General features: G+C 35.5%; 5 protein-coding genes and 3 long non-coding RNA genes across 24 annotated transcripts; 3 read left to right on the top strand and 5 right to left on the bottom strand.

Moving 5' to 3' along the window:
• Positions 1–282: 282 nt before the first annotated feature.
• Positions 283–2,254, bottom strand: LOC112279063 (AT-hook motif nuclear-localized protein 16). Its single transcript, XM_024513152.3, has one exon. It carries the CDS (start codon positions 1,687–1,689, stop codon positions 820–822), a length of 870 nt encoding a protein of 289 aa, XP_024368920.1. The 5' UTR covers positions 1,690–2,254; the 3' UTR covers positions 283–819.
• Positions 2,175–3,800, top strand: LOC149989690 (uncharacterized). The gene is made up of 2 exons (XR_016497835.1): positions 2,175–2,376; positions 3,298–3,800. It is a non-coding gene; the product is annotated as an uncharacterized LOC149989690 (long non-coding RNA).
• Positions 3,801–8,962: 5,162 nt separating this feature from the next.
• LOC149989689 (uncharacterized) lies at positions 8,963–9,857 on the bottom strand. The gene is made up of 2 exons (XR_016501875.1): positions 9,642–9,857; positions 8,963–9,446 (listed from the first exon to the last, which is right to left on the bottom strand). It is a non-coding gene; the product is annotated as an uncharacterized LOC149989689 (long non-coding RNA).
• An 8,748-nt stretch (positions 9,858–18,605) lies between these two features.
• On the bottom strand, positions 18,606–21,182 carry LOC112274233 (uncharacterized). Its single transcript, XM_073531898.2, has 3 exons — positions 20,716–21,182; positions 20,192–20,380; positions 18,606–20,055 (listed from the first exon to the last, which is right to left on the bottom strand). Exon 3 carries the CDS (start codon positions 20,048–20,050, stop codon positions 18,851–18,853), a length of 1,200 nt encoding a protein of 399 aa, XP_073387999.2. The 5' UTR covers positions 20,051–20,055; positions 20,192–20,380; positions 20,716–21,182; the 3' UTR covers positions 18,606–18,850.
• A 22,201-nt stretch (positions 21,183–43,383) lies between these two features.
• On the top strand, positions 43,384–48,941 carry LOC112279201 (putative amino-acid acetyltransferase NAGS2, chloroplastic). Of its 2 annotated transcripts, XM_024513407.3 has the most exons (11): positions 43,384–44,683; positions 44,821–44,908; positions 45,218–45,426; positions 45,765–45,916; positions 46,106–46,592; positions 46,822–46,919; positions 47,097–47,208; positions 47,539–47,698; positions 48,041–48,113; positions 48,218–48,341; positions 48,632–48,941. In XM_024513407.3, exons 1-11 carry the CDS (start codon positions 44,096–44,098, stop codon positions 48,635–48,637), a joined length of 2,097 nt encoding a protein of 698 aa, XP_024369175.1. In that variant the 5' UTR covers positions 43,384–44,095; the 3' UTR covers positions 48,638–48,941. The 2 variants fall into 2 exon arrangements, with proteins under 2 accessions (XP_024369175.1, XP_073388330.1); XM_073532229.2 differs by lacking the exon at positions 48,632–48,941 and having other exon boundaries at positions 43,416–44,683; positions 48,218–48,536.
• Positions 48,942–49,380: 439 nt separating this feature from the next.
• LOC149989688 (uncharacterized) lies at positions 49,381–52,506 on the bottom strand. 10 transcript variants are annotated; one of them, XR_016497819.1, is made up of 6 exons: positions 52,317–52,506; positions 51,352–51,581; positions 51,123–51,262; positions 50,738–50,804; positions 50,047–50,178; positions 49,381–49,744 (listed from the first exon to the last, which is right to left on the bottom strand). It is a non-coding gene; the product is annotated as an uncharacterized LOC149989688 (long non-coding RNA). The 10 variants fall into 10 exon arrangements; XR_016497823.1 differs by lacking the exon at positions 50,047–50,178 and having other exon boundaries at positions 50,943–51,262; XR_016497821.1 differs by lacking the exon at positions 50,047–50,178.
• Positions 52,507–52,531: 25 nt separating this feature from the next.
• Positions 52,532–56,563, bottom strand: LOC112279202 (proline--tRNA ligase, cytoplasmic). The gene is made up of 11 exons (XM_024513408.3): positions 56,304–56,563; positions 55,935–56,014; positions 55,488–55,580; positions 55,019–55,323; positions 54,644–54,710; positions 54,365–54,487; positions 53,985–54,137; positions 53,557–53,832; positions 53,194–53,427; positions 52,826–52,940; positions 52,532–52,710 (listed from the first exon to the last, which is right to left on the bottom strand). The coding sequence occupies exons 1-11, from the start codon at positions 56,494–56,496 to the stop codon at positions 52,646–52,648; spliced, it is 1,704 nt and encodes a 567-aa protein (XP_024369176.1). The 5' UTR covers positions 56,497–56,563; the 3' UTR covers positions 52,532–52,645.
• A 524-nt stretch (positions 56,564–57,087) lies between these two features.
• LOC112278668 (DUF21 domain-containing protein At1g55930, chloroplastic) lies at positions 57,088–65,436 on the top strand. 7 transcript variants are annotated; one of them, XR_016497833.1, is made up of 20 exons: positions 57,088–57,230; positions 57,609–57,794; positions 57,912–58,543; positions 58,996–59,219; positions 59,449–59,608; positions 59,840–60,072; positions 60,254–60,351; positions 60,647–60,740; positions 60,877–60,954; positions 61,100–61,203; positions 61,520–61,601; positions 61,915–62,054; positions 62,393–62,471; positions 62,651–62,714; positions 62,855–62,946; positions 63,185–63,250; positions 63,431–63,547; positions 63,688–63,936; positions 64,035–64,150; positions 64,463–65,436. XR_016497833.1 is itself a non-coding variant. In XM_090243513.1 (20 exons), exons 3-20 carry the CDS (start codon positions 58,078–58,080, stop codon positions 64,866–64,868), a joined length of 2,820 nt encoding a protein of 939 aa, XP_090099639.1. In that variant the 5' UTR covers positions 57,088–57,230; positions 57,609–57,794; positions 57,912–58,077; the 3' UTR covers positions 64,869–65,436. The 7 variants fall into 7 exon arrangements, 5 of the variants coding, with proteins under 5 accessions (XP_090099639.1, XP_024368042.1, XP_024368047.1 ...); XM_090243513.1 differs by having other exon boundaries at positions 63,736–63,936; XR_016497832.1 differs by having other exon boundaries at positions 57,609–58,543.
• The last annotated feature ends 5,727 nt before the right edge of the window (positions 65,437–71,163 follow it).

Genomic DNA, 71,163 nt, shown 5'->3' with positions numbered 1-71,163 from the left:
TAAAGCTGCATGAATGTATTAAGAGAGTTCATCAAAGCCTACAGCGAAGTCACAGGCAAGAGATAACCACGCCCAAGACCATCCGTGGCAGAAATGATCCATCCCGTATTCACTTGTAATTTCAATGTATATATATATATATATATATATATATATATATTTCACTATGTATGCTATTCACTACAATTCAGGTACTGCGAAGACTAATCCCGGTGAGAAATAATAGAAGCCAAATGGTTAGGAATCAATCAGAATGCTCACAGCCCGAGTAAGCGACAAAAGTTGGAGACAAAAAGTGAGTCGTTTTACTACGCATCCAAAAAAAGGCTGTGATACAACAACCGTGCCTACACAGACGAGCAGAAACACGGGCTTCTTCAGAGTAAGCTGAGTGGGGAGTCTCTTCATGCATCCCCCATGACCACCAAAGCAAGAGCTCGCATTGAAAGGAATCATAAGAAGCTACACAATTAGCTGCCAAGGCTTAGCTTCTGGGAGATCAATTGTGGCGCCTCAAATCAACTCGGTAAAGCACGGCGTTGATCAATTGCACCAGTGGTCCCTTGTCCTAACAAGTCACCAGGCAGCGGATAACTTCATCTACCGAATTGCAAGCATCCAAGAACGTGGACAGTAGTTATTGTGTGATCAAAAAAGAGTCAGGAAACTGCCACTCATTCGAGAATATAATCATCTAGCCCTCGAGCGTGGTTGATCACCTCCAGCAGTTGATGACCTCCGAATCTGGTTCTAACAAGCCGCATCAAAAAAAATAAAATAAAATAAAATGAAGGGAACCGCTGAATCCCGCAACTAGCATCATGAGTAGTGTCCGCGTTGATGACCATGACCATGCTGATGGCCACCACTGCCCCCGCCTCCGGAAGATGCCCAGTGACTCAGCACATCCTGCGTGGACAGTTGCTGCTGCTGCTGCGGGTTGTTCAGGTTGGGGTTCTGTGGTGTGACAATGTTGTAGAGCGACTGCAACCCCGGTGGATAATTTAACTCGGGGGCCTGGATAGCCAACGGAGGTGGCTGGTTGGAGCTCCCACCCACAATTGTCAACCCCCCGCTTGGACCTTCATCATCAGCATCGAGAGGCAGCCGTACAAAGGTTGGTCCCATAAACGACGCCGCAATCACAACCACAGGTCCCGCTGCCATTAGTGTCCCTACCACGCTCCCCCCTAGCACTTGCCCAGCGGCTCCGGCTAGAGAAACAGTGAGCCCCGTGGTAGGCTGCGACGAGGGGTGGGGAAGAAATGCGCCGGAGAGGGAGATGATCTCGAACCGCCCATGAAACGTGATGGTTGCGCCGGCCGTCGTAGGCTGGCGCAGCGTCACATTCGACACTGTGCCGCTAGCTCCCATTACACAAACTCCTCGCTGCCGCCGCCGGGAGAACGACGCCACGGAGTCGCTCACGTCGCAACCTCCCGCAACCTCCAGGATGTGTGGCCGCATCGCCTGTCCATTCTCCCGCATAATGATAATGGGAGGCTTGGGCTTATTCTTCGATCCTGGAGGTCGCCCACGGGGTTTCCGCCCCGGTTCCAACACCGCTAATTGATTGTTCCCACCCGATTGCTTTCCCCGCTTTCTCCCTCGCCCGCTGCTTCCACTCTGCTCGTCTTCAGAAGCTGGAGCGCCGGAGGGCCGTGCTCCCACTTCTTCCACCCCGGCCATGAACACATACCCGGCACCACCCTCTCTCCTCCCTCCTCATCACCTCATCCGCACCACCACCTGATCTCCCCTCCTCCTCCTCCTCCTCTTGTTCCTCTTCCTCAACCTCCTACCTCCACATGCAATCAATCCCCCAGAATTCTCCCCCAAAACACTCTCCCGCTCACCCCACATCCCCTTCCTCCTTCATCCTTCCACCATCCCCCTCCATCCTGCGCATTGCCTACTCCCGCTTCCCCTCAGCTACCCCTTGTCGCAGCAACCTCAGAGGCTTCTCCTCCTCCTCCTCCTCTTCCTCTCAAACCATCCGACCTGAGCGAAGACGAGCAGACCACGCTGCGCCCTCTACCAAGAAGTTCAGCAATATTAGGGCCTGGCCACAAGCTTTAAATGTAGCAGACGACTGCAACGGACAACGGTATATTGAACATCGTGCAGGGAAGCGCGTGCCAAAGTAGGATTCCGGCTGGGTTTATAGACAGGCCATGGACAGAGAAGTCGATGACGCCGCTGTTGCTCGCTCTCGCTCTCTGGCAAGCGCGCTCGCTCGCTGGGTTGGTCGGGCGAACCATCGTTGCAGTCCCCGATCTCATTACTTCCCAGCTTTTAATAATCCGCGACCGTGTCTAGTGGCCGTCCGATCCCTTCGTGGCGATGGCGTCTCGGTGTCGGAGCCCCCTCGCGCCCGTGAGCCCACTAAACGCCTTTCGCTCCCTTTCTCTTTCTGCCACCTCCTACTTTTTTACTTTTGCTTTTACGGCATTCTTTTTCTCATTCTTTTTTGTTCCTGTAGTTTTTAATTTTTTTATTTTATTTTGCCTTCTAGAAAACCCTTCCCTTGGCTAGACTGTTTACCAATTCTCTGGATTTGAACCTCTCTTTCCGTGTGTTTGACACTGCTGCCCACCCCTTGAATTAGATCACTAGAAGTCATTGGTTGCCCTTTCTCCACTTGGGGCACAGATTTCCAATGTGTTTGAATAGTGGAAAACTTATATATATAATTCATTCTTTTTTTCTCTCTTTTTTTTTTTTTTTTTTTTTTTTATTTCTCCCCCCTCCCAATAGGTGGTAAATCTCCATGGATGCAAAAGTTGATGATGCCAATAAGTGTTGTAATTGCATGCACCTTGTAAAGTTAGGCATGACTGCACAAGTCTTTCATTATTCTGCCCTTGATGGAAAAAACAAAACCCTCCATGAAAAGGACTTGCTGTACAGTTAATTAAAAAAACACAAAACAAAACAGAACAGACAATTTTTACCTGAGAGACAGGGTTTATAACAATCCCACCAAAGCATGCATATTAGACTTTTTTTGGTTTCCAGATCCAACAACCTTGGGAGATATAACTATATATATTTTTTTCATTTGTTAATGTATTTTTTGAGTTTTGTATGATATTTCCAATAATTACTACAAATTTCTTCAGACCCATGTTGTGGACAGTTAGAGAGAGCCACACACAAGGATTTAATTAATGCGAAAAAATCAATAGCTACCTGTCTGCCTTATTTAATTATATGTACTTAGTTACTCTTATTTATTTAATTGTTTATATATAGTCAACTTGATATTAATTGTTGCTGTTGCCATAATACCTGCAGTGTTTGTCGAAATCCGAAATCCTACTACAGCATAAGACCAGGGTTGCAAGCATGAAGAGAATAATATATTATTACTACCCAAATGGGTTGGTTGGGTTTCCATTAGGGATCCTATGCCGCTCCACCACCAATCATGGAGATTCCAATTTCAAAACAATGCCAGGCAATCAATCAATGCAATATATATATATATATATATATATATATATATTTCAAAATAAAAATAAAGAAGGAAGAATAAGATACATTTAAAATAAGAAGAGCACTATTTCCAGCACTCACATCTACCCAAGATATGGCTCTTGATTGACCATCTTCCTGCTTTGAACAAGCCTGATAGAAAAATAAATAAATAAATCAATAAATCAATAAATAAATAAAATGGGATGCTATAGACATAGTGAGATTGTATTATGAATATGAAATATGGAAGGAAGTCTCTAGAGGAAGCATGTGATTGCCCTCATAGCCCCATGAACTGCACTGCACTGGGTTGGGCAGGGCAAGGCTGTGCTCTAAATTTTGTGTAATGTTTTGGGGTTCAGCAAATAACAGATGCTTTTTAAAAATAGGGCAGCTGGTGAGGAGTGGCAGGGCATGCCTCTCTTTCTCTCTCTCTCTCTTCCTTTTTTTATGAGCTTGGGGGGCTATGCTTTGATACAGTGACACTGCATGCTTCCTGTAGCTGAGGGCCACTGCCCATGTGAAAGAAAGGCTGAGTTGTGCAGGCATCTGCCCTCTACCCAGAAACCTGCCCGAAACCAAACAGAGGAATACGAAGCATAAGTAGAAGAAATTTTGCTTGAATTCAGGATGGTGCACGGGCTTCGGGTAGTAAGAAGACGGGCATCAAGCCGAAGCCCGCGGTGCCAACCCCATGAGCGACCACACAACAGATTCCGTTCCACATCGGACGAAAACGAGGGGTCATGGATGACGTGGCCATCGGGACACGGCATGCATGCTAACGTCCTCCTCCTGGTGGGAGAAAAGGGCGGGAAAAAGGAAGGGCACCAGGTGGCATCCAGGTGGCTTCGTCGTGAGCTGTGCTAGAGTGGGGCCGTACCCGGGCACCGGGTCCAGGAACCTGCGGGAAAAAGCAATCAAAAGGGGAGACCCCGCGAAAACGAATCTTTGCCCCTCCACCGTTCCCAATAAAGTCCCTTTTCACACCACGATAGAAACGGAAAGTGGCCGTGGCTCGTCCAGACTTCATTCTTCCTACTGGTCGGTGCTTTTGAAGAAGACTACATTCTTCCGGTCAAAAAACGGGTCTAGATTTTTTTTAAAATATATATAGTAAATAAATAAATAAATAAATAAATAAAGGTTGCTACAGTTTTAGATTTATTTTTAAAGTTTTTTGGTGTAATACTTTTAGAAATATATATATATATATATATATATATATATAAATGTATGTATATATATATATTCTTGTCTTGTTGCTTTATAAGTTTTGTATTTGTTTGTTTGTTTTGGGACTTTTTATGGTGCAACAAGATAAACTCAATTCACCAAGTTTTTGATGAATGCTACTTTATGTTTCTTTTATGAATATTGTGCAATAGTTCCTTTAATAAATTGTATGATAAGTAAATATATATATATATATATATATATAATTTCATATGATGAAAGAAAATGATAATAAAAATCTCATAAAAAAGTGCTTTTCAATATATATACATATAAATTTATATAATTATTTATTTCTAAAAAAACTAATATAATTTATATTTATTTATTGAATTTAAAAATATACATAACAAATTATTTTTAAAAAGTGGCTTGCTTAAATATTTACAAAAATCCACATACTACATTTGGTCTAAATTTTAATAAAACCTCAAACAACATCTTTAAAATCAATGATTTGTACATAGTTGTGTGTAATAAGTCCTTGAATTTTCTGCAATAGAGTTAATATAGTTGATTGTCTTCACAATGGTACCATCTTAGAACCAAAGAGAGGCAAGGGAATAGTTGAAAACGAGAATTTACATCCCTTACAATGTAGCACACTAGGATTATGGGAGGATTGCAAAGGCTTTGGAAATAGGTAAACCAAGAGTTCAGGATTTGGCTTTAATGTTGTGCAATTTGATCAAGAATTTGACAAATCTTACATTGTTCTTTTTTATTTGCAGTCTATACGATGAGCTGAGTCACCTCTACCTAGCTATGGATAGAGTAAGATGGCACCAACGGCATGATATTGCAAGAATCTAAAAACAATATACCTATGTACAACTACCTTGGCCACCCAATTCTCTAGACCTCAACCCAATTGAGAATTGTTAGATGATTTTGAAACAATGTCTTAAAAAGCATTTTTTATAGAAAGAGAAGAGACCTCATGATGTCCAAAAATTGTTTAAAGTGACACAAGAAGAGTGGAACCTCATTGACTAGGGTAGTGTAGATAAATATATAGATGAGATGCTTAAAAGATTGCAGCCAATTCTTAATGCAGATGGATGTCACATTTAGTGGTAGTGAAGCTTAGATGATATTCTCATATCTTGTAAATTTTGTGAATACATAAGCTTGTGTGTGGTTGTAAGCCTCATTAAAGAAAACTTGTTTCTCATTGGCAAGGATAAAAAGACTTATTGCACACAACTATACACATATCACAAAAAATACTTGCTATTTATTGTGTTTGATTATTTTATTATCAATTAAAATTCATAATTTTTTAATTTTATGTAGAACTTAATACTTATACTAACATATAATTAATAGAATATTTTAATAAATTAAAAGAAATTATCATAATATTTATAGGTTTTTAAAATTTTAAAATATAGATATTTAAATTTAAAATTTTAAAATGTAGATATTTAAATTTAAAATTTTAAAATGTAGATATTTAAATTTAAAATTTAAATCTTAAAATATATAAAAAGTATTTTTTATGCTTTAATTTAAAATAAAATATAAATAACTATTTTAAATAAAATTTGGAACTTCCAAACAATAGATTCTTATAGCATACAAATATTATAAGACACTCAAAGTCTTTCGATTATACAAGAAGAAAATACAATAAAAAATCTATCTTTGATTATGGTATTTTGTGAAGAATTTAATGATATCTACTTTATTTTTTCTTTCTAATTTTTTTTCTAATTCTTTTTAATGCCTTTAAAAAAACTAAAATATTTAATATTATTCATAATTAAAAATAGACTCAAGTCTTATTTGGTACATAATTTTCTTTAAGATGAAGTCTAAAAATATAACATTCTAATTCTTATAATTACAATTTTACATACTATAGACTCTTTAAAAATTAATATAAGATAAATCTTAAAATAAAATAGAAATTTTAAGTAATTAAAAAATAACATTAATAAAGTTTAACTACATTATAACATAAAATATAATCTATTGCTAAAACTATAATAGAAGAAGGCTTAGACCTTGTTGAATAAGAATTAATTGGTTTTTCTTTAATAATATTATTTTAAGGATTTAATCTTTTTGAATAAAAATTTAAAATATTTTTCATATAATACTTATTACAAAAATAAAAATAATTTAAACAAAAATTTTCATCAAAGAAATTACATGATTTTTTTTAATAAAAATTATATAACTAAATAAATCTAAAAACACTTAAAACCATAATATTAATATTGTACCAATATTTGTTTTATAAAAATAAAATTATTATTATTTTTTTATTTTTTAAGCCAATTATATCAAATGGTTTTACTATTTTATTTTATTTTCTATTATTATTCTATAATATTATATAATTATTATATGATTATTTATAGTATATTGGTAATAGTATAAAATAATTATTTATGAAAATTACTTTTTTTATTTTTATATTTAAGACATTCTTACTTAAAATCAATTATTTATGGTGCAAATTTGAACAAGTAAAATAAATTGATTATAATCTAAAGTTGATTTTTAATGACGTTGAGTATAAGAATGGTTGAAAACATACATATATATATATATATATATATATATAGAGAGAGAGAGAGAGAGAGAGAGAGAGAGATAGATAGATAGATAGATAGAACATATCTTTGAAGTTAGTTAATTTATAAGCTAATTCTTTGATGCAACATGTTTTCTTGATAAAGATTATTTTAAACTACTTGTAATATTGTTTATCAAAATAATATTTTTATAAGATTTATTTATTTTAGAAAATAATAAATAAGAGTTAAAAATCATATCAATTAAATTATTTAATATTAAACTTAAACAACTTAATTAAACAAAAATAATTTTAAAATTATAAATTTTAGAATTAAGCTATGTATGTATTTGATAATGTTGATGATAATAATAATGATAAATTATTATTTTTATTGTTATTTAGTTATTTAGTTAAAAAAATAAATCTTTATTTAAAATTTCTAAATATTATTTCATTTCATTGAAATAGATGAAAAAACAAATACTTGAAATAGAAGAAATAGTTAAAAAAATAAATCTTTATTTAGAATTTCTAAATATTATTTCATTTCATTGAAATAGATGAAAAAACAAAACCATTGTTTCATGCTATTATTACTGTGTATATGACTTTTGATGCATCTAAATCATATTTTTTAATTGTACCATGTAGATGTTTTTCCAAGATTTTTTTGATAATCATGTTGATTGGGGTGACCTTTGATTTTTTGCATCATGTTAAGTTCATGTATACACATACTTTTCCATATTTTTATAGAACCACTACCATACTTAATAGTTTGGAATAATAGTTTGCTCCGATAGTTCTTTTGGATCATAAAACCAACACCAAATTCTTTCATCTCAAAAAAAATCTATTAATCTTAGTCTCATTTGAGAATATCACATGACTCCAATCATCAATAGTCCAATATTCATACTTTTTGGCAAATTCTAAGTGGTATCTAATATTTTTACTTGACAATTGTAGTTTCTTCCTTTACAAGTGACTACAAACTTTCTCTGTGCATACAATAACTTCACTAACTTATACTCCAAAAAGTTCTTTCACTTATTTAGTAGCTTTCTTTGTAGTAAACACCTTTCTTCTAGATATACTAATACAAGATTGCTTCATTTGACTTCTCAAATTGCATGGTCTATCTCCAACTAATAGATTTGCATTTGGAAAATGCTTCTTACAAAGCCTCTATACACTTGACATATCAACATGCAAAGGATTTGCCACCTCTTTCATACTATAGCCTTTTTGAAGCAAAGAGAGTATATTTTGTTGCTTCCTTTGCAACAATGGTTTCACTATTTTTTTCATATGAAGTAAAACACAAGAACAACTGATATGTATATATGTACATGCAACAAAATAAAAACCAAGTAATTTACAATGCATCTATTCTTTAATTGCTATGCACACAAGATGTATTGATATGGACCTTCAAAACTATCCTAGTGAAGAGGAAATATTTAGAGCTTCAATCCATGCATATGTATGTAGAGACAAGTGCCAAGACTTGCACCTCAATTAACTTACTGATAATAGAAAATAACTAGATTTATGCCATGTCACTTTAACATACAATCATTATTTGGTGACTCACCAAAAGTTCAAACTGGAAACATTGGGACAGTTTTGAAGGTCACTGTACTCAACAGCATGAACTGAAACAAGATGTGAACCCATCTTAGCACACCTTCCATAGAGACTGGAATCAGGAACTCGTTGCAAAAACAATACGAAGTTTAATAAGCGACGCGGAGACAAAGTTCACAGCAATTGAATCTTTCACCAACATGCTACACCACAATTGCATAATTGGATGTCTGTAGTACTCCCATGCCCTGGTCTTGTGCTAGAGTCCTAAGCTTACTAAATGGCACGGTATAGTAGTAACTGGGTTATCTATGTCTCGGTTGAGGGCTGCTCGGATGCATCAGACTCCCACATCACCATCTCTCATATCTATCTTGCAAACTTCCGGTGACTTCATCGTTAGCTTGGGCATGGTGATAATCAAAGTCTTGTTAGTAACGTCAGCTTTGATCTGCTCCATGTCTGCGTTCTCTGGCCACTTGAACTTGCGCACGAAGCTGCGGCTTGCCTGTTTCTTCCCTTTGCACTGGGAGTCGGACGAAGCTTCACCCTCCTTGCTGCCCATTTCCGGCTCGCTGTTCTAACCGATTTGGGGTGTTCGATCCTCCACCTGGACGTTCAGATCCTCTTTCTTTAAACACGTACACGACTTAATAGGATGTCATACTATCCGCACACAAGGGTAGTAATGGCTGCAAACCACACCCAACTTGTGTCGGAGAGTGCAACAGTTGAGGGAATCAAGTTCTTGACCAAGATATGGGTGAAGCGAAAGTGGCTCACTAACAGAGATTTTTTTACATACCTTGCAGGCGAACTTGAAGATGTGAGCCTCTGCTGTATCATCCCATCTCATCGCACTAGTGTTGTGCGGCGAAGGGCTAATCACTGGCGCCCAAGCCTGTTTTTGCAGTGGAACTTCGACGACAACCAGGTCGGTGAACAGAGTAGGGCAGTTCGAGCGAGAATTACTACGCCTGGTGCACCCTATCCCAAACCACGGTGACAAAACGAGAGCCATCTTCTAGTATGCCGAATGTGACTAGACAAGAAACGACTGACATTTCGACAACGAGCTGCATCACAACGGATGATCTCAGCGATACATTAATACGGACTACAGGTGGTGAGACGTGGGACTCCACCGAGTGGGCGTCGGATCCTCTTGAAAGACCTGGAAAAGCCCGGAAGAACCAGAGTTGGTTTCACCGTCTGAGACCTTTCATGAGTTTCAGAACAATCACCTTTGCGATCGCCCCATCCATCCCACCACTGTTTAGCGCAGCACGAATTTTAGTAAACAATCCCGTGAAGGGATTATCTGCTCCGAAGTTTGTTCTGTTTCCCTATGCGTGAGAGTCCAGGTGGGTCACCAAACTGGCGCCCACAAGCCGAGTCCCTTCGCATCACGATGTTGCACAAGAAGTAGAGGATCCGGCTGCAACACCAGGTTGGAGTGAGCGGCAAGGCTGAGACGCTTCCAGATCCTTGGAAATGTCGCTAGATAATTCTGTGGCAATCCAAACTTCGCTATATAGTTATGAAAATGGCATGACTGAGCATGGTATCTGTGGGGAAAAGGGTGAATTCCTATCAGTGTCGAACACATAAAACCATGTATCTAGCGTCAAGCGCCACCGATCGTAACCGGTAATTGAGAATATGCACATGAAGCTGCATTTCTCACGGTGCATTGCTCATCTGTCACAATCCGGCAAAGCCGTTATCTCGAGCCTTACAATCTGGAATGGTCTAATGTTTGCATCAATTATGTTCCCAATGCTGCCCATGCAGTTCTTATGTACTTACAAAATACTTGGATATCACAGAAGAAACGATTTGTTAAGCTTAGACAAATAATTCTCTATACTTTAGAAGTGTTAGTACATCATAAGTAGGTCAACATTCAGCATTAAAATCATATTTAAAAGTGTTTACTAAAGACTTTTAAGAAGTGCAAATATTTTTTCCTCACATTTTTGAGAATACAAGAAAAATCAAAGTTCAAGAGAGTTTAGAACAAACCTATGTATGTCATCAACATAATATTGGCTTCTTCACCAATGTTGTAGAATATATCTCTCTATATATTCTTAACATTTTTTATTAATATAAATATGAAAAACTAGCACTTGATAATAACACTTTTTTTTACAAAAGAACAATAACAAACATATTAGGCGTTCTATTTAAGCATCAAATTTGAAATTTACTAAGAAATAGTTGCGTTTTGGCAATTGTTGATTTTTATATCATTAATATCAATTGGTGAATAATTTTAAATTATTAGCTATGATGTCGCTTCAAATTTAGATTATTACTTCTAAGGATCTTACTTTATCTATAATACTGTTAATTATACATTTGATCTATTACTTCCCTACAAATAAGAGAAAATGTGTAATCAATTCTTGGAGCTTGCAATAATTACGATGAGGTTGGAAAATTTAATAATCAATTGTCTAAAGAATAAATTATATAGGCCAACAAATATATTGAGAAGTGATGTATATATTGAGATATCTATATAATTTTTTGCTTTATATTTTGAAATTCTTGAAGCAACAATAATGATACAACTTTGCAAAAATTACAAATGTTTTAAATATCATTTTTGCACATATCCTATGAGAGTGATTTTTTTCTCATAATTATCTATAAGTAGATTATAAATACAATCTAAATTATATTATTAATCTATTAGAGCTGATTTGTAAAAAAATAGAACTTATCATGCTATTTTAACAATCTAAATTGAGTACTTATTTAATTTAAAGTCCCAATAAGTGAAGTTTGTAGTAGTATTGAATAAAGCAAGTAGAATAAATTAACAACATGCTCCTATTTTTATTATAAAAGTTTACTTCTACTTTGAATAGCAAATTTTTTACATACATTTTTTTTTGAGTCTCTAATAGATCATGAAGAAAGTTGAAAATTATCACATTCTCAACATTGAAGAAGTCCAATCTCTAAATGATTTGATGCATAATTAGCCCAATATTTGTATTATTACAAGCATGTCAGCTTTCTAAAAGCAACTTAAATACTATTGATAGGATGCTAGACTTTTCTAACCTTATTGTCAAGCAATAATATACTAAATGTCATCTAATATAAACATGAAAGTGACATCTTGACACAAAAATATTTCAATGCAAAGGTTTTTTTTAAAATTCCAAGATATTGCAAAATAAAGTCTTAAATGAGCTCTAGCATAAAGAAGAAGAATATGCAACATGTACAGAAGCATGATGCAACAACATCTTAACATCTTTGCTTCATTAAGTAAAAGCTAATACTTCTTTCAAATCTATAATCACAAAAAAATAATTTGCATTAGTAAAGAGATATAGCATGTAAGTCCAAAAGAACTACAAGCTAGAAGTATGTTGCATTAAGTGAAGTCTGCTTAAGAATGCATTAGACACTTGGCTGTAAAAAGAAAAATAGAACTTACAACAAGCCAATTTTAACAACTCTAATAGAATCTTAAATAAATTACAATTAAATTATAATAATATCAATTAATCTTTAATTAAATCCAAATAAAATTTAAAAAATTTATTAAAAAACATAAAAAAATAATAAATCAATCTTAATAAAATATATAATATAAAAATCTTAAAAATATCAAAAATAGATATATTAATTGAATCTTAATCAAATCTTAATATAATCCTCAATAAACCTTAATAAAATCCTAAATTAATTCTAATTAAATTTTAAATCAAATCTTAATAAAATCTTAATAAAATCTTAATAAAATTATAATGAAATTTTATTTAAATACTAATTAAATCCTAATAAAATTCTATCCAAATCCTAATGAAATATTAATAAAATTCTAAATCAAATCCTAAAAATAAATCTTAATTAAATCCTAGTCAAATCTTAATCAAAATTTAAATCTCAACTAAATTCTAAATCCTAAATCAATTCTAATTAAATCCTAATAAAATACTAAATCCTAACCAAATCCAAATCTTTAATCAAATCTTAAATAAAATTTTAAGCCAATTCTAATCAAATCCTGAATCCTAAATTAATTATAATCAATCTCTAATCAAATCTTAAATCTTAAATAAATTCTTTACAAATCCTATAATAGATTAAAAATTTAATAATTAATATTTGAACAATTGATTTTGATTCAAAACTTGTAATATTTGCAATAACTAAGTTAACAACCAATACAAAAAATTTAAAAATCACACATATCAATTATAAGAAAAGCTATTAAAACCTCTTGGTTATTGGTTGCTTTCCTTCTCTAACTTGAATATTGATCTTTCAACAAAGATTTCTCCTTATTAAACCATTTAATAGCTCCAAAATTTGGATTATATATAAAAATTTAAATCTAAATTTCTCTCACTAATTTTTGCTTTAATCAAATTAATAATTATTTTGACATCACAAAATCCCTCACTGATCCTAAATCTCAATTATTTAAGACCATAATCCACAAAAATTCTTGTACTCTTTAATCTAACTATCAATTGATGTTAAATTTTTTATACATATTTATAATAAGCATAACAACAAACTGCCAAAATTTTACTAATACATATGCTACAAAACGCAAAAAAACTCTCAAATTTATAAATATATTTTTATTTCTCAAAATCTAAACCTACCAAATACATCATTAACTTTGAAAATTCCTAAAATCCTTAATATTAATCTAGATGATATAAAAGCAACACTAAAAAATCTATCTCTAATTTGCTCTCAAATTCTATTCTCCAATTGACAAAACAACCTCATATATAGCATAGGTACTCAATTTTGTGCCTCAAAGTCTAATATTGATCTTGTTTGGCAACCAATCCTTTTCAAGTATCAATGCTTATTTTTTTAAAGTAATTTTTCTTATAATCAATTTTTAATTCCTTACATATGCTTATATTTTTTATTTTTTGAATCTATCTTATTTTTCTTTATTTATAGCTATAAAAAATAAATAGAATCTATTTTCATAAATAACAATTCTAATACTATAGGATTTTATTACTTTTTATCTTTTATCTATGTTGTTTTACTATATCTTTTAATTAAATTCTTTTATAATAAATATATATATATATATATATATATATATTATCTAATGGCTATATTATTATATGATAATATAAAGAATATTCTTATAAAAAATCCAACTAAAAATTCAGCAACTCTATTCTATTTTAGTTATGAAATAACCATTATGTATGTAGAAAAAATAAAATAAAATAAAATAAAAATATATTGCTAACCAAAAGATGCTTTGGCTCTATTATAAACTTGCTTGGTGTGATTCCAAATTTTTTTCACATATATATATATCTACTATAATTTTTTATCTAAATAATTTGAATAAGTAGAAGTAGATAAAATTAGATTAATTTCATAATACTTTCTAGATAAGCTTCCTAGAAGCTTCTTAAATGATGTTTTGATTTTACATGTCTTTATAGTTAATAAATAGCTTAGAAACTTGGTCAATAAGCTAACCACGTGCCATATGTATTGGTAGCTTGGAAAACAAGCTAACTATGTGGCATCTATATAAAAAACTTGCCTTGTAAATTAAGATATATGTCATACAAAGTCAACACATTTTTGGAGGTTCTATAGAATATTGTCACATAGATCCTAAGTAGATAGTATATATAGAGGCAAGAGTGAAGTCTTCTTCACTCTTGTCAATTCCTTTTTTACTTCTAGTCTATTTTTAAGAATTTTAAATTTCTTTTTTTTGTGGGAATAGCAATTTTGCTTTCTTTTTTAATATATATAATTTCCTATTTTTATTTTATTATATTTCTTTCAGAGAGCATCATTTGATTATTTTCTTTCATTGAATTCTTCTCCTTGACAGATTGACAAGAATACACTTATAATATCTGAGCTTTATCTTTTCTTTGATTAAAAGTGGATTATATATATATATATATATATATATATATATTTTTTTAACAGACTTAAGTATATTAGGAGTTGCAGATTACCTTCTTCTAAATTGATATTGTCTTTAGGATTTTTTCATTTATTTTTAAATCTTCTTTTTTATTTGTCTTGAGCAATATCAGACATTTTTTTTTCTTTAAGTGTTATTATAGTAGAGATTCTCAAAATAAAGAGTGTAATGACATAAATGCAAGAGCAATTGAAGGAGTTAATGCTTGTGATGCATCAACTCAATTTACCACTACAATGAGCAACAAGAATAGAAGGGAGTGAAGATATAAAAGTGATTGGAGTAGCTTCAATATTTGTACCAAATCATATTCTTTTTTCTATGGTGGAATATCCTTCTAGTGATAGAGAACCAAGGATTGCATTACTCAAGAAGTTTGATAGTAGAAGATCCAAGTTTCAAGGATTTATCAATCAAATACAATTTGTGATTGAACTTCAATTCCAAAGCCATCCCATTCTAAGATTGCAAGATACATTCATTAATACACTTTTTTTAGATTCAACATTATCATGGTTTTTATCTTTTTTTGAACAACAAGATTCAATATTGGATAATCTAGAGGTTTTTTTGGTAAAGTTTTGATCCATATAAGAAAAACATGATGCAATTCGTGTTTCAACCAATTTGATCTATATTTTGCAATATGAAAATTAATTGATAACATTATATGCTTCATAGTTTTTATAACTTATAATTGATATCAAGTGAAATAATACTGCAGTTGTTAACTAATTTTTCTATAGATTATAATATGAGGTGGAAAAATTAATGGTCAACTTATCTAATCTTCAAACATTGAGTCAAGCAATTGACTTTATTGTGAAGTGTCACAATTGACTTTTTAAATTTTGATTTGAGAGTTGTACAAGTACACTTCAATATTACTATAATTCAATGATAATGCCAACATCTTTTTAATACATACTTTTAGAAATAAAAGATATGTAAATAGATACAATATATTTTAAAGAACTTACTTAGGAAGAAAAGACTCATCGTCATTAGAAAGGATTGTACTTGTATTGTGGAGAACCTAAGTAAATTATTTAATATTATGTAAAGAAGTGATGCAACCTCAAAATAAAAAATATGGCTATTAAAGAAGATAATATGTCAAAAAATAAGTTTGTCTAGCTATAATAGAGACCTTGTGGCTGAAACCTTATAAAATACTTATTGAAAATCCTATTCTTTTTTCAAATATATATATATATATATTTTTTATGATAAATATTATTTTAAGACCTAAATATCACAAAGCGTTTATCTTGTTAGATTCATGAACCTCAATGTGTTTCTTAGATGAAGAATTTTTTGAAAAACATAGCATACCTTTACGGAAAAAAACTAAACATGTTCATATAGAAATCATAGATGGTTGTCTTTGACTTAAAAAATATTATTCATGAAATCCTTCCTATAAAAGTAACAACTAATGGTTATAATAGCTTTATAATATTTAATATTATTGGATCTCTTTCTAATCCAATTATTTTAAGTTTATTATGGCTAAAAAAATATAATCCAACAATAAATTAAATATCTCATAGTCTTAAATTTTTTGAAAGTATAATTAAGAATATAGTTGATTAAAAAGAAAGTCTTAAGTTTAGTGTAATTAAACATGTATTTGTAGGTATAAGAGCTTTTTTGTATGCTCCAAAAAAATGATCATCTTATGCCATTTATGTTACACCTATTTCTAGCAGTAGAAAGACTTCAAGTTACATTTCAAGTCAATATCAAGATTTTCAAGATATATTTGAAAAGAAGAATGCAGATACTTTATAAAAATATCATTCCTATGTCTATTCAATTAACCTTCAAGAAGGAGTTCAACTATTGTTTGGATCAATTTATAGTTTATCACAAAATGAATTGGCTAAATTCAAGAAGTATATTGAAAAAAATCTGGCCAAGAACTTCATACTCCATTTCAAATCTCTAGCAAGAGCTCTAATTTTATTTATAAAGAAAAAAGATAGATCATTGTAGATGTGTGTTGATTATCAAAGATTCAATAAAATCACCATAAAAAATAGATACCTTCTACCTTAATATGTGAATTTTTTCATCAATTGAATCAAACTAAGATCTATACAAAAATAGATCTACAAAGAACATATAATTTGATACACATCAAAAAATGAGATGAATAGATAACTATATTTTGAATAAAATATGGATATTTTGAATACAACATCATGACTTTTGGACTTATAAATGGACTAGTAGTTTTTCAACATCTAATGAATGATATTTTTTGAGAGATTTTAGATGACTTTGTTGTTTGTTACCTAGATGATATCTTAATATATTCTAAGAATATAAATAACTTCATAAATAAACTTAAATATCTTAAATGAACTTCATATTTGTCATGTATTATAAAAATTAAGAAACATGGGATTCTATGCCAAAATAGAAAAGTGTATATTTCATACTACTCAAGTTGATTTCTTAAAATATATCATTTTAAATGATGGACTTATAATGGATCCTAAAAAAATTCAAACTATTATAGATTAAAAGATTTCAAAAATGGTAAGAGATGTCCAATGTTTTTTTAGAATTTACCAACTACTATTCCATCTTCATCAAAAACTTCTCTCAAGTTGTAGATCTACTTACATGTTTGAGTTATAAAAACAAACTTCAATAGAATCAAAAAGAAGAAACAACATTTGAAACTTTGAAGACAACATTTATTTTGCACCAATCTTACATCCCATCAACCTTTTTAAACCATGACAAAGAAAAGGTTAAAAACCAGTTTGTTCAAAGCAAGTGACAACTAAACAAATAGATGGCATTGATAAAGAGTTGCCTAAACAAAAGACGAAGGCATCCAATTTGAAGATGATTGCAACTAGAAGACTACACTCCGGAGCCCCAAGTGTGGCCCCAACTGATTCCATGTTTGCTGCTACAGTGTAGTCTCTCAACTGACCATCTGCATCCAACCACTGCCAGCTTCAGGCATAGGATTAGTAGGCTAGGCTATAGGGGAGCCATTTGGCTACATGTGCCAGCTTGGTGACTGCTTCCCTGATGTGGGAGCACATAGGATGATGCCTCTCTGTGACTCTGCGATGTGGGCTGCCTTAGCAAGGATGGTGAAACTGATGACCGGAGCTCTCAGATGTTGGCTAGTTGCAAAGTCACTGCATAGTCCATCTTTGTGGCTTTTTTGCTTGTAAGAGCAGATAACCGCACCGTTTTTATCATCCAAGACCTACAGACAAGAGAGAGAAATGTTTAGGAGAACCAACCACAAGCACTTTGGAGAATATAGCTGCTAGGATTTTCGTTGAAGAGGTCTTGTTGCTAGAGACCAATGTTCTTACGGCTAGCGGGCTCTCAATAACTGGGCGTGAGAAGAGTACTGGGAAGTCCTGAGGCTGTGTAACCTCCATTCTGGCGATGCTGGATAGCAACTGATTTGATTCACAACGTAGGGGTAGCAATATTTTACACTGACGTTTTTGTTTCTAACATCGTGCTTGAGTTGCGCAACTCATGACTTGCAAGCGTAATTTTTGAATTGCAGGTAACATCAACTTGCATTAGCTATTTCGGACTGGTCACACAAATATGAAGAGACAGGTGTGTTTGAAATAGGCTATTCAGTGACATTTGTGCTGGATCTATCATTGTATGAGATTGAGGTGCTGTTCTACTTGGTAGATGCATTCAATCAGACTCTGATAAGATTGCAAGTGATAAGAGCTTGTTACCTTGGATTGTCCGAGGAATCACATTGCTTAACTCAACTGACTGACCAACAAGAATATGCACCGGGAATTAATCAACGCACTGGAACCATAATGTCGAATTTTGAAATGAACAATTCATAAAATTGAACAAGCCTTGCTAAGAAAATTGACTGACGCCGGAGACAAAATATAGGCTACTGCTGCAACCAACTAATCTACACAAAACCTTCTGAGAGAATTTTCAGGTCGATGAAGACTCTAGTAGACTTTCAATCGAGTTGACGATGGCTCACATGATCAGATCAAGAATGATTAGAGCCACTGACAGTGCACTTACGGCCATGCATGAACGAAAAATCCTTTTGATCTCAGTGCAGCGAGAAGACGAGTGGCATCGTCTCTCGTGTGATCCTTGAACTGCTGCCAGCCGAACGCATCCATACTTTCATGGCTGTAGTGAATCTCCACAAACAGTTCATCGACAATCCGCGGTATTTCAGGGTTAGCCATCCATCGTTTCAGAATGGACCACTCGCTTCCCTCGATGTCCATCTTAACAACAACCGTATCTGCAGCTTTAAGGTCCAGAGTTTCCGTCATGAATCGCGTGATGTTGAGGGCATTGGTGCTGGGGTCATCGCCGTCCGAGACAAAGACGTTGTATAGCTTCATGCGGTCAATCATCCACTTGGGGATTGGCGGCGCATTCCTCACCATAATCGATGCGGAGTTCTGAAAGGGTCCATTGAACTCCTCATGGTCCTCCTTGGGGAATTTGAACAGGTTCCTGTCGATCTCGAAAACATGCACCTCGGTAAAATCGCATGGGTACATTCGATTAAACCACGTAACACTGGTGTCGAACCTGTTGCCGCCGAGGTCCATCAGCACTCGCCGCCGGGGCAAGTTCAAGTCGACTCTGTTCCCAAGCAACCACGGCAAAATATGAGTCTTGTCTTCGACATCCGCGACGTACTTTAACGCATACCCCCGCCGGAAGTTGTACACATCATCGAGAGCCTCGATTAAATGCCCCTTAACCCTGCACCTCGCCGGCTTTCCGATCCACTTCATGTAGCGCCAAGCGTCTGGCGAGTTACTTTTGCTTCCACTCTGCAGCAACCAGCTCCGCTCCAAGGGAAGATGGCCCTCGATTGATCCACAGTCCATCATTCGAGTACCTTTTCTTGTCAATTTCCCATGTTGATGTGCTGATGCGTCTGCGTGGAGCGGCGGGCAAGCTCTAGGATCATACTCCGACGCTCTGCGAGTGTAGACGTCGACACCCATGTAGCCCAAGAGGATAAGTATAATGCAGACGTATATCAATGGATCTACGTGCCGTGCCGCAGCTATTGATTTCTTTACAAGAGTCATTTTAGGTTGGCATTTCGCCTGCGAGCTGCAGTCGGTGTGCTCAGGGTTCATCAGCTCTTGCGAGTCGCTTCCTGCTGTAACAGCGTCCGGGTTCTTCGAGAGTGCTTTGCGGTGCTGCGAGATCTGATTATTCCAAAGCTGTTCCCAGCATTGCATGCCTGGTGTAAAGAGGGGATATAATTACGCGTGAGCATTCGCTAAAATATGTGCAACAGAAATGTGCAGTGAAAAATAAATACTTCTCATGTGTAGAACTTTCTTTGAAACCACAGAGAGTGTTGATCTCTGAGGACGTATCTTAAAAAGCTGATCTCGTCTCAATTCGACCTAAATGCACCTAGTGATGCTCAATCCAGTGGATTCGGATTATCCGACGAAGCGTTGCTCGAGTTGAAATGCGTTTTCATTTGAAATGCATTTTCATTTGCATTTCTGTTTTTTGTTGGTTTTACAGCGTTTCAGGTTGTGCAGAATGGCCAGGAAGCCCTGTCGAGACATAACACGTCTTTTAATTTCCACTGTAAGACACTTTAATACTCCAGCAATATCTGAATATTTCTTGCTACCAATGTGGATCCAAAGCGCACACATAATTTAAACTCAAGTAATTCTTTCTCAGATCTCTAACGACTGTAGAGATCTGCAGCCCTAAATATCCCACCTGAACGCTGTGCACATCAGGATCGGAAAAAAACAGAAAAACAAAAAAACACAAGCAAAACCGCATTGCAAAATCCTTGCAACTATTGCTGGACAACATTCGCTGCCAAAAAACACATGATGCTAACTGAATGTAGCAAACGCACACATGCAGGACTCACCAGTCGAACTCCGTGGGTTTCAGATACTCCTCAGATGCAGAGAAAACAGCAGCCGATTAAAAGCTGCTCTCTCCCTTCAACCACCGTAACCGGCGGCAAGCGTAGAAGGACTCAGCCAGCAGAACAATGTCCGTCCACTGCAGGGATTTTGTGTGTATTCACTGAAACAATTGGCAGCTGGTTCACTTTTGTAGATAACTGAAACGTGTACCCGACTTCCCACATAACATCAATTGGGTTCTTCATTCGGGGAGCTCCATCAGCAAAACCCGCAAGGCAAATGAGCACACACTCGCACACACACACAAGAAATGGGTAACTCACTGATCAGTTACACAAATGGAGCTGCATGAGGAACCCGGGCGAGATCTCGACGATGGATCCAGTCCTTTTCGTGCCGTGCAGTCATCAGGTGCATGGTCTGTCTGTGTGTATGTGTGTCTGTGTGTGTGTGTGTGTGTGTGTGTGTACCGCTGAAGGTGTGTGTTTTTTGTTACAGTATTATTAAATCATTAGACACAAGCCTGAGATGAGATCATCATCCACAACTGGGATTCTGAAACGGAATCCTCCCTCTTCCTGTGGGCTTGTGAGAAATCTATGCTGACATAGAGATTGGGTGGTGGTGGTGGTTCTTGTGCTTCTAGAAATCACATCATTTCTAGAAATGATGTAGAACATGAGTATATATCAGTACAAATGTGTATATATATATATATATATATATGTATAAATATATATAGTATAGTATAAATATATATATATATATATATATATGCTATGAGTAAGAATACAAGTACTTTTTATGAGAAGTTAGAATTCATTGTAATATTTAAAATGCATAAATACATTGAATATAAATTATTCTAGCATGGTATCTAAGTATAAAGTGTATCATGTAACAAGCTTGAATTTTTAATGTTTTCTTGATACTAAAAACAATGGTTTTTTAAAATATAGAATTATACACAAAATTAACAATAATTCAAATATGATAAAGAATAGATATATTCCATATATATCTTTATTGATCATTATAATAAAGATCTTTAGTTTGATGGTTTTAAAATTAAGATCAAATGTGTTTTATTTATTATAATGTAATAAACATTATTTAAAAATAAAAATAAAAATAAAAAACACTTCCTTTAAACACCAAATGTTACAGGAGTTGTTATAGGACAAAAAAGTTTATTTGCCAAAGGAGTAGAAAGCACTTAGTGTTAGCAAAATAAAGATATCCTTTAAATAATGTTTTATAAATATGTGCATTAAAAATGATATAAATCTATTCATATAATTCTAGTTGGGATTCTATTAAGTATAGATATAATTATAAGGTCTACTGAAATTTTAGGATGTTTTTCTGGTATATTTAAAAGATAAGCTACATACATTAAAAACCAAAAAAATATTCATATATGTTACAAAATACATTATTAAATTTCAAACACATATACAATAATTGTTGGTCAATAAATATCTTACATATATAAACAAATTTTGCTTTTATGAGAAGCTTACTACCAAGTCATAGATTATTTATTAACTTTTTAAATTAAATAGTTTGTATTAAATTCTCATATTAAAAAATAGGATTATTAATAAAAACTTAAATGGTGATATATGCAATAATTTTTTATACATATTTATAAATTATTATTTTTATAAATAATAAATCTAATTTTTATACATATATATTAAATAATTATTATAATAGTGAGAATAAAATTAATAAATATTATAATTATAATAATTTACTATATTTATACATATATTGTATATAAAAAGTTTATTTTATTATAAAATAAAATAAAATATCTAAAATCAATTATTAAAAAAGATATACTTATTTTTTTTCCAAAAGTACCATTATTTGATTGAAGATTACAAAATAAAAGTATCCAAAATCAATTATTTAATGTTGTTGCATTAGATACTAGTAATAAATGCTATTTTATATCATATATAAATTTAGAAGCAAAATAATATGTGCAAAATAAACAAAAAGGTTATAATTAATGTATCAAGAATTATACATAAAAATACATTTGTTTAAGTAATGATTATATAATCTTCCTTGTTCAAGGTAGTGGCAATATAAAAATTAAATTTCTCAATTGGAATGTAAAGACAACACTTGATGTTTTATATCTTCTTCGGCTTACTGTAAATCTATATTTTATTAAATTATTTAATAAATCATAAGAAGAACTGTGATTTAACTCAAAATTAGAGTTAGTTCTTGCTCAAGAAACATAAACAAAAAATTAAAATTTGTAAGTTAAATCTAAACTTTCAAATAAATTTTATTTTATTTTTTTAAAATTATATAATATGTTTGCAAACTTTGCTATTCAGATAGTACATAAGATGTAATTGTGGCATCTATAACTTAGAACATAAATCAAACAAGAATTAATTAAATATAAATTTTATCAAAGAAGCATGCATTCCTTGAATTTAAAAGCACTTAACTTACATGAATTTGGATTTGAAAGAAAAAATCTATAAAAGATTTTTTACAATCTACCTAAAATATCTTCAATGTATCAAGATTGATATATTTAGAAATATATAACCTAATAAAAGTTGTGATGCATTTTCAATACTTTATTTTGTAAGAATTACAAAAAATTATTCAAATATTTTTATATTAATTTAATTTTTAAAATAAGAAGGATTTAAATATAAATATATATATATATATAATAATTTAATTAGTATTTAAATTTAAAAAATATAAAATATATAATATTTAATATTTAATATCTTAGATGATGGTTGCTACAACTTACACATAAAAATTTAAAAACTAAGATGTATATTTTTAGTAGTATAGAGTTTATAATATAAAATTTCACCTTTTTAGATATTATATGTAAAGACCACATTACACTAAATTGTCAAAAAATATTTAAAAAAAAAAAAAAAAAAAAAAAAAAACTCTGTAGATATCAGTTAATTTAAAAATCTAAACTTTAATAAACAAGATTTAAGTCATAAGAAATCTTTTGAAATATGACATAGATTATAATAATATTTATTTAAATTTAATGTATATAAAATTTATAAATTTGCTAATTTTAAAAGAACGGAAAATCAAATTAATTTGCATCTTAGTTTAATAATTTTCTTGGATACATTGAAGAGAAAAAAATAAAAACAAAACCCCCCAAATAGATCAAATGGCACTTTTTCACATCAATTTTATATTTTAAGTGATGTGATAAATAATTTGATAAAAAATCTAATATTTTTAGACACAATAAATTAAAATCAGGGTGAAGATGATAGTAATCACATTCTTGATTTTACCAAATTTTCTTGTGCAATACTTTTATTTTATATCTTATATTAAATACTTAAGATTACACTAAATAAATTTACATTTCTAAATGATTTTCTAAAAAATTCAATTATAATATCAATTCTTATAACAACTCATAACACATACAAGGTATAACTTAGCTTTTGCCCTTCATTACACAACACATTTAATGGCAAAGGCAAAATCTTTATATTGGAAAATTTTGAAGATTCTAGTTGAGTTGGATTCCAAAATTTTAAATAATTATTGGAAGTTTTTAGTTTTTGGAGGATTAATTATTCAAAGAAAAATTGTATTGATTTCATCTTGATTATTTTTGAAAAATTTGGCATTCTAAGAAACACATTTAAGTCCTGTAGCCAAGTATTAAATTTCAATACATAATTTTTGACAATATATTGAAAGAATTAATTGGCTACAAATAATATTAAAAGATCTTTGATATGGTGTATCGTTGCTAAGCATAGTTTATTATGAAAATAAAATATTTATTGCTATAACTAGTAATCTGAAATTTGATAATTGTATAAAAATATATATATAAACCTTTTATGCTATTAAAAAAGTCAAGGCTAATGAAGTTGTATTGAAATACATATAAAAAATAAAATTTTAAACCAATATAGTGATAAAATTATTAATAAAGTAAAAACCAATTTACATCTACAAAAAAATTAATTACTATAAAAAAATCTTTAAATTTTCAATTTATAAAAATTTAAAAAGTATTAAAAATATTTATTTATTTAGAAAAATGTTAAAATAATCCACCCATTTACTAAATCAAACCACCCTATCATAAAGAATGATAGGGAACAAGGGAGATTAGGAACAAGTTTGTAATATAATTTCTTTATAATAATTGATATATCATTTTGATTTATTTCATTTTATTTTGATTTTTATCTGCAACATACAAAAAATTCAAATAAATAGATATATGGTTCTTTATAACATTGTATTTTCCTAGATCTTTGACTACCACATTACTATTTAGATGTGTTCTATGTTACTTATTATAAAATATCTTTAAATTATGTTTGTAGGAGAGATAATAATGTAATTTTTTACTTTTTAAAGACTTTTAATATAAAGAAAATATAAATAAATTAAATAAAATTAAATAATGAGTTTTATTATCATGAGGATGTTAAAGAATTTTTAATATAAAGATCTCTAATAAAAGATATAAAATGAAATAATTGAAAATTCGCCTTTGAAGTCATTATCTATTATATCATGGTTCTAGTAGAAATTCATAATAAAGAAAAAATCGAAAAACTTAAAGAATACTAATATTGTTTTTTTTATGTAAAATTAGTTTTATAACTGAAATATTATACACACCAAACTTCTAAACCATAACACTTAAAAGAAAAAATATTAGTGCATATAAAATTGTTGCAAAGATTATGTTAGACCATTATATGGCTGTAATTTAATTTAAGGATTTTTCTATTACTTTCACATCTTTTTATTAATATATCAAATTATTTATTATTATTAATATAAAATCAAAATAATATTAAAATTTAAAATAATAAATATATTAAATATTAAATTCAAAATTATTAGTAATTAGTTTTTAAATAATTTACATATTAAATTTATATATAAATAATATTGTTTAATTTTTAAAAAATATATCTGAAATAAAATAAATTATAGTATAAATAAGGTACAACTTTCTATGTATAATTATTGATATTATGAGTAGATTAATCTTTCATATTATTTATTTTGTAACATTGTATTTTTAAACATGTATTATTGAAGAACAAGCACTTTAATGTCACAACACTTAGCATCAACAAGGTTGTACACAAAAGGGAGTATGGAGTAAGATAACTCTTACTTCCAACACTTATTACTTATAGGTGGTGGTTGCCAACTAACGAGGCAACTTCCATCGACGTTACATCCATTTCTTTTTCATCCAACTAAATCTTGGATTCTTTCTTAATCTAGCTGCCACCTATAAATCCTACAAGCCACCATAGTAACTTCCTTATGTTCTTTTGCTGCCTTTTGACTACTAGCAACTTACCTAAGATAATACCTTTTACAAAGTGATTTACTTCAACACTCCCACTTTGCTATTGGTCAAAGGGCTTTCAATCCTAAAGCCTTTATCAATATGTGATGTCTATCCTTTACTAATGCCTTTGTCAACAAATCAGCAAGCATGTCTTCCATTGTACAATACTTCATATCAATCACTCTCATTTCAATCTTCTCTCTTATAAAGTGATGTTGAATGTCAATGTGTTTTGTCCTTGAATGATGCTTGGAATTCTTTGCAAATACAAAATATCCTTAATTGTCACACTCTATTGGAGTTTCTTCTATTTGCACATCTCCAATGTCCTCCAAAAGTTGTCTTAGCCATATTGCCTCTATTGTACCATGGCTTGCTGCCATATATTCCGCCTCCATTGTTGACCTTGTAATTATTGGTTGTCTCTTGCAATTCCATGATATAGCTTCCATTCCAACAAAAAACATATATCTTATTCTTGATCTTCTATCATTTGTATCTCCAATCCAATCCACATCATAATAACCATGAAAAGTAATGTTATCACTTCCAAGGCACAATTTGAAGTTCAAAGTACCTTTTAAGTACCTCATGATCCTTTTGATGGTTGTCCAATGAATTGGTCTAGCCTTTGACATGTGTTGACTCACAACACTCACCGCATATGCAAGATCTACCTTTGTGCCAACCATTGCATAAATTAGTGAACCCATTACTGCCTTGTATAGAATTCTTTACATTTGACCTTCAATTTCAGCAAATTCTTCATCCGTGAGCTTCATCAACTTCAAATTGGCCTCCAAAGGTGTTCCAATTGGCTTACATTCCTCCATGTTGAATCATTTCAATTTCACTTCAATGTACTTACTTTGGCTCATTGTAATGGTCTTCTTAGCACGATTTCTTATAAACTCTACTCCTAAACAATAGTGAAGCTCTCTCAAATCACTCATCTCATACCCTCTTTCTAACTTTGTCTTCAACCAATCCATGATCTTCATAGTATTGGTTAAGATAATTAGATCATTAATATATAAGATAACAATCAATATGAACTCATTTGATTGCATTACATATAAAGAATGATTAGCCTCACTCCTTACTGATCTTTCAGTTACAAAGAATATATCAATGTGTTGGTACCATGTCCTTGGAGATTTCCTCAACTTACAAACAAGATGTTGATTGCCTTCTTGTACAAATCCTTGAGGTTAATCTATATAGATGTCTTCTTTCAAGCTTCCATTGAAGAATGACGTCTTCACATCCATTGGATGCATATCCAAGTCCATTATTGCCCCAATCGCCACAATGGTTCTAATGGTGGTGAAGTTGGCCATGAGAGCAAATGTCTCATTGAAATCAACTCCAACAACTTGTAAATATCCTTTGGCAATTAATATAGCCTTGTATCTCACAATATTACCCATTTCATCCCTTTTTGTTCTAAACATCCACTTACAACCAATTAAAGATTGATTTGATAGAAGTTGAGTCAATTTCCATGTTCCATTGTCCATGAGTGATTTGTATCTTCTTCCATAGTATTCTCTGACTTTATAGCATTCTCCGACTTCATAGCATTCGTTGACTTCATTGCATCACACAAATTCAATAGATTAGCAAGAAAAGCAATATTGGCATGTTCTTCACTTACTTGAGGAAATATGTGGTCCTTCCACTATTTACCACATGGTTTTCTTTCTCTCGAAGGATATCTTCTTTCATTTGGAGAGGCTTCATCTTCTTGCACTTCATACTCTTTTCCAAGCTTCTTCTTCCTTAAAGCTTCTCTTTTGTTACTTAAAAGTTGATACTCCTTATCATCATCATTATCATCAATTTTTTCATCATATTCATTACTAGTTCTAACAATTGAAGGCATACTATGGTCTATCTTCTTTGGCACTTCACCTTGATTTGCATTTCTTCCATCTTCATTGTCACCATCATCTTCTTCTTTCTTTCTTTGCTGAAATTGATGATGTATCTACAAACACACCATTACTCCCACTTAGATACATCTCCAAGTGCTCAAAAGCACTCTTATTCTCCAAAAACTCAACATCACGACTTTTAATGATCTTCTTGGTATCTAAATACATTAACATGTATGCTTTTGTACCTTCACAATATCCAAAAAAATATACATTTTGTACTCTTTGCATCAAGTTTGGACCTCATGCAATCTAGTACCTTTGCATAAGCAAAACATCCAAAAATCCTCATGTGTGAAACATAAGGTTTCTTCCCACTCTAAGCTTCTTGTGGAGTCATTGATGTGAGTATACTTGTAGGGCACCTATTCCTTATGTACATTGAAGTAATCATGGCTTTAGCCCAATATTCATGTCTAAGGTGTTGTGCATGAAATATACTCTTTGCCATCTCCATAATGGTATAATTTATTCTTTCAACAACTCCATTTTGTTGTGGAGTGTAAGGAGTAGAGGATTGTCTTGCAATACCTTGAATCTTCAAGAATTCATCAAAATGCTTTGACATGTATTCACCTCTATTTTCTGTGCGCAATACTTTGATTTTGCACTTGCATTGTTTCTCTACAAGAGTTTTAAACTCCTTAAACCTTGAAAAGCACTCACTCTTAGTTTTAATGATGTAAATCCACATTTTTCTTAAAAAATCATCAATGAATGTGACAAAGTACCTTGCTCCTCTAATTGATGGTATCTTCATTGATCTATAAACATCAAAATATACAATCTCTAATAATTTGGTTGTACATGTTACAACTCTATTTGGAAATGAGTTTCTTTATTGTTTGTCTTGTATACAACCTTCACAACTAAGTGTTATGGAATTGTGGCTGAAATCACGAAGATCCAAGCCACTTACCATGGATTGAAGCTCATTCATGCATTTGGCATTGAAATGACCAAGTCATTGATGCCAGATTCCAAACTTGTCTTGGTCTTATAGAAAATCAGCAAATGCAACCACTTCAACTCTATTCACCTTCTTACAATTGATGAAGTAGAGATTTCCATCTCTAAGGCCTTTGGCAATATGTTGTCCATCCATTGTCTTCACAAAGCATCCATTCATATCAAATTGAATCTTATAACCATGTGATACAAGTTTGCTCACCAAAATAAGGTTCTTTTTCATCTTTGGTACATGTAAGACTTCTTTCAATTTGATCCTCTTGATTTGGTCCTTCACAACGATCTCCACAATAATTAAGCCAATTCCAATGGCTTGTACCATCCCATTGTCTCCCAACTAAACTTTGGTTGCTAAAATTTCTTCATAAGTATCAAATGAACACTTATATGGTATCATGTGTTTAGTAGCACCTGAATCTATAATCCACTTAGACATCACAACCATAGAGGCTCTTTCACTTGCCATGAAAGCATAGTCATTTTCACCAAAGTTATCACAAGCATTGTTTGCATTCTCTTTATCTTTTTTTTTGGCTTTATAGTAATTTCTAGTAAAGTGACTTGATTTTTTATAAATATAGTAATTTCTCGTGTTGCTCTTTGAACTATCACATTGGAGAAAATAACTACCTTTGCCTTGTCTTGAGAATAGAGCTGAAAATTTACTTTGATATATATATATATTTTTTTTCTCTTAGTTACTTCATAGGCAAGTCTTGATGTGACATAGTTCATAATAAGCTCCTTCATACTGATGGACTCCAATGCCACACTGAGGTAGTTGTAAGACTTGAGAAGGCTCATGAGTAATGTCAACACAATTTCTCTATCATCAACTAGTGTGTCAACAACTGCTAGTTGCTTTGCAAGTGCTTTTACCTTCTTGACATGAGCCATGAGATCATCTCCTTCTTCCATCTTTACTGTTAAGAACTTCCTTCTTGTCTATAGAATGTTGACAAGGTTTCTACTCTCATAGATATTATAAAGAGTCTTCCATGCTTCCGTATCACGGACATACATATAATTACCTATATGAATAGATAAAAGTATGTAAAAGTAGGTTAATTGTGTAATATCTTCTAGAGAAGCTTTTTAGAAGCTTCATAGACGCTGCTTTGATTTTATAGGAGTCTATAGTTGACTTTTAGGTTAGAAACTTGGTCAACAAGTTAGCCATGTGCCACGCATGTTGGAAGCTTAAAGAACAAGCTAACTACGTGGTCCATCCATAGAAAACTTGCCTTGCAAGCAAAGGCATGTGGCCTAGAAAGTCAACATATATTGGAGGTCTTATAGAACATCGCCACGTGGCTTCTAGTTAGATAGTATATATAGAGGCAAGAGTGAAGCCCTCTTCACTCTTGTCAACTCCTTTCTTGCTTCTAGTCTAGTTTCAAGGGTCTCTAGTTTTCTTGTATTTTGGCAATAGCCATTCCAGTTTCTTTCTTAATATACATATTTCTATTTTGTCCTATTTCTTTTTGAGAAAAGTCTCACTTACTCTTTAGCTTTCATTGAGTTCTTGTCCCTGACAGATTGATAAGAGTACACTTACAATATCAGAGCTTTGTCTTTTCTTGATTAAGAGTGGATTACCCCTTTTTCTTGATAAGACATAAGCGCATTAGAAGTTGCGGATTACCCTCTTTTAAACTGATATTGTTCTTAGTATTTTTTTTGTTATCAATTCCTCTCTTCTATTTGTTTTGAGCGTTGTTAGACATCTTCTCTTTTCTAAGTGCTACTATGGCAGAGCTTGTTGAAATGAAGAGTGCAATGGCACAGATGCAAGAACAATTGAGGGAGTTAATGCTTGCGATGCATCAACTCAATTTACCACCACAAGGAGCAACAAGAATGGTAGGAAGTGAAGATATAGAGATGATTGGGGCTGCTTCAACATCTGCACCAAACCATGTCCCTTCTCCCAGAATGGAACATCCTTCGAGTGTTAGAGAACCGAGAGTTGCCTTGCCCGAGAAGTTTGATGGTACCGGATCCAAGTTTCGAGGATTCATCAATCAGGTCCAACTAGTGATTGAACTTCAACCCCAGAGCTATCCAACTCCAGGGTCACAAGTAAGATTCATTGGTACACTTCTTTCAAGTTCAGCATTGTCATGGTTTTCATCTTTTCTTGAACGACGAGATCCAATATTGGATAATTTGGAGGCTTTTTTGGCGGAGTTTCGATCCATGTTTGGAGAACATGATGCAATTCGTGTTGCAACCAACAAGATCCGTATTTTGCGACAAGGCAATCGATCAGTAACATTATATGCTTCGCAATTTCGACAACTTGCAACTGATATCAAGTGGGATGATGCCGCACTTGTGAGTCAATTTCTCTACGGATTACAATATGAGGTAAAGAAATTGATGCTTAATTTACCTGATCCTCAAACATTGAGTCAAGCAATTGACTTTGCTGTGAAGTGCGACAATCGACTTTTTGAATTTCGATCCGAGAGTCGCACAAGTGGGCCTCAACGTTACTACAATTCAATGGCAACACCGACGTCTCCTCAACACATACCTTCGGAAGTAGAGGATATGCAAATTGATGCGGTACGTTTCAAACCTCTTACTGAGCAAGAAAAGTCTCGTCGTCGACAAGAAGGATTGTGCTTATATTGTGGAGAACCTAAGCACACTGCTCAACATTGTCCAAAGAAGCGACGTAACTACAAAATGAGGAGTACGGCTGTCAAAGAAGACAGTATGTCGGAAAACGAGTACGTCCAGCTACAATAGGGACCGTGCGGCTGGAATCTTGTACAACTTCTGATAAAGGTCCTATCCTCTCCTCAAAACCATCTCCTTGTTTTATAATAGATGTGCGTTTAGGACCTAATAATTACAAAGCCTCTGCCTTGGTAGATTCAGGAGCCTCATCTTGTTTTTTAGATGAAGAATTTGCTAGATGTCATAGAATATCATTAATACAAAAAACTAAACCTGTACACGTAGAAGTCATAGATGGTCGTCCGTTGTCTTCTGGAGATGTAACTCACGAAACACTTCCTGTAGATGTAGTAATAAATGGTCATAGTAGTTGCGTAATTTTTAATATAATTAGATCTCCCTCTAATCCAGTAATTTTAGGCTTATCATGGTTAAAAAAGTATAATCCTCGAATAGATTGGATTTCTCGTAAACTTGATTTTCCTCAGAGCATTAGTAACAGTTCTATTAACCAAGTAAAAAACCATGAGTCTAGTATAGTAAAACTCGCACCTATAGGTGCAAAAGCATTTATACACGCAGCAAAAGAAGGATCAACTTTTGCTATTTATGCTGCACCTATTTCTGAAAGCGTAAAGACTTCAAGTGGCATTCCAAGTCAATATCAGGATTATCAAGACGTTTTTGAGAAAAAGAATGCAGATATTCTTCCTGAGCATCGCCCATACGATTGTTCAATCGATCTCAAGGAAGGAACTCAGCCACCATTTGGACCAATTTACAGTTTATCGCAAGATGAGTTGGCTGAACTCAAGACATATATTGACGAGAATTTAGCGAAGAATTTCATACGCCATTCAAAATCTCCAGCAGGAGCTCCAATTTTATTCGTAAAGAAAAAAGATGGATCTTTACGAATGTGTGTTGACTATCGAGGACTCAACAAGATCACAATCAAGAACAGGTATCCATTACCTTTGATATCAGGACTCCTTGACCAGTTAAATCAAGCTAAGATCTATACAAAAATAGATCTAAGAGGAGCATATAATCTAGTACGGATCAAAGAAAGAGATGAATGGAAGACTGCGTTTCGAACCAGGTACGGGCATTTTGAATATAATGTCATGCCTTTTGGACTCACGAATGCACCAGCTGCTTTTCAACATCTCATGAATGATATATTTCGTGAATTCTTAGACAATTTTGTCGTCTGCTACCTAGACGATATCCTGATTTATTCTAAGAATGTTGAAGAACATGAAATACATGTTCGTCAAGTATTACAAAAACTCAGAGATGCAGGATTGTACGCCAAGATGGAAAAGTGTGTATTTCATACTACTCAAGTTGACTTTTTAGGATACATCATTTCAAATGATGGTCTTATGATGGATTCTAAGAAAGTCCAAACAATCATGGATTGGAAGATTCCAAAGACTGTGAGAGATGTCCAATGTTTCTTGGGATTTGCCAATTACTATCGGATCTTCATCAAAGACTTCTCACGAGTTGCAGCTCCACTTACACGCTTGACTAGTAAAGATAAATTCCAATGGAATCAAGAAGCGGAAGCAGCATTTGAAGCCTTGAAGACATCGTTTGTCTCTGCACCAGTCTTATATCGTGTTGACTTTTCCAAGGTATTTTTTATGGAAACAGACGCATCGGATTTTGCCTTGGGTGCAGTTTTATCACAAATGGGAACAGATGACAAACTTCATCCGATAGCTTTTCATTCAAGAAAATTCTCAGCAGCCGAGATCAATTATGAGATCCACGATAAAGAACTTCTTGCAATCGTGGATTCCTTTCAAGAATGGCGTCATTATCTAGAAGGTGCTTCTAGTCCAGTCACTGTGTATACAGATCATAAGAACCTCGAGTATTTCATGTCAGCACGCGTGTTGAATCGTCGTCAAGCTCGTTGGAGTATGTCTTTGTCAAGATTCGACTTCATTATCACTTATCGGCCAGGAAAACAACAAGGTTTGTCCGATGCCCTGTCTAGACGTTCTTATTTTGCACCAAAAGAAGGAGATGCAGCTTTTGAGCAACAAAGAACGGTCCTCTTGAAACCAGAGCAATTTCATCTCCGAGCAGTGAAATCAACATTGACTGTTGATTCAACTTTTCTCAAGCAAATCCAGTCCAGTATGTCCTCAGACCCTCTTGTTCATGATATCGAGAATAATTCTTCCAAGTCTCATGATTCTTCTAAGTTCGAGTTCAAGAATAATCTATTATATTTTGAAGGACGCCTATATGTTCCAGAAGGAAAAGCACGTTTGCGTGTTCTTCAAGCACGTCATGACTTTCCAGCAGCAGGGCACTTTGGATATAATAAGACTTTGGAACTCATATCAAGAGATTTTTGGTGGCCACAAATGTGAAAGTCAGTCAAAGACTTTGTACAATCATGTGATATTTGTTCAAGATCAAAAATTCCTCGACATCGACCTTACGGACTTCTTCAGCCATTACCTATACCAGAACAACCATGGTCTTCTGTTTCTATGGATTTCATCACAGATCTTCCAAACTCAAGATCTTATGATTCTATATTTGTGATAGTAGATCGTTTCACCAAGATGGCACATTTTATGCCATGTACAAAATCTATCACAGGTGAAGAAACAGCTAAGCTTTTCATTGATAATATCTATCGCTATCATGGATTACCTAAAGATATCATATCGGATAGGGGAACTCAATTTGTGTCGAGATTCTGGAGGACTCTTTTCAAGATTTTAAAAGTGGACATAAAGCTATCTTCAGCTTTCCATCCTCAAACTGATGGACAAACAGAGCGCGTAAACCAAGTCTTGGAACAGTATTTAAGGTGTACCATCAACTACCAACAAGATGATTGGACAAACCTTCTGCCATTGGCAGAGTTTGCTTATAATAATACGGTACATTCCTCCACGCAACAAACACCTTTCTTTGCTAATTATGGCTATCATCCACGACTTGATACTTTTGATTTTTCAAAAGTTGATAATCCTGCAGCAGAAGATATGGCAAATCGGTTGTCAGAGTTACATGCAATAATGAAGGCGCAGTTGAAGAAAGCTCAAGAACGACAAAAGATAAATGCAGATGTATATCGTAAAGAGCAACCACAACTCAACGTGGGTGATAAGGTATGGCTACTTCGTCGCAATATCAAGACCACTCGACCTTGTGACAAATTGGACTATCGTAGGCTTGGCCCCTTTTCTGTTTTTGAACAGATCAACCCAGTTGCATATCGGTTACATCTACCGGAGTCAATGAAGATCCATCCTGTATTCCACGTGTCTCTTCTTGAACCATATAAGACAGTGGATATACAAGGAAGAAGACAAATGCCACCGCCTCCTATAGAAGTAGATAATAATGAAGAATTTGAGGTGGAAGAGATATTAGACTCAAGGCGGCGCCGAAATAAGCTGGAATATCTTGTTCATTGGTGCGGATATGATATTAGTGAGCGCACATGGGAGCCATCTAGGAATCTAGCAAATGCATCAGCTAAAGTCAAAGTTTTTCATCAACGACATCCATCAAAACCAAGATGAAAACCTCTCTTATAAAAGAGACAAGATTGAGGCAAGATAACATTCAATTTCCTATCCTTGTTTGTAACTTCTTTGCATTTTGTGACGCTAATTAGATGGAGAGCCAACAACCAGCGGATTCAACTCAAGAACCTTCGTTTGGTGACTTACCGGATGAGACATTGCGATTGTCACAACCTTCAAGACGACGCAACCGAAATGAAGACCCTCAAGAACGACATGTTCTTCCTCGAATAGATGGTGAGATACAACGCGTTTGGTATCACGACCTTGGAAGAGTTTCTCGATGTTTGGTGATATTATTGGAGATAGGAACGACTCCTGATGGTCTTTCAAATGTATTATTTGAAGGAAGTTATGAAGGCCTCAACAGTGATCAAATAACAGGGTGGTCTTCTCGCCCTGGAATGGGACACTATCGATGGCTAAGAGGACCCATCAACTATCTTCGAAGAGAACAAAGATCAGAATATGTAGCAAATACAATTCGTCGCATATTAGATTTTCTCAATATATAATCACCGCTCCTCGTGGAACTCGTCCCTAGAAGGGGGGGTAATGTCACGGACATACATATAATTACCTATATGAATAGATAAAAGTATGTAAAAGTAGGTTAATTGTGTAATATCTTCTAGAAAAGCTTCTTAGAAGCTTCATAGACGCTGCTTTGACTTTATAGGAGTCTATAGTTGACTTTTAGGTTAGAAACTTGGTCAACAAGTTAGCCATGTGCCACGCATGTTGGAAGCTTAAAGAACAAGCTAACTACGTGGTCCATCCATAGAAAACTTGCCTTGCAAGCAAAGGCATGTGGCCTAGAAAGTCAACATATATTGGAGGTCTTATAGAACATCGCCACGTGGCTTCTAGTTAGATAGTATATATAGAGGCAAGAGTGAAGCCCTCTTCACTCTTGTCAACTCCTTTCTTGCTTCTAGTCTAGTTTCAAGGGTCTCTAGTTTTCTTGTATTTTGGCAATAGCCATTCCAGTTTCTTTCTTAATATACATATTTCTATTTTGTCCTATTTCTTTTTGAGAAAAGTCTCACTTACTCTTTAGCTTTCATCGAGTTCTTGTCCCTGACATTCCGCTGGTCTAGTGCAAGCAATTACATGTGAAAAATTGGCATTATCAAGATTTATTGCAATGATGCCAAAAGCCTTCTTTTCACGTTGTATGTGCTCTTTCTTTACCTTCACATAAGCATCGTCACTTGAAAGGTCTTCACTTTCATCAACAATGTTCCAAAGGTCTAATGAAGCCAACAAGAGCTCCATTTTTTTCTTCCAATGGTAGAAGTTGTCACCCTTAAACTTTTCAATTAATCTCAAATCTTCACCCTCACTTGTAGCCATGTCTAAGGAATGGATATATCAAAGAAAATCAAGAAAAAGAAAGAATAAATTCTCAAAATCAACAAAAAAATGTTACTGCCTTAGAAACCCAGAATGCTCTCTTAATGAATAAACTATTACTTACACTCTTCAATTACTCTCAACTTTACTTATAAGACTTCTCACAAGTCTGATAACCTCTTGAATAAGCTTTGCCTCTCTTTAATCACCTCTCTTCTTTCACAAAACACTTCTAACCTCACAAAGCACCTCTTATCACAATAAATTCGTCTCTTAAGGAGATTAATACATAAAAAGACAAAGTTAGAACACCAATGATGAAACTCAACAAGGAAATACAACACAAGTATCCTTAAAAATCAATTTAAGGTATCTATCAACCTCCAAGATTATGAATGTACTTAACAACAAGTAAGAACATAACTACATCAACAACTAGATGCAAATAGAGATTTACAAGATACCAAACCTTAATATAAGCAACAGCCATAAGATCTACTCTTAACACCAAAAAAGACTTCAAAGAACTTCAAAACTCAGAACCTATTGAAGAATAAGCACTTTGAAGTCACAACACTTAGCATTAGTAAGGTTGCACACAAAAAGGAGTATAGAGTAAGATAACTCTTACTTCCAATACTTGTTACTTATAGGTGGTGGTTGCCAACCAATGAGGCAATTTCTATCAATGTTACATCCATTTCTACTTCATCCAACTAAACCCTAGGTTCTTTCTTAACCTAGCCGCCACCTACAAATCCTACAAGCCACCATAGTAACTTCCTTATGCTCTTTTGCTACCTTTTGACCACTAACAACTTACCTAAGGTAATACCTTTTACTAAGTGACTTACTTCAATATATACTACTAAGGTTTTTTTATTTTTTTCTTGGCAAGCTATTCTTATTGATTTTACAAAGTTTAACATTCTGTTTACAATGATATAATATTTTTGTTAAAGTAACATAAATAGTGATATAATATAAATAAATTTTAAAATTATTAAGTTGATTTTGATATAAAAAGTGATACAAAAGTATAATAATAATAATAATATTTCTATATATAAATATGATCTAATAAATTTTTTAATTTTGTATAATAAAAAATTAAAAATATTTATAATAGAATATTTATACATCTAAAAATTAATAATTTTATTCTTTATTTTTTTTAAAATATTAGCTAATTTAAAAAATTTACTACTGCTTGCTCTAAAATTTCTTTTAATTTATCTTGAAGTTTTTTATTTAATTTATTTTTTTATCTTTTTTTTGTAGAATTTTCTTGCATTTATCTTATTTTTAATTTCTTTAAATATTAGAGTGCTATCTATATTACTATCATCATCATCATATTTTTTTAATATAATTTTTAGAATTTATATATTTATTAAATTTTACTATAATTTAAAACATTGATTTGATTATTAAATTTGAAATCTTAATGTTGATTTAATTGTTAAATCCTATTGAGTCTCTTAGTACTAATTTAATTTTTATAAGATTCCTTATATTTCTTATTGTATAACTTCAAAGACCTATTTAATTCTTATATTACAACCACTATTTATACTTATAACTTTAATTAAGTGTTTCTTTCTATGAAAATTTATTCGTTTTTAAGTAAGTAAAAAGAAGAGATTAAAAATAAAAAAAATAAAAAAAATAAAAAAAAATTATAAATTTCTTTAAATATTTTTAAAAAATCGTAGTAGTATTAATGATTTTGAGATTTTGTAAAGTAGATGAAAAGAGGACTTGAAACACTAATTGAAATACAATAAAAGGTAGTAGATAGGAGTTGGAATTGGTAGGCTAAAAGTCCCAAAACAATTTAATCTTAGAATTGGTAGAAGCTTCTTGGCTTTTTGATGCATCTAAGTCATTTTTAATTCTAAATTAAAACAAAAGTAATAAAAATCAAACAAAATTTTAAGAAAAGATTTATCTAAAGCTAATAATCTAAGATATTTCAAATTTATAAGAAATAAAAGAATTTTCAGCTATTATATAGTATTTGATGATTTTTTTATATAAAAAATAAAAAATAAAAAAATAATATATCAGTAAATAGTTTGTATATTATGTAGATTAGTGCTATAAGTCTATGGTTTGGAAGTTGCATTGGATTTTCTTAAACATTAGTATTCTGAACTTGCTTGTTTATTTCTTGTATAAATCCAATAATATTCTTCTATGGATAATGTCATACTTTGCATGTATAATTTGGTAGATATTATTATTGATGTATGCATGTATTTACAATAAGAGCATTGGTTACAAATTGTTATACAAATATATTTTTAGAAATATCTACAAGATTGATTAAGATGTGTTTATTACAATCAATTAGGCTATATTATGATGGATTTTTTTTTTTTTTTTAAAAAATCCTTATTATCTTTCTTTGACTAAGTATTGATTGAGTTTTTGAATGTTTTAAAATAAAACAATGTATTGATATAAGGTCTTTTCATATTTTTCAAGGCTTTCTTAGTAGAAATTCTCTAAATAAATTGATATTAGGAATTAGATTTGAGAGAATTATGTATGTTTATTGAATAATTTGAGATATTAGTAATTTGATGTCACCTAATATATGACTAGCTATGATCAATTAATCTTGTATGAGTTGTTTATAAAGTTATAATAGTATAGTAAAATTAACAATTTGTGTAAGATATTTAGAAAAGAATTATAAGTTGAATTTCTTAAGGTTTTTTAGAAGAAATGAGATTTAATACTATTTTATTATTGTCTTTGGGGTGTGGAAGTGGTCTTGCTAGTAGCATATTAGCTGAAATTGTTATTGTAATTAGAAAGTAATATGAATTTTGTAATATGTCTTTGCATTGATTCCTAATGTGTAGTTAAGATTGTTTGGAGTTTTTATGTCAAAACCATCAATAAGACTTGTATTAGAGTAGTTTAATCCATCTTGCTTTATAAATTTTGTATTTATTTTTGCATATTGAAGTTGTAATGTGTTTATATAAACTTGCCATTGGAAATCTATATATTGTCATAGAATAATAACGTAGTTGTAAGTACGACCTATAAGAACTATTGTGCCTTTTGATGTTGTGACATGATTGTTGCCTCTAGTTCTCTTGTATTCTTTGCCACAATTTTTAATTGAGGAAGTGTAATAAGTGCCATAATTGTCTACCATGTAAATCTAATCTCTGTAGACATGAGTTAGTAGGTGGGGTATTAGTTGTATTGTCCCGAAGAGTGTATTGTAGTATAATTCAAATATTAAATCTATTATGATTGAACAAAATCTAAATAGGTATATATTTTTGAGAAATGTGTTGTTATACTTATTTCTATTGATTTTGAATAGACTTAAAATCTAACAATAGAATCAAAGTAGTAGACTAATATTGAACCATATTGCAATGTTGTCATTGAATCTATTGTACATAAATGATTGAGTTGGCAATGATTTTTCGTGGACAACTTGTGTGTAGGCTATCTTCCAATTTTGTGTCGAGTTGGATACCCAGTGCTTGTTCTTTGCGGGTATCCTAAGACTCAGCAAGTTAACATTGAAATGATGGAGTAGGTGGTTAACACTTGTGCTTGTCACTGTATTTCATTACAGATTTTTTGGTGTGTCTATTATGTCTTCTTTTGTGTTTGGATTTTTTGCGGTGCCTAATGCAGACAAGTTTCTAATGCATTTGTGTCGTTTGGGGACCAGAGTTTCATGGCACACAGAGTTATGGAGTACTGTGATTTAATCTGCATCTTGACACCGGATGCAAAGAATAACACGAATGAGGGATATGGGGTGTAGTAGACTTACGTGATAGGTTGTCTGCTTCGAATTCGATTAGGTGTTGGAGCTCGCGACACTGTGATGTATTGTTTGCTCTAAGTTTGATTGGGTGTTGGAGGTTGCGTCTGTGGGATGTGTTGTCTGCTCCGAGTTTGGTTGAATGTCAGAGCTCACATCGGTGTGATGTGCTATCTGCTCCCAGTTTGATCGGATCTTGGAACTTGTGTCAATGTGAATCGTAATGTTGCACCTATTCTTTTTTGTTTGATACAATGTGTGAGCCGAATTGGGACGTCTGTAGTATGAGGAGGCTTGTCACTTGCACTAGCAGCACTAGAGTTCCACTTCCAGGCTACTGGTCCATCCCCTTGTGCAATTTATCGAGTACCAGTGTGGTACAAATCTGGATTCCTCCAACACAAACCCAACATGCCTCAGATCGATTTGCTTACTAGTTTTTGAACCACACTAGGACTATTGTAGATTTAGATCTACTCAATTCAATTGTATCCCTCCCTACATATTGATTGGTGCTCCAGCTCAAAATAACAAGCATTCTATGCAATCTTGCGTCTACCATTGCTATTTCAGTTAGGCTCCCGGGCTTTCAATGAGTTATTTGTCGTCGATGTAAAGCAGCCTATTCTCTTGGCGACCGAAAACATGAACCTTCAACACTTGAGGAGTCCTTTCAGGGTTTAGAGATTCAACTACATCTCCAAAATGTCGAGAAACAAGTATATCGAATTCGATTAAGATTAACCCATTCCGACCCATGTCCATACAAGGAAATCCAATAGAGCCTCGACTTAAATTTTTGAATAAGAACGTTGATGAGGAATTATATCTCTTTCCAGCTTGCGTCACGGGGGTGGATTAAGCAGGACACCCAATCAACAATCCTCCGAGCCTGTGGTAGAGACTAGGTTTAGGGTTTAGGGTACTACAATTGCAAGCAACCCCCTTGTAATTTACTGTGATGGGTTTCTCGAAAATGATACACCCACACTAAATACATTTACATTCAATATTCCAACATGTATACCATCCAACGGCATAATTCATGTATTCCTATGCTCATTCGATAATCCTGTTAGAGGGGATCCAGGAGAGATCGGATAAGCATAGAATTATTATTATTATTTTCATAAATTTCTAAAATCAACCTAACAATATATTTTTCTTTGAAAGTTATGTTCAATCTTGTAAATCAACTACTACCTCACATTTGCATTATCATTGAATTAATATGATAATAGATTTCATTTTGGTTTAGTTTGTAAATTTTTAAATTTAATTTTATGTTATATTATTTAAAATAGAGTAGAATATTTAGTGTTGTTGGAAGCATTGACTTTTATGACTAAGACCTATGTTATGCATATTACAATATTTAGTGGGAACAAGATTGAAGTAGAGAAGAATACATGAACATCCTCCTTCAAGAAATTCAATATTTTGGGCTTTAAAGTCCTCACACAAGAGTCAAGCTCCAAATCTTCATACAAGTAGCTCTTTGGTATAAGTTATTAAAAAATTACACAAATTAATGTTTGTATATTATTCAAAAGAAGTATAAAATATTTACTATATAATTTTGTTTTAGGTACTTATCACAAAAATAAAACCTTGGTGTCTATAATAAATACTATAATAATAGTTGTGCACAATCTACTTTGTTTCTACCAATAACTATAACAAAATTTAAGAGCCCACAAGAGATATCAAACAACAAGTACTTATAAAAATAGTTGGAAGTTGTATCTATTTGAATCAATTGTTTGTAGAACATTCTACTCATCTAAATAAATTGTATGATTGTCTCTTTATCAAGTAAAATTAAATGGAGTAATTTAAGTCTCCCACATTCGCCGCATACTCTACCCTAAATTTGATTCCCACACCTGCGGAAGCTACCGACATGTTAGCATTGATGGCTTCAAAGGAGGGGAAGAAGAGGATGTCCAGGAAATACAGGAGCCTTACATTTAACAACTGTTTTTTGTGATGAATTGTATTCCTAATGGGAAAGAGTGAAAGTATTGAAATGCATACACACTCCTTCCGCTGAATGTCTGCGAAACAGCGACCTTGTTGTGCAGGAAGAGTAGCCAAACCCTTAGTTTTCAGCACAATCCTGAGAGCTGCAGGCAGGGCCTCATGGAAGTTCTTGCAGGGGCTTGAGGTTGAGTTTGGAGATCCAGATAGATTAGCAAAAAGGTAAGAAATGGGTTTTCACTGTAGATCAAAAAATAAAATAAAAAGAAAAAAAAGAAACATATCGATTCAAAACAAATAAACAAAATGTTTTCTGCGAGAGGGCGACCCAGATGAAGACATTTCACCATGCTGAAGAAGCACAAAAGACAGGAGAAAGGGAAAACGGCATCGTGGAGAGAGGATCAAAGGAACCTGTAAATCTAGTTTCCGACAAACTGTACCGCTGATAACTTCAAGTCCTGGGAAAACGTACATACAATTGTGTGTATCTATGATGTGTTTAGGAATTGATGCTGCTGCAGTTGGACTTCTCCGTCAGCAAAGCAGTTAGCATTCGCGAATGTTAGAATTCGTAGGCTAAAAAATATTCTGATGAGGTAAACAGTCAAACGCCTCAGAATATTATGCGACATAGCAGACGCAGGCCTCCAACAACCTTTCCATGTTTTTCACGAGATAGGGTGTGTGGTTAAGAAGCTTAAAATGCGTTTAGCTTGAGGCCATGTTGTAACTCTCTATTGACGCTCTAGAATCTGAATCATCTTTGTGTTCAAGTGCGAAGAGTTGATGTAAGCTACTTGTGTTCAATTTGTCTGCGTGATTTGCCATTTCCACATCATTCTCTTCGTAAGCGTTTTTTACCAGCTCCATGTTAAAGTAGGTCGACAGTTACTGCGGGTCTCGTCTCTCTTCTAAAATCAGCCCAGGCTTTTTTTTTGCACCTGGCACACCAGCTTTGAATTCTGTTCTTCAACGGACTCTTGACTCATATGTGGGTGCAAGTGTCGACGAGGAGCATTTCCAATGTCGAAACCACTGTGTTGTTGTGAGATAGCGGGGGCATGGATAACGAAGCCTAGACGAACCGCTTGGCTCATCCAGTGCAAGGAGGACTTGAAAGCGGGCATAACATGACTCGTAAGTGATGTCCATGGTACTGTAGCAGCGACGAATAGAGTTAATCGGTGGCCTTTGACTGCTTACACTCCGCCTCGTCTGTCTTTTGCGAGAGGTGAAGGTCACAGCTGCAGCCCAAGAGTTTCAGGGAAAGATTTTGTTATTCATGATCGTCAGTCGTCAGTACTGCAGCCTCTGCGTGCTTATGCACAATGACTTGTACACATTTCGAAAGAAGAAGAAGTAGTAGTAGTAGTAGAATCAGTAATAGTCATAGTGCAACGTATATGTAGAGAAGCAATGGCATCAATTTCCTGTTGTACACACAAGGTCTTTAATCTGTATGTAGCTTTTCCAGCAATGAACGAGGCAGAAGACCCACAGAGCTGCTAAACCCTAAGGTTGGATTATATCAGAGGAGGTACTCGAGTTGATTCTGGCTGTGGATGAGCATTTGTTGCCAACTCTGACATTTGAATGTGACGCGTGAGCTGTGGGATCGTCGAGGTTTGGAAGGAGAATGAATTGTGAGTGTTTGGGTTCTTGAAAATTGGGTAGCGATTGGGTTTGTGACTTTTAATAGGGTTTCAAATGGCGACATTGGCAACGGGTGTGAGCTCCAAGCAAACTCTCGTGCAGTCACAATTGAGTGTCTTCGGCAGTCGTTCATCACAAAACAGTAAATCGGATGTGCGGCGATGGTCACACAGACCCGCTCTTTCGAGCTGCTTCTCTGGGCCTCGTTGTGTGGGGTTATGGCGACAACACATTGAGCAGTGTGCACCACTTCGTTCGGAATCCTCAAAATTGAACAAGGATTGCATCAGATGCAACGCTGAAATTGGCTTCACTCAATATGGCCAGCCACACACATCTGTGCAGAATGCACTTGCTAGCAGAAGCAATTTGTGTGTGGAGTTTTTCTACCCATCTTGCTCTTCGAAGACGGCAAAGCAGTCGACGAGAGTCTATTGTTGGTCGAGTCAAGGTAGGCAGGCACATGAGAAGAACAATGTATACTCTGGGAACGATGGATACCCTGCAGTGGTCAATGTACCGTATGTAAATTGGTTTCGAGAAGCCTGGCCTTACATTCAGGGGCATCGCGGGAGCACTTTCGTGATTGTCATACCCGGCGAAGTTGTTGAAAATAGAAATGCTCTTGAGAGTATCCTTCAGGTGCGTTGTGTACAGCAGCTTGGGCTCTATAGTTGGTGAGATTGTCGTTTGTCATCAAATTTTCAAGTGTTGAATTTGTTGACGGGGACATTGTTTCTCTATTTCTGGGTTTAACATGCATCTGTATCGCTTTGCAGGACATATCTCTTCTTCATGGACTTGGCATCAAGTTGGCCATTGTGCCAGGCTCACACATCCAAATTGACAAGCTCTTGAAAGAAAGAGGTAAATATTCTCTTCCTGCTCTACTGTAAGTTTTAAAGTCGCGCTTTTCCCGATTTTTATTGAGTCATTTATGGACATTGTAAATTAATATGAATCTAACACTGAACTAGGATGTTTGAAGCACATCTGTTTACGAATAATCAAATTTAGCAATATAAAAAGTACTTTCTGCACTTGTAGCACTCGAGTACACTCACTTTAGTCTTGTTACTTTTTTGAAATCTTCACGTATTCAGCACAGCTGCGCAGTTGCATTGTTATAGTTGGATTTTGGCTGATTGATGGAGATTCTCTTTTCTATCAAATCAGGGCTTGCGCCAGAGTACGTGGGGGCTTATCGAATTACCGACGACCAAGCCTTGCAGGCTTCAATGGAAGCTGCTGGCAAGATTCGTTGTAACATCGAAGCGAAGCTTTCGAGGGGACCTTCTATTCCAATTCTCCGACGTCACGGTTCCAGCGACAGACGGCATGAAGTGGGTGTGAGCATCTCAAGCGGCAATTTCGTTACTGCCAAGGTAATCAACCTTATGCCATGTTTCATTGCAGTATAATTAGAATGCCACCTTCTTTGTTAAAATGTGGGAGGAGGAATATGTATCGTGTCTACTTATCTTTTTTCCCTTTTTTTTTTTCCTTTTTTTTTTTTTCCTTTTTTCTTTGTATAGTTTAGGTAGTATCACTAAATCTGAACCAGGCTTCTTGAGATCCCGAGGAAAGTAAATCCTCAAATATTAGGTCTTCCGGGGTCATTTAGAAGTAGATTGCTAGTGGAAAGACGCACTCGTATGTGTAGAGACATTCTCTAAAGTTTCGGTTTTTACTTAAACGTAGTGATGTGTTTATGGTTTTACAGCCAAGAGGCGTGGTGAATGGCATTGATTTCTTATCCACCGGAGAAGTGAAGAAGATCAATGTTGCCCGAATCAAAGAACGGTTAGACAGTAACTGCATTGTAATTCTCAGCAACTTGGGATACTCGGCCTCTGGCGAGGTCCTCAACTGTAAGTAAGTGCCATCAATACAGTCTTTCCATGTTAACGCCACAAGTTGCTATCGGGCTTTCGATGTTATGTTACTGGATATACTACAGGAATATGCCGTTTTGCCCTTGCAGATGGTACGAAGCAAACTGTAAAGCATCGACTTGGAACTTGAATCTTAGTATGTCTGATTTCTCAACGCTTTCTCTTGCAGCACTTATGAGGTGGCAACAGCTTGTGCAATAGCCCTTCAAGCCGACAAACTTCTCTGCTTATTGGATGGCCCTGTATGCGATGAAAATGGGCGTTTAATAAGGTTTATGACCTTAGAAGAAGCAGATAAACTTATACGCAAGCGTGCAAGGAAGAGCTATACTGCTGCTGACTACGTGAAAGCTGTCGCTGGACCAGGGTACGTAAAAAGCTTGGGTCTTGAGACGAAGGGCAATGGTGCTTTACTGGAGGATGCCGATACTAGTAACTTTGAGTTGACGAATGAGGCCAATGGTACAAATTTGACTGGAGATGATCAGATTGATTCTTATGTCAGCGATGGTATATACAAGCTGGATAGCTCATATATGGCCCAGACACAGGGGTATAGTACGACCCGACAGGGTTTTGCTATTGGAGGACATGAGCGGATGGTTGGAACGCATGCATACTTATCTGAGCTTACCGCGGCTGTCTTCGTTTGTCGAGTAAGCACTGATTTGTATTTCATTCATGGTAATCAATGGTTTCAGAGCTTTTAGTGCTTGATTTATGCACTGCTTCCGAATGAGGACTATCAGTTTTAGAAGCTTTCTTCTTTCCTTGTTTTTTGTACATACTTGGTTCTTCAACAAAGTGATCAATTTCTCATGGAATTAATGGTCAGTACGAAATAACTGTTTGAATTTTGTCTAACGTGATGGTGTGTTTTTGAAGGGCGGTGTGGGTCGTGTACACTTATTGAACAGTAACATTCAGGGAGCGTTGCTGCTGGAGCTCTACACTCGTGATGGTGTTGGAACAATGATCGCAAGGTGCATTGCAGAGTTTTGCACTGGTTGATTCATCTTTCAAATGCAATATCTAATATTGACTGATATTTGGTGATATGATCCATTTTTGGATTTTGTCTTTTCTTCTCATCCGTAAGAGTTCCTCTGTCCATCGTTTGGCCCCTGTAACTCCTCGGTTTATCGTGATGATTACAACAGCGATATGTATGAAGGCACGCGTCCAGCTAACACAAACGATGTGGTTAGTATAGAGCAGCTGCTTCGCCCTCTGGAAGAAAATGGGGTATTGGTCCATCGTTCTCGTGAGCAGGTGAGCTTTATAATCACATCACACTTCGGTGAGAACAGTAGCCTGATGACTGTGGCTTTATTTTACGTGTTTTCTTTGTTAATATATGTATGGAAGCAGGCATACAGCCTGGTTTCCACGTTCAATTACCTATATCTGATGCATAGGAGAGATTTGAACATTTGCACAGAGGTCTTGAAGACGTTTCAGCGCTTCAATTGAAGTCCTAGAGAAAATTTCGTGTTTAGTGTTGCTTTCCTTTCAATGATATAGTAGACTGAACTTTGCTTATTTATTAGTGAAATTTACTTCAACCAATGTTTACATTCTCTGGCTGAATGATTATTGCAGCTGCTGCAAGAGTTGGATTCGTTTACTGTGGTGGAGAGGGATGGCTCCGTGATAGCATGTGCTGCACTTTTGCCTTATTCGAAGGAAAAAAGTGGAGAAATTGCTGCATTTGCTGTGGCACCAGAATGTCGTGGCCATGGCCGTGGAGACACCTTGCTCGGTAACTGCTTTTACCTGCTTTTTAAGTGAGCATATGGATCATCAATTTGTGATCGACACTTCTCAATTATGGAGGTTTGAAAGGTCTGTAGTGAGTTGCAATAACAAGCTTCAGTAGGCCTTAAGTTAGTTCTTAAATGTGGTTTCCTCCAAGTGCAGAGAGTGTTCATTCTATGTGCCTTATTGTCTCAGGTTTAGAGCACAACTTGCAACTAGAAAACTAGTTCATCCACGAGTTCAGGGACACGAATCAATTTGCGAAACTGAAAGGTCTACATGTCTAGTGTAACCTCATCGAATGTCATGAAAGGTGATATTGATGACATGCATCTTGTCTGCGCAGATTATCTTGAGAGAAAAGCAGTGAAGCTGGGCTTGGAGAAACTTTTTCTTCTTACAACCCGCACTGCTGACTGGTCAGCTGTTCATCTATTCTGTTCTTTTGCTCCCCTTCATCACAAATTAGGAATTCTTTCGTGTCCAGGACTTCTGTATGATATGTTGAGATTGTTTGCTCCAGGTTTGTACAACGGGGATTTGCGAAATGTGAGCTCGATGCACTTCCACAAGAGAGGCAGGCCCGAGTCAATTTTTCACGGGGCTCTAAATATTATCTGAAACATCTACAGCTCGATCTTCTCGAGGCAAGTCTATCTAAGATCCCCACTGCGGACCCCTCAAATCAGCAGTAGTCTTGATTCAGCATTTTCCCACTAATTTTTACGAGTAAGCTGTGAAGAAGCGGACCGCTTTCTGTATGTCGTGTTTCAACTTCGTTGTGATCTTATCTGTAAAAACTCCATTAGTCATCTTTTCCCTAGAGTCAGATTCTGAACGGCACGATACTAAAATTCAAATCGGTTGGTTATTCAAATTGGGCTGCACCTCTCTGGGGATCTAGAATTTAATCGACTAAATATATTCATGAGTACAGGATTAGGAAGGAGGCTGTGCAGGGGTTGTTCGTTGCAGTCACCTTAGGGAATAAGGTATCGACATTTCGAAGACGGAACACAATTGTGACCTCCAGCAAATTTCTGCATCTCGCTCATTTAAAGTTTGTAGACATGAGGCTCTTCGCACCCAGTCCCCATTACCCATAGGACGGGTGCAAAGTATAGTGTGTTCAAGAATGTTGCTGAGAAATGCAGGATGAAATGGACGACCACCCTTCCATTGATTCAAGCATATCTATATCCCACTTAATGACATATCTTGAAAGTAATAGTCTTCGTTACACACAATGCTTGAGTGCAGAAGTGCATCGTCACTGCTGGGATGCGAGTGTGGTGGATTGAACTTGAGCCTCTATGTCTGTGCTTGCGATGCCGACCAACTTGTGAATTGCTCCATAAGCCTTCCAAGTCTGTTTTTTGTCACTCGATATTGCCGCAGAAGCAAAGACTACATTTTAGCTGAGCTAGCTTTTCCTGCTAGACCTATTAGCTGGTGGAATTACAGGAATGCAATAAAACAGCTCCCGAACCAGTGAGTTGAAATCAGATTCTCTTTAAAGATTATAATGCCAGATTGTGCGCATTTTCTCTAGGGGATCCTTCAACCGTAAAAATGTGCTACGCAAAAGATTAGTGCAATTTTAGTCAGTACATCTATGAATAGGAATGTGAAGAAAACACTGTGACTTGGCTTCTGGGGGGAGAGATATGAGATTAGAAACTTGAAGAAAGGGAAAATTACCAGAACTTTATTTCTAGTTTGAAAATTAACAGTCGGAACTTTAACTAGACAAGGCCCTTTTCAATTTCACTTGCATTAAAACTGAATCATTTCATGGTTGGAGATTGACGAGAATATAATTAGACACAGATAATTGTAATCTAAATTCACAATGCTAAACAATCACAGCTGACTGCGAGGTCCGAAAATTCCAAGGGTTTCAGAGAACAAAGGCTTTCCGACAGCAGGACCAAGACTGGTACAGTGAAGAGGAGCCGATGTATGCCACTACCATTGACATAGTATCCAATGTGAACAATTTCGTTACTTCATACAACCCATCTTCACAGAGATCGCCAACAGCTGAAGCCTGTACATTTGAGAGAACTTTCAGCGACTGAATAACAACAGACGCAAAGATCGTTTTGAGTTTGAGGTACATTGTTCTCTCGCCTAAGTCAATTTCCCATGTCCCGTGAATACGTGAATCAAAGCCACTCTCGCTGCCTCACTTTCTCTCTATACAACAGTGTTTGAATAAACTAGTATGGACACCAGTCAGTGAGATGTTCGACTCTTGAAGAGTCAAAAGTCGACTTGCTCTCACGACCGGGTATCTGTGATCTGCTATCGACCAATAATATATAGTTGTGGCAACTTTTTCTCTACTACCTGAATCCTTTCGTCATGTGCAAAAAGAGACGATTTACTGGTGAAGCTAGCGATGCTCAACCTCCAGTCTTATCCTTCCAAGACAATTTGCAGGATCGTATTCCCATCTCGACAATCAAAAGTTAAGAGAATCTGCAATTAAGTTGTTTTGTAGTTTGAGCGTGGCATGTTCAATTTCCAATCTTTGACAAGTAAATTAAAGCCCAGATTGCTAACATTCCTTCTCAACGATATTTCTCGAACAAATTCAAGAATTTCCGCACGTTTGACAACAACGGCTAGCAGGGACATCAAATGACACGGGAGCAAAGTAGGGCTTGTGCAACTCATCATACTTCTCATCTATGCACTGCCAGCATAGTGAAACCTGTTGAGGTTGCTGGTGGATATAGATCCACGTTCATTTAGGATGCAAACACCAACAGAACAGCATGTGGCAATTTCTCTCTCGTGAAAGAGAGCTGCATGACATGTCTGATCTACTGCTAATGATTCTCAAGCTACTTGAGATGTAGCAGAAGAATACCAAGCAGTGGATACTTAGAGTTGCATCCACAAATAAATTATTCTACCATGAAACCGAAGGAAACACTAGAAGGAAAAAGTATCGAGAAGCTCTAACTCATTTGATCGTGCTTCGCTGCTTATTAAAGCAACGTCAACAAAAGACTGTAAAGGGCGCATCACGTACCGATGCCATCTTTAAACAGTTCTATCGCTCTCTTTCCCTGTCCGCTGGGGTTCCTACTATTAAGAACCTGCAAGCCGAAACAGAAGGTGAGTAATGCCATCAAAACTGCAACCCAGCAATCACACTCCTCACTAGCCAACAGTACCGAATCAACCGTGAAACAAATGCAGCAACCTGAAACCCTCATAACTAAATTTATTCATACCTATAGTCTCAATATGATTGACAGCATCTTTTTCCTCTCTCTCACAGTCATCATCTAGATCACTACATGATTTATATAATGCGACAATGTGCGGCATCAAATGTCGGGATCAGCTCATAGATGCACGATCTACCGAAGAATCACCGCCTACTACTCAATGTGATCTTGTTCTCCCCTTACAGTTTCAAGTCTCAGGAGGCTTGTGATCGTCGCACATAGGTTTTCACTCAAAGCACCTCCAAGAGGTCAAAACCTTACTACGCTATACCTCGACCTCCGAAGCAACTTCGACACATCAGTCTTTCTCGGGTACCCTTCACCTTCACAATTAGAGACGTGAGGGTAATTAGCAGAAAGCCAAATTGAGTAAAGCGAGAAACAAAGACAGTGACGCCAAAGCATTTGTTACCTCAAGTAGGTGCTCTGATAGATCTTTCAGCGCAGAGTTTTTTCCACACAGTTGTGGGCATTGGTGCCATGGTCGCTCCGCACAATCAGATGAAGAAGACCACGCAGAGTCGCTATCAGCACGAGCTCGGAGAGCTTCGAAACCCTAATGCCAGCTGCGGGAGATGGCTCACGAGACCCATTGGCCTTCGCAACTGGCACTTCGAAGTTGTAGGAAGCGGGAGGAGTTCTCTACGAAGGGAACACAATGGAACAATAGATGAATGATCCTTTCTTATGTATTCACAAATCTATCCATAAATCTGTGTGAGGATTTCTGACATGGTATTCTGTGTTTTTTCATGTTGTGGTACAATTGATATACCTCAATTAGAACTTACAATATTGAGGTACATTAGTTTTGCATTTGAAACAACAAATGTACATAATTTATGTTGATGACAAGTCGATGTTTTTAAATTTGGATTGGATCTGAATGTGTGATCTAAAACTGGGTTTTTTGTAATCTTGTGGCAGGTAGTACCATGTCTTTATCAAGGTAACTAGTTTTTCGGATGACACTCAGTTGGTTTAGATACCGTTAAGCTTTAACTCCTTTTCCAATTGATTTTCACTCTCGACCACTGTGTGTAACTGTATCTTAGTACTTATTTATTTCCTCGTGTATTATTCATCATGGAAGAACGATGGCAGGATACGATCCGATATGGAATGATCCACAACTTCAAAAACGACAAATCAGCTTCGTGAAACTTGAAGTTTCGTCGTGCGGGTTGTGATATTAGTTTCTTGTTCTAAAATACTAACTAGATGAGACTTGACATGTGCGCTTGATGCGTTATTTCAATCCTATCCCTACTTTATGATGTCAGGAGCCTAACAATCCATCCAGAACCCAATTTTTGAAACAATTCAAGTCCGAAACAGAAAGGTTTAGTTAAATGCAGATCTCATTTGAGTGCTTACTTGTAAGCACTCATCTGGCCAAATCACAATCTCACTTTTTTTCATTTTACATGTACGTGTGCGTTTGCGTGTGCGTGGAGTTCACTCACTATATCTCTGCAATACACATAATAAAATTCATCATGTTCTGTTGAATGGTTCTTAAGAAATGTTAACCACTAGTGATTAAAATGTTTAAAAATCAGTCAACTGGCAAAGATGATATACTTACTAGATAATACAACCATGCAAAACTGCATTCCAAGGCTAGATTACGTTGTCAAACAATAACGTGCGACATCCGAAACCTGGTGACACTGAAAGCAGAAGATACTCTCATAACTACCAAATCAATAACTGCGACCCCACAAAGCCCATTTCTTCGCAGGTTTGCCTGATACGAAACACTTGGTTCCTGAAAAGGTGACCAGGCACAAAGAAGTCAGTTATTGCCAGATTCAAGTTGCAACAGAGCTTATCCTTCATACAAGAGATCCACCAAAAGCTTCCAGATGACAAAAAAATGTTACCTTCAGGAAGTGTGTTCGACACCATTGGAAGGGTATCCTGCTCGAATGGCATGCATAGGGTTTTAGCAGCACCAGCTTCACCCTTTGTGCGAGCCTTGACACTTTCCTCCACCTCCTGCAAATTCTCAAACAGGTCACTAAACCGACCAAGGGCTTACGAACAGCCTAAACCAGAGAAAGCTGAGTTACCCTATTGACACTTTCATTTCTTCTGATTCGCGGGATTGCTGACTTTGAGAGTGAAGCAACGCAGTTCTCGTCATTTTCTTCATTTAAGGTACTTGCAAGAGGAAGTAACCCAATTATAAGCCAACGCGATCCATTTTTATAAGTCCTTGTGGAGAACGGAAAGTAGGGAGATAATTTACCACTTCATCACACCAGGGAGCGAGGACCATCTTTTTATTGTTCAAAGCTGCTATGAAATCATCCCAGTTGTCAGCAACTGTAATGCACGAAGTCCTCTCTTCCCGAGCTTTTTCCAGAAGCGCTTTCTGCATTGTTTCCAAGATCTCGCCGATCTTCTCTACAAGGTTGGCCATGGGAATATCCTGAGATCGCCCCTCAGTTTTATCTTCCAAGTCTCGACGAACGACTCGAACCTGTAATTTCAGACAATAAATTTAATCTCAACAGTAAAAGCAGCACCCAAACCACTTCACAACAGAATTATATGTAGTAGTAATCAATCAGTGATGGTCGCAACGAAATCCTCATAGTTAATGCTATACCTGCTTATTTTCAATGTCCCTGGGACCAATTTCAATTCTCAAGGGTACACCTTTTAGCTCCCAATGAGAGTACTTCCATCCAGGAGAGTAATTATCTCTCAAGTCATCCTTCACTCTAAAGCCTGCTTCCTGCAACTGTCGGGTAACTTTCAAACATTCTTCGGAGGGGTCAATTCCCTTGAAGGGTACAGGAATCACAACAACCTGGATAGGTGCTACTCTTGGAGGAAGAACCAGCCCTTTATTGTCACCATGAATCATCACCATCACTCCGATCTGCAATCAGAAAAAATCCAGTTAATCGTATAAGAAGCGTTACAAAGCAGAAGTTAATTCAAATGGTTTCTCATGTTATCAACCCAGAAGTCGATTTCAAACTAGGAGCATTTCGACTGCGTGCTCTAAATACATGAGAACGAAAAGCTTACCGTTCTGGTGGTAAGACCCCAAGAATTTTGCCACACATTTTTCCGTTCCCTGTTCTCGTCTTCAAATAAGATGTCGAACATCTTGGAGAAATTCTGCCCCAAACAATGCGATGTTGCACCTTGTACTCCGCGCCCCGTGGAAGGGATAAAAGCCTGGGCAAAGGAATGGGAAAATTATTCACTTAAACTAACACACGCTATCTTTGAAAACATCAAACAACGTCTATTTCTGCTTGTATGTGAAGGCAACGACTTGTTCCAAGTGATACTGGTGCAGGTTTGCAAACCAGAAGCTTGAGGAGCGTGGTCAGTAATGCAATAAAGATGCTAGTGGATGAACCAAATCGAATCACTATACATCATAAAGATGGAAGGAGTACCTCTACAGTAGTAGTATACAGACCACCAGCAAACTTCTCGACCTCACTTTTAACACCCTTGATGACAGGAACGGCTAGGAGCTCCTCATATACCCTGCGGTAGAGCTCCAAAATTTGATGTACCTGACAACTCACAAATTCGAATCTATATCAGTGTTGTTAGCTAGGTATATTTCTAAATGAGTGAAGAGAAAATATTTGTAGTCCAGCAGAGAAAAGCCTAATCTCATCAGAAATCTGGATTAGCGATGTTAAGACTACAATAAATTCAATGCTAACCTCGACATCTGCTTCCTCTTTTGTAGCAAATGCAGTATGACCTTCTTGCCATAAAAATTCACGACTCCTGCAAAGTGAAGCGAAACACTCGAATCAATTTTTTTTTAAGTAAATACCAACTCTGCAAGGATGTAACAATCAACACCCAGATAAAAATCAACAAAACATTTTTCAACCGCCTTTATTCCGGAAGTCACCACTCAACCAAGACCTTCACTTGCTATACTCGAACACTGTATACCAGGTAAGATATTACTGGAACTTGAATTGTATCATAGAGGATACTTTAAACAATTTAATGACTTAATCATTGCAACTTCAGTACAAAACCCGAGGAAACTGCAAAAGTCGATTTCCGGGTTTGTTAAGTCTCACCTGATAAAAGGGGTGGGGTGCTTAAACTCCCACCGCACCACGTTACACCACTGGTTGATTCTAAGAGGAAGATCACGATGACCACGAATCCATTTAGCGAAAATTGGGTACATCACCGTTTCACTCGTAGGCCGAATAGCAATAGGCTCTTCAAGCTCTGAATCCCCAGATCTCGTTACCCAAGCAACCTCAGGGGCAAAGCCTTCAACATGATCTTTCTCTTTTGTCAAGGCCTTCTCTGAAACAAAAAGAGGGAAGTAGGTGTTCTCGATGCCCATTTTCTTAATTTCCTTGTCAAAAAAGTCCTGCATTTACACGCACGGACACATGAAAATCTGTCGTAGTCCGCATCCCACAATCAGACAACATAGCGTTGACGCACACAGAAGGCTGAGCTTTAATTTTCTTTATAAGCTGTTAAATAGACAATGTTCCAATAAATGGAGGCGAAGGCTTCATCTGAGTATACCTTAATAGATTCCCAGATTGAGTAAGACCATGGACGAAGGATGTAGCAACCTGAGACGTCGTAGTATTCAATCATTTCTCCTCGCACAACGACCTGAATTACGCAGACATGAATTTACCGACTCCAACAAAGGTGATAAAAACTTACTAGTGAAATTGAATTCGATCACACCTTTCTGATCTCTTTCCTTCCTCATCTCACTAGAACGAACTAGGCCAAGAATCGACAATAATAATAAACAGAAAAATACAAATTGGGTAGGGAATACACAAAATATTACTGGGTGATTGGATAAGATTTCTATTGTTGTACCCTAATGAACGTTGATCCCTATAGTGATGAAAATGAAAGAGACGGCCGCACTGATGCACACAACGCTACTCTACGTACAAGAAATTCGTAAAGACGACTCCTTGAGTCTTCAAATATTTTCAGAGGCTAACTTACATCTGAATACCACTCTCCGAAGTTTTCATCCTTCTTAAAAGCAAGACCAAGTCCCGATTCCTTCTTCACCTCCTTCTTGGCTGCCCAAATAAACACAAAGGAATGAGAACATTTGCTTATGCTACGATGGTTCCATGAATGCTAATGATTACCGAGATCTGAGCAAGGAGTTGCAACTGAGTACACAACCACAGCCGTATTCTGTCCGTGCGAATCGATTTCCGACTACATAAGCACCAATCAAGACTCTCGATTTGGACCAGTTCATGAAACATAAACACTCGAAAAATCCCTTAAGTACGATGAAGTCTCCAAAAGAAGTCACTCAAAAACAGAAGTCCATTACTGCACTGCGAGCAGCTTCCTAACCTCCTCCTTGTGCGCCTCCGTGCACCACTGGCTTCTTGTCTTTCACAACCTTCTCTTTAGGAGCCTTCTTTGGCTTCTCTTTGGGTTTCGCTTCCGGAGCTTCGGCGCCAGTAACGCTCACCTTCTCAGCAACAATCTCATCAGTGACACTCATGCGCTCAACCCCTTGTTCAGCCATTTTCAAATCCTCCATGCCCACCAACAACGCTTAAACTCTAAAACCCCACTCAGGCTAACGCATTAACAAATGCAAGCCTGGTGAGAGAGATAGCAAGTGACCCCGGGAGCCCGAAACCCAGAGACTTTTTAGGGGTTGGACTCTGTTTCTCCACACCGTTGCCCTAAAATGAGAATTAGGGTTTCTGTGTCATTTGGATATAATGGACACAAGAAACTAACACACAATTAACATTCCAAGTCTTAACGAGGGCTCTAGTGTACGCGCAAGTATTGTTGCATTTTTATTGAAATTTTGCTTTTGCAATCCATGGAAGAATGAGTATACGAATACATAAATAAAATTGCATAGTACCCAATAATTCCTATGGCGCGTACGAGACACAAAATATGGGGCTTTTCGTCGGACGTATTCCTTAGCTCCTCGTCGAAATGAGGACGAAAGAGAACGATAAATACGCTCTTTGGTGGTGGCTCCATGGCCATAGGGGGGATGGGGGTGGGGAGCGTGGCGTTTCCAATCACCGTGCAGCCATGAGAAGGAATATTCTAAAAGATTCGCTACCTTTCAAAAGGTTTCACGCCTCGTTTGGGACGCCAGGATATGGTCTCGTTCGAGCTGGAAAGTGTTTCCCACTCTACAATTCACGCAGAAGTGAAGCGGGGAATGCAATCCCTTCTTCCTTTGTCGAGGTTAATGCAGTTTCGTTGCCCTACCACGCCATATCTCGTGACCTCTTCTCGCACCCGGTTCGCAATCTCTTCATATATCCCCTCTGTCTCGCTCTCTCTCTCACGCTGTGTTTTGGGTTCTTGATTGCGGTTTCCGTTTCAGTCTGCAATTTGTTTGTAGCAGTGGTAGGGGGTCCTTCAATTCCTTAGTGTGTTTTTTTGAGAATTGGGTCTCTATTTTTGTTGCAGTGTCACCTGTTCTGCGTCCACCCATTTCCCTGTGTTTGCGACAGCTCACGACAGGGTTGGATTGCAGTCAGACTTAGCTCAGTGAGCAAACGTTTTGCCTTTGTCATTCTTCTCATTAGGGCATTACATACTGTCTCATCAAGGTTTGATCCTCACGGGAAGTTATTGGCTTCTCTCTCTCACCATCTTAGGATCGGTGGCGTGCAGAGGACAGGCCACTGAAGCTTCGACGCACATCCGGTGCAATGAATTCGGCTCATTTGAGTGCTGGGTAGTATCTAAAGGTGGGAGTTTTGGTGTCTGAAGTTTCATTTCTTGACGAAGTGGAATGTTGGAGTTCAAGTTCGAGGAAGGTTTAGGCGCTGTGGAAACAATTCTGGGTACTCGATCAAGGTGAATGAAGGACTTGTTGGTGGTTCTGGAGCTGCGTAGTTGATTGTAATTTTTCAACTATTTATTTTAAGCCGAGGGGGGTTATATTTGTCCTCTAAATCTTCGATGCACTTACAGGCCGCCGTCACGACCAACGGAGTATGAAGTATGCTGGAATTGGAGTACTTTACTGAATTTGATGCTTGAGTCCTGGAAATCGCCATATGATTTCTTTTCTCGTTCGATGGTGCTTATAGCAGACACGCTATAGTCCAGCTTGTCTTTTCCTTACGTTGTTTACAAGATGGCCGCTTTGGTGGGGGGCTTGGCTTTGGCTTTGAAGCACGGAAAGCCACAAGAGAAGAGTTTTTGTCAAAATTGTTCGATCAAATGTATAAATCAAGTCCACGCGCAGCTCATCCCGTGCGCGAAGATGATGGGATCTGAAGTGTGCGGTGTTTTTGGGCAAGCGCTAAGGTTCAGAGTGAATTCCAACAAGATTCGTCTGCGCTCCCCTTCTAGAAAATCGGCCACTGTATGTAGTCTATTTGCTGGAATGGGAAATCCCAAGTTCAGTTGCTTGGGAGAATTCAAGGGTTTCATGGAAGAATTACGATTTCAAGTTATGAGGTTGCTTATGAAGAAGCAAACGAAGGAACAGTTTGCTAGACGCTCACCTACTGCGGAGGAATATATGAAGTTTCTAGTGGACAGCAAGAAGGTCTACGAAACCGTGGAGGCGATTGTCATGAATTCCTTGCATCCTTCGTGTGAGCCAAGTTTCTCACGTCTCAATGATGTTGCGCAATGTTCAAAACAACTCAGGTTTTGCCCAAAAAGAAATGTATACACAAAAGGGAATGTAACTTTGGGCTAGGTCTTCTAAGTACTTGGTCTGGGTTTACTAGTAATCATTTAAGCGGATAGTTCTCTGAGAATATCAGGCATGGTTCATTTTCAGTAGGCCTTGTACAATTATTAGGGGTTTTACGTTATTTGCTGATGTGTACAACTAAAATAATGTGGCATGTGGAGCAATCTCATACCCCTGCTCAATTTAGTCTTCCTAAGGGACATTCCCTTGCTTTCAGCCACTTAGTGGTGCAACTACTTTGCAAGAACTTGCGTTTTGTCTCTTTGTCTTTTTGTTGGCAACCATTACAATGAAGATGATTATTGTTCCTAAGCTTCTTCTGATTAGCAATTTTGACGCATTGTGCAGATGAAATCTTCAGAAAGACAGGATTAGTGAAAGTAAGAAGGTTGACTAAGGAATTAGCTTGGTTCTCAAGCCAGGGTTACGCTATCCCCGAAGCTGGCCCAGCTGGAATTGTGGATGCGAATCACTTGATGGACCTGTCTCAGACTAATGCACCTGCGTTCATTAGCCATCTTCACAATGTCTGCCATGCCCTATCAGCTGGAGATCAATTTCTTGTACAAAAGGTGTGTGCATCCAAGTGCAGTTAAGGCGGTTTTTCGAAGAGTCCTATCTGCCCAGATTGCAGACTACTCTATTCTAGTTATTATTTTCAATAACTTCGCCTACATAATTGAAAAATCATATTGAGATATAATAAATTTTCAGCAGCTAGCGGCGCTTTTGCAATGTTTGAAAAACATTTTACCTTCTGTTTTGGCAGTGTAGCAGTTGTCTCATTTCAGCAGATGACAGGGCTTTGCAGGAGTAAGTGAGGGTCTAGCAAACGGGAACTTGACGCCTTTACAGAGCAAAGTAAAAGAGACTTCCTTGGATTGGAACGTGGTTGTAAGAATAGCTGGAAGAATGCTGTTAATTTGGACTGCGTCCGTGTGCGTGGCCATGTGGGCAGCCGGTACGTTGTAACATCTTTTTCCACCTTCACAACGCCTTGTCATAGAACAGGAAGGGTTGGATCCCTTGGAAAGAAACACAGGAAAAAAGCCGGATTTTATCGTGTATCATACCCGAAATCCTTAAGAACGCTTCTTTCCCTTATGCCGGATTACCGTGTTTGAAGCCATTGTTGGCTAATATCAGACAAGGTAAGCGACTCAATTGATGCCATTGTGGGTACCTCTGCCAGGAAGTGGGCTAGCCTATGCAAGTGGAGGTAGCTCAGGGTCGCTGGCTCCACCTCTAGTAAGCAATATGAAAATGAAATCATCTTTAGTTGAGATGTTGAAAGCTATGTGGCCCAAGATGCAACAGGTCTTCGAGGTGCTGAGAGATCAAGGACTTTTTCTTTCTCTATTACTGGCTCTATCTGCTTTTTTTTCTATGGCAGAGACTTCTATTACGACACTCTGGCCATGGAAGGTATGCAGTCCTTACTTGAAATGTCACATCATTCCTCACCAAATTTACAGATATAAATTTCTGCGGCCTAACAAACAGTAGTCAAGTTCTCACAATTACGAGTTTTTTATTCGATCGTGGTCTCTGTGGTAAGCCACGCCTCTAGTTGTGACTATTTAATTGTTGTGGTCGATTGTATCAGGTTCGTGAACTTGCAGAAAAGGAAGATGAAGGTGGAGTCTTCCAAGTTCTACAGCAAGATGTCACTCGCTTCTTGACTACCATCCTGATCGGGACAACGTACTGGCTCATTCATTTCTTACAGCTTTATGTTCTTAAAATTTATTATCATGGCTGAATCGGGCAGACAGAGTCTGAGTTTAGAGTCACGTTTGCACGAACAATGCATTTGTTTCACTGAAATTCCTACCAATATTACGCTGCGTTTGCAATGCTTTGTGGATCAGTCAACTGCCAAGTTGGTTCTTACGAGGATCAAGGTTCGGACCTGCAGCATAAAAGCTAGCTCTGTTCATACCATGAATTATATCGTCACTCACGTGAATTCTTTTTGTTTTTTTGTCTTTATAAACAGGGTGGTTAACATTGCAGCAACAGCAATGGTTACTGAAGCAGCAACAGCCTTATTTGGAGAAGCTGGCGTCACAGCTGCTACAGGTGTTATGACGGTGGGTGATTTTAGAAACCTTGAATGTACTTCGTTCAAGTGTACAAGTCAGATCTTTGGAGAAATTTTGGTGCCTGATTAAGTCATTCTGGGTTTGTACGATGGTCAGTCATGAGCGATTCTTACTGGTTGTGCAGGTTGTTCTTCTTTTAGTTACAGAGATTGCTCCCAAGAGCATTGCCGTGCACAACGCTACAGAAGTTGCGCGAGTAGTGGTAAGTGGTGGTAGAGTTGCTGCAGTCAATATGATTTTCATTTAGTACGTGGTCTATTCTATCGTAAGCATTCATAAGCTTCACTAGCTATGTGTGAAAGTCCTTGCAGAATTTGAGTCGTGAGATATAACTTTACATGGTGCAGGTGAGGCCTGTGGCTTGGCTATCTGTAATTTTGTACCCGGTAGGACGCCTGGTGACTGCAATGTCTACAAGTTTGTTGAAACTTCTTGGGTTGAAAAGCAGTGGGTAAGTTTGACATCTCTTGGTACCATATGTGGATCGATCTTTCCTTAAAGGATATTACATTGTGTGAACAAATTGCTGGCTCTTGAGAAAATTTCGTCATAGTTGGATCAACTCTTTGTCGTCTTCGTCTTCTTTATTCTTCTACAAAGTCTTGTAGAATTGCTTCTCTTTCTCAACTCGGTGTTACTTGTAGTTGATTTACAGGAAGGAGTGTCTTGGTTGCCTTCCTTATTTGCTGATTGTTAATCCATGAGAAGCTGGTAGAGAAATCAACATATATCTATGGACGGCTAATTCAATTCCTTTGATTTTACAGGGAGCCTTTTGTGAGTGAAGATGAGCTTAAGCTTATGTTGCGAGGTGCTGAACTTAGTGGAGCTATAGAGGAGGAGGAGCAGGTATGATCACAATTTCAAGTTGATGTCTCTACAGTTTTTAAATTTGAACTCTGCAGAAGGATCTTTCTGCAAAAAGAGACTTACAATTTCCAGCTTGTTATATTCTTTACCGTGCACTATATTAAATTATAAGTTGTATCACAATACAGAATCTTGACGAGTCTTCGTATATATTTTAGTATTTCCTCATATATATACTAGGTTTTCTTGATTCCTAACCAAGGCAGCCACGAAGGAAATTATGTACAATGTGTGAAAGCTACATTGGATGTTATGGGGTGGTTAATAAAACAAAAATGGCTGTATGTTGCAGGACATGATAGAGAATGTGCTTGAAATCAAAGATACATATGTTCGGGAAGTTATGACTCCTTTGATAGATGTAGTTGCCATTGATTCGGCTGCAACTTTGCTGGAATTCCGCAACCTTTGGGTGAAGCAGCAGTACTCAAGGTATCATTCTTTTCTCCAAATTTGAGTTTTGCTTGTAGTCTAAGTGAAAGTTTTGGCGTTATTCTCTGTTGTCATACATTATCGACATCATGTGTTCTCTTATGGCGGTGCTTTAGTGTTGTATTACTGGATGATTATTGTTTGAGTTGGCACAGATATGTAGTTGTAAGTACTAACCTTCGAGTTTAATAAAGACAAGATCAATGTCACATATCAGTGTAGCTATTGTAATAGCCTGCAGTCAATGCTTTTCGTAGGTTTTCTTGAGTTTCTCTGAAGCTGTGCTTTGTCCAAGTTACTTGCTTATATTGGACGATTGCCTATGTTATGAAATTCAGAGTTCCAGTTTTTGAAAGGCGTATTGACAACATTGTTGGCTTAGCATATCCCATGGATATGCTTGATTACGTGGAACAAGTAATGCATCTATACAGTCAGTATTTTATTCAGTTCCTCTGGTTTTGCAAAGGATGTGTATTTCTTTCATGGACACTTCTATGTTGGAGTGCATATCGAATGGTTCAGATTGAGTGAGGATGGATTATGTGTGTGTATGATGTTCAGGATAGTAAATGCTGACATCTACTTGGCTGCAGACAGAATTGTTGCAAAGGATGAATGTTGGACGCATTGCTCACAAGCCAGCTTACTTTGTTCCAGGTAGGCAGACCCTGAATAAGAGGTCTTTTAAGCTTCTTAAGATTATTGAATGTTTAATCCAACTCGTGATGGTTTGAGTCATCTTACTTTTGGTGAAGGTTTGTATGCATGTAGCTTTTCTTATATCTGAGTTTATGCAGACTCTATGTCCGTGTGGAATTTGCTGAGGGAGTTCAGGATACGGAAAGTACACATGGCAATTGTACTCAATGAATACGGTGGTACTGTTGGGGTGAGGCTCTAAACACACATGGTAATCTTCTTGTTTTATTTACTGTACTGAACCTGTCTTGCAACATAATTGGCGAATGCCTCACACTACTTTTGATGGCACGAACTCGACTTATCTGTCTGTTTCGTCGGAAGAACAACTTCAATTCAACTTTAAAATTAAGGCTGTGTTGAATCATTTGATATTTGTAATCAATACAAATACCGATGCTAACAAAGTTGCACCATGCGTTATTTAGGTTGTAACGCTGGAAGATGTTGTGGAAGAGATTGTTGGGGAGATTTTCGATGAAAATGATTCAAAGGTTGGTCATTGTTTACAAGGTCTTGTTTGGGAATGAACAACATCTTTCTGAATCGATCCTTGCAACCAGCTCATGAGCTGCCACGTTAAGAGATCATGCACATTTACTATGCTGAGGTGCATACTTGTACACCTATATCATCAGGCTTTAATTGGGGGGCTCTTGGACTTGTGAATGCAGGAAGAGATCAGAAAGAAAACAGGTTACGTGGTCCAAAGGGCCGACGGGGTTTTTGACATTGATGCAAATACGGCAGTAGAGGACCTAAAGGAGGCTCTAGAGATTAAACTTCCGGAGGTAGGTTACATGTGCAAGGACTTGGAAACTTTTGGTGAACGATACAATAGGAGTTCACTTCATATTTTTTACTACCTATTATTCACACGTATTTCTTTGAAACTACATCTGACCCTTTGTTTCCTGGTTTGGAGATGCAGAACATAAAAAATATGGTTTTTGCAATCTGACAAAGTGATGGTTAGCAGGGTTCGCATCGTTATGAGACCGTGTCAGGTTTTGTATGTGAAGCGTTTGGATATATTCCTCGCACTGGAGAGAGTACCAAAATTACGCTTCGCAACGCAGATGCTGAAGAGGGTGAATGGCGTGATGGAGAGAACCAGGGTGAACATCATGAAGATCGCCGTGAGAAGGAGAGAGAGAAATTTCAAAAGTACCGCCTGGAGGTATTATCAATCTATACTGAAATACTAGTGCAAGTTTGAAGTCTCCGTACCGGTTTGTTGCTTGATTAATACTAAGCTGGTTTGTTGAGAACTTCCAGATTCTCGCCGGTAATGCTCGGAAGGTAGGGTCGGTGCGGTTTGAGAGATTGGAGGGCACCACCCAGGGTCGGGAGGAATCTGAGAGGAGTTTTCCCAGAGGTTTGCATGTAGACAGGTACGCACATGTTTGTTCCATGTGTAGAGCTTTGACTGGGAATATAACTCTTAATTTTTGCTGTGAGCACGATTTCTTTTTACTCAGAGCTTACGTCCGTCTGCAATAACTACGATACTTTGCTTTGCCAGGACTTTTTCTTGTATTAGTCGTAGCATGCAGAATCTTCCTACGTTATTACTATTTTGAGATGGCAGAGTAACATGCAACTCTCACATCTAACGAACACATACTATTTTTTTTCTTTTTCCTTTTAGCTTGAATTTTATCTACTTCTGTATCACATTGGGTATATTGTCACCACTTGTGCAGTTCTGCTGATGAAGATGTTCGCTGGAAAGACCCTACAGAAGTCTCAACAGAAGAGGAATCGGATAATGATTTATGCATACCTGATGAGGACTTAATAGATGGACCTAAAATTTATTTACCCGGAAGTGTGCGTTGCAACGAGGAGTTAGACTTCGTGTCATCTCACGGTCTTGCCAAAGTAGGTGCTCAAAACTGGCAGGTGGAAATGGTTGAGGATACCCCAAAAGACGGAATGGAAGTAGGTGGTGAAGCACACGATAACGTTGCGTCTGCCGTTGCAAGCTTGACAGATAAGTGGGAAGTACAAGAAGCACAAGTTGAAAGGCGCCGGAACAGAAGACGGAAACAATCGGCCGAGGCCATAATGGAGCTTGACAGACAACAAAGATTCAATCAACTAAGGTAACAATTGTTAGGCTCACTCATATTATACATGGGTGGAAATGAAAGGGTCGGTTGGGATTCCAGCAGGTATCAACATATTTAGGAAGTTGGCAAAACAATTCGACATTTTTCAGGAGATACCATCATGTGCATAGGTTTTCTCCTCCTATCCTTATCGTTTTTAGTTTAGATCTGTTTGTGTATCTTGCGAGATGGATTTGTAAGTTGTAAGAGCCTTATGCTCAGATTGCTTATGTCCACAAACATCTGGCTAAGTCTTTAAGCCATGTGTTGATTTTAGGTTCCATGCGGTTCACAGTAGAGTCTGTGCAGATTAACCGTGTGAGAAAAGACTATTTTGGTCCCGCTTGTAATTTTGTCCGACCTCTGTAACATATTACAATTTGTTCTGGGACACATTTGAGAGCTCGAATTGTTCCCTGCGTTCATAGATTGTTTTAGATTGTATCAACCCGATGGTCAGTTTGAACTGGAGACTGGCAGACTAAGTAGCTCTCAAGAGAAACCTGTATCTATGCCAATTTGGTTTCATTTTTTGATTCCAATCATGAAAATTTTATGTTCATTCATCTGTCGAATGCACATAGTTGATGTTGCTTTTGTCCATACTTAGATATTAATTTTTGTATATATATATATATATATATATATTTACACACATACCTACAGATAAAAGTTGAAATAAAATACAATAGGATATATTAAAAGGTGTATCATATTACTAAATTATGTGTAATGAATGTAGTTGTTCTCTGTTAATCTAGTTTGAATCTTTGAAAGGGAGAGGTAGTTTTAGATCAGAAATAAAGTTCCAAATTTTATGTTTCATTTTTCCATCTTTTGTCATTTATGTAGTACGAATTTTATAGAACTGTCTATTATAAGTTTTCTTAAAAATAATATTTTTTTACTTGCAAAGGGCAATAAAATATGATACATAAAGATATATTGTCAATATCAATTAAAATTAGTTATTATTATTTTAGAAACAAACACAAGGTATATCTAATGCAGTAATAGAGTAGATTATTACACCAAATTATTTAGCTTTTTATATTTGGAGGCAAATTTAAGAGTACTAGGTACATAGATTAGTTAGGATTAGTTCAATTATATTTTTGTGTAAAATCACAATTTCAATTTCAATTGAACTTAGGGATTCTAGAATTCTATTTGTTCTTTCTAGAGTTCAATATGTGTTTAGATATCTATAACTTGTCTCATCTCTTGAGGAGGAACAATCCATGTTGTGGGCTTTTTTTTTTAATATTTTTTTGATAAAATTCCAAAAAAATTGTCCATATTTGATGAGACCTTTCTAAAGCCAAACTTCTAATTAGAAGAATACACCAAACTTTATTTTCAAAGATGAATTTTCTTTTGTGAATCCACATAGTCCATAGACAAAGATCCCTTGTCAAAGACTAGATCTTACAAAAAGTTTTGGATCTTGAAGGGATGATTCCAACAAAAATGGCTTTTTGCCAAGTGAAAGATTTTCAAGGATACTAATTCTAAGAATTGGAAGTTAATTTGTATGGAAGCAAGGTGGGCCAATCTTAGATATTAAATAGAATATGTCATGAGATTGTCTCCAGTAATCTAAGAATATGATAAAGAATCAAAGAACAATTCACTAATTAGACCATAGAAGAAATGAATTCCAAAGGCTCTTCTTCTTGTTTGTTTTGTAATACGTCTTATTTGTTTGCACAGATAGAGTCGTCATTGGGAACAAAAAAATTCAAAAAACTTGCCACATAAGTTTTTTCATCTTCCACAACTTGTTTAAGCAACAATTCTTAATTATAGAAGAAAGTTCAAAACTAAAAAGCTATTAGAAAAAATTAAATATGTAAAACAAGATAAGATAAACCATTTTTTTTCATTTGCTTCAACAAATTCCAAAAAAAGTTGAAATGCTACTTCTATAAAGTGAATAAACCTTGTAGAATATCCAAAACAATCAAAAGTTGTTCTGGCTTTTAAAAAGCTGTAGGATTTAATTTTTACAATTTAATATTTATATTTATTAATTTAATATTATTATATTATTAATTAATATTTAATTTAAAATTTTACTTAACATAAAATTAAAACAATATTCTTGCCATAGGCCTAAAATTGTAGGTCCTTTTAAACCTTCTACATTCATCTAAATCTTTGTAGAATATTCTATTTTTTTTTTTTCTTTTCAATTTTTCATTAACAGTTTAGAAATGAAGTATTGTAGGTAGTTTCTCTCTAAATTTATTTAACATAAATTTAGACAAATGCTTGTAGTCTTGATGCACTATTAATATTAACAAGAATAAAGCTATTTTTAGTTTTTCAACTCTTTTTTGAATCTTATTCCTCTCATGGTTTTTAATCTTTAATTACATAGATAATCACAATTTGATTATTATGTATTTTATTATATTATAATTTAATTAATTTTTGAAATAATTCTTATTTTCTAGTATAAATATAATTCTTTTGTAACAAATAAATTAAGATGTACATTTTGATTTATTTTTAAGACTTCTAACTTTGATTTAAAAATATGTTTTTTCTATAAATGTAATTTTAAAATCTGATATTAATCATGTTAATTACTTACAATATTTATGCAAAAGTTTGATAATTGCTTCAATTACAATTTAAAATTAATATATAAAAAAGAAATATAAAATAAATAAAAATACAAAATAAATTTTAAAAAATTAAAAATCTTTCTTTTATAAAGTAAGATTGAATTAGAAGATTAAAATAAATAAATAAATAAATAGATATATTTCTATTTCAAAAGGACTATAATTCTTATAGATCTTCCAAAATCTTTAGATAACACATGAAAAAACTATATTCTTATTGCAATCTAAGTGAAGAATCTTACATAAATATAATATCTAAATATATTTATATACTAAAATTATAAGAAATTATAGTTAAGAAAAATATTAAAAAAAATATTCACAAATATCATCTTATAAAAGCTTTAAGAATTTTCATGAAAAAACCAAAGGTTATTACACCTAAGAAATTTTATGGAATAAAGTATAATTCTTCACACTTTATATAAAAAATTTAATTCTAAATATGGTGATATTCTTGTTATTTAAAATATATATGTATATATATATATATATATATATCAAGTATCTTATATTTATTTTTTTAATTTGAAAATTGTTTTTCAATTGGATTTATAATTGAAAAATCATTTTCAAATGACTTCAAGAATTTTACAAAATAATTTGTCAAACATTTGGAGATAGTGATTGTAAGTGGTTGCAAATAGAAAGATTCAATAACCAAAAAATTAGTTGTATTTTATTACAATTTATGTAGTAGGATTTTAATAACTCACATATAATCATAATTAAAACTATATAATTTTTAAAACTTAGTTTTATTATTTTTTATGGAATGATTTGGTATCTTGTTTAATATAAATTTGAAGTTTAATGGCTCAAAAGAATCTACTATTTTAGCTATTACCTGTAATAAAATTTTAAAAACAAATTTTTATTATAAGAAATAATTAAGTTTTCACTTCTAAGAATTTAAATGCCAAGAACACATTCCAAAAAATGGAGATCCAATTCACGATTGAAGTCAACTACAAATGAATGATTGCCCAAACTCAATGGATGCATGAATTAATAATTTGATGGATGAACAAATGGCAATATATCTCGATCGGGTGTAATGCTGTTCATACTACGCACATTGCTCTTTCTTTATTCTTAGTTTTTTTTTTTATTATTATTTTTTATTAATTATAATATATTTATTTTTGCTTGATTAAGGCAGCATGGGTCTAGATAAGGGTGAGCTTGGATTAACAATAGAGAGCGCTCATGTCAATGATGGTAGAGGGCTAGAAAATAAGAAATAAATAAAAAAAATAAAAAAATAAAACTACCATACCTACCTCGATTGACTAACAATTACCTCTGCCGATCTGTGCTATTTTTGGTTCTAGAGTATTTACTTTTATGCTTGATACAAATGATCTGGAATTTATTCTATGTACAATCGAAATTAAATTGGAGTCTTGTGATTCTTCGAGGTGTTTTATGCACCTTAGTTGGATTTTAACCCACGCAATTTGTCTGTAGTCTCAAAAATCCTGCCATATTAGTTGTTTGATTTTCTTTGAGCTCCAAGATATGAGATTGAAGATTTTGTCATTGAGAGCCAATCATATACTCTAGAGCATTTTGCATCTAAGAAATACCAAACTTTGTCAATTCTATGGAAGTGCCAGAGAATTTGATGTGTGAACAAAGCTTGTTTTCAAACTGAGGGAAATTGGGACATAGACCTTAGGGACTAAATTATTTTTTTAAGTAGAAGGTTGATGAAGTTCTACACTTGTTTGGCGATGTTGCATTCCTAATAGCAATAGAGAATGTTTTCAATTATCCTCTCGAAGCATGTGGAGCATGTGATATCAATCTAGTTTGAAATGCACCTCTTCTATTGATTTATTGCAATTTCTTTGTACCAAATTTGTTAAATGAGTCCTGCCTCTTTGTAGGACCAATTGTTGTTCTATGGATTATTTGACTTAAATTTAAAATTAAGAGAAAGAAACAATTGTCACTTATCTTAACTTAGATGAATGGAAGTTGTCATTTATGAAACAACAATCTACCAAGTTGGATAGTGTAGTGAATAAATTCAAAATTATCCGACCATAGGATACAACCGAGGTTTCCCTATAGTTCTTTGATTTGTCCATAGAAGAAGATGATCATAAACTTTTGTGGACCTAATTTAATACTTTGTAAGAGTACAAAGTAGATTGTGCAATGCAAAGGTCTAAGGGTGGAAAGTATTGTTACAAGTGACCATGATGTAGGCTGGACTTCAAAGGTTTTTTGTTGCAGTAAAAAAGTCATAACCTATTCTTGTGAGGTACTAATAAGGCCTTGCAATGTTGTGCCTTGACATACCATCACTGGCAATGGGGCATCTAGGGTGGAATAAATTGCATACTATTTTCATGGTAGAGAATGGAAAGAATTGTAGATTAGAAATCAACCTCCATTATTATGCAAGTTTACCACTGTGCAGGCCCATTGGAGGATTTTGGCAGATTGGAGTTCAAATCTTGCAGCAGCTTCAACTTTAGATAGGAACTACATGTTTGTCATGCACTAGTGCATGGCAGACAATTTATAGTCCAATTGCACAAAGTTCCATGGGGCCTATGATTAGTGCTCATGGGCCTGCAATAAAAAAAAAACCCCACCCTTCTTCTTGCGACAACATGTCTTCCAAGCTACCCGAGTATGGATGGGATAGTTAGTACCAACCCATAGGAAGTTTCTGACTTGGCCTACAATTTTTCAGATGCCCCCATGGTTCCGCCTTATATGACCAAGAAGTAGAGAATAGCTGAAAGAAGCATCTTATTTACAATAGTTGCTCTTCCGGGCATGTTGAGCGTAGTGGTGGTCCAATATTACAGTTGCTTTTCTATGCAGGTAAGGAAGAACTGGTCCACATCTGTGACTTTGAGGGAGAGGCCGAAGGAAGTACCCACTAGTTTCGATACTTCGACATTATCATAGGCTATACAAAAATCGAACTTCTAAAAAATTAACGGCTGCTTCGAATGCTTGGCATGAAGGATGGTTTCATGTGTAAGAAAAATGTTGTTGAGAATGAACCGCATTGGCAAGAAGGCTGAATGGTCCGAGCTTACAACCTCCATGAGCACGGGTTGGAGATGCCTTTGAAGTGCTTTTGCAAATATTTTGTAGGAGGTGTTCAAGAGCGTGATGGGATGTCAATTATAGAAGGTACCCCCCCCCCCCCCCCCCCCCACCTTTATGCAGCTGGACGATCAGGCCGAAGGTCACACCTGGCGGAAGATTGTCTATGATGATGGAATCCTCAAGCATTTGTTTAAATAGTTCAATGACGGTGCCATCGAGTGGGGGAGATTTAAAGTTCTCCATTTCCTCGAGCGCAATGGTCAATTCGATTAGTGTGAGTGGAGTGTAGAGAGAGGATTTCAAAGCAGGTGTGAGGAGGTCCTTGGCTCGACCGAGGATCTCATGTTGAGTGACGAGCATCTTTGGATCAAGGATCCGGCCGGCATACAGCGACCCATAGAAGAAGTAGATTTCTTCGAGGTTCTTTTGGGACTGGCAGACCTCGCTTGAAGAGTTTTCTAATTCTGTTAAGGTGGTTGGGGAGGATCGTTGTTTAACTACTCAAAAGAATTCCCTCGTCCCCCCATCTCATTTGTCCCTCCAATGGACCTTCAATCGCAATTGTTGACATTTGATTCTCTT

Source organism: Physcomitrium patens, chromosome 2 (assembly GCF_059467195.1).
Source record: "Physcomitrium patens ecotype Gransden chromosome 2, ASM5946719v1, whole genome shotgun sequence".
NCBI lineage: Eukaryota > Viridiplantae > Streptophyta > Bryopsida > Funariales > Funariaceae > Physcomitrium > Physcomitrium patens.
This window is presented reverse-complemented; position numbering and strand designations above follow the sequence as displayed.

Excerpts from the sequence above, each read along its gene's own strand:
- LOC112279063 (XM_024513152.3), bottom strand. The coding sequence starts at position 1,689 with ATGGCCGGGGTGGAAGAAGTGGGAGCACGGCCCTCCGGCGCTCCAGCT.
- LOC112274233 (XM_073531898.2), bottom strand. The coding sequence starts at position 20,050 with ATGCAATGCTGGGAACAGCTTTGGAATAATCAGATCTCGCAGCACCGC.
- LOC112279201 (XM_073532229.2), top strand. The coding sequence starts at position 44,096 with ATGGCGACATTGGCAACGGGTGTGAGCTCCAAGCAAACTCTCGTGCAG. Across the intron at positions 45,917-46,105 it reads GGCGAGGTCCTCAACTGTAA|CACTTATGAGGTGGCAACAG; the intron begins GTAAGTGCCATC and ends TTTCTCTTGCAG. Across the intron at positions 46,593-46,821 it reads CGGCTGTCTTCGTTTGTCGA|GGCGGTGTGGGTCGTGTACA; the intron begins GTAAGCACTGAT and ends GTGTTTTTGAAG.
- LOC112279202 (XM_024513408.3), bottom strand. The coding sequence starts at position 56,496 with ATGGAGGATTTGAAAATGGCTGAACAAGGGGTTGAGCGCATGAGTGTC. Across the intron at positions 54,488-54,643 it reads AAGAGGAAGCAGATGTCGAG|GTACATCAAATTTTGGAGCT; the intron begins GTTAGCATTGAA and ends GTGAGTTGTCAG. Across the intron at positions 52,711-52,825 it reads GTCGAACACACTTCCTGAAG|GAACCAAGTGTTTCGTATCA; the intron begins GTAACATTTTTT and ends TCACCTTTTCAG.
- LOC112278668 (XM_090243513.1), top strand. The coding sequence starts at position 58,078 with ATGGCCGCTTTGGTGGGGGGCTTGGCTTTGGCTTTGAAGCACGGAAAG. Across the intron at positions 60,073-60,253 it reads CGACACTCTGGCCATGGAAG|GTTCGTGAACTTGCAGAAAA; the intron begins GTATGCAGTCCT and ends CGATTGTATCAG. Across the intron at positions 62,055-62,392 it reads GTGAAGCAGCAGTACTCAAG|AGTTCCAGTTTTTGAAAGGC; the intron begins GTATCATTCTTT and ends TATGAAATTCAG.